The sequence below is a fragment of the Bufo bufo genome, chromosome 3, assembly GCF_905171765.1.
Source record: "Bufo bufo chromosome 3, aBufBuf1.1, whole genome shotgun sequence".
Lineage (NCBI taxonomy): Eukaryota > Metazoa > Chordata > Amphibia > Anura > Bufonidae > Bufo > Bufo bufo.
This window is the reverse complement of record NC_053391.1, coordinates 390586483-390658571: the sequence shown is the minus strand read 5'-3', so window position 1 is coordinate 390658571 and position 72089 is coordinate 390586483.

Here is a 72089-nt window from a genome sequence, read left to right as displayed (position 1 = left end):
ACAAATACACACACAAACACTACAATCACTACAAATACACACACACAAACACTACAATCACTACAAATACACACACACAAACACTACAATCACTACAAACACACACACAAACACTACAATCACTACAAATACACACAAACACTACAATCACTACAAATACACACACACACACAAACACTACAATCACTACAAATACACACACACAAACACTACAATCACTACAAACACACACACAAACACTACAATCACTACAAATACACACACACAAACACTACAATCACTACAAATACACACACAACACATACACAAATGCTACACAAACACACAATCAGTACAAATACACACACACACACACAAACACTACAAATACACACACAAACACTACAATCACTACAAATACACACACACACAAACACTACAATCACTACAAATACACACAAACACTACAATCACTACAAACACACACACAAACACTACAATCACTACAAATACACACAAACACTACAATCACTACAAATACACACACACACACACACACTACAATCACTACAAATACACACACACAAACACTACAATAACTACAAATACACACACACAAACACTACAATCACTACAAATACACACACACACACACAAACACTACAATCACTACAAACACACACACAAACACTACAATCACTACAAATACACACACAAACACTACAATCACTACAAATACACACACACAAACACTACAATCACTACAAATACACACACACAAACACTACAATCACTACAAATACACACACACACACACAAACACTACAATCACTACAAACACACACACAAACACTACAATCACTACAAACACACACACAAACACTACAATCACTACAAATACACACACACAAACACTACAATCACTACAAATACACACACACAAACACTACAATCACTACAAATACACACACACACACAAACACTACAATCACTACAAATACACACACAAACACTACAATCACTACAAATACACACACACAAACACTACAATCACTACAAATACACACACACACACAAACACTACAATCACTACAAATACACACACACACAAACACTACAATCACTACAAATACACACACACACAAACACTACAATCACTACAAATACACACACACACACACACAAACACTACAATCACTACAAACACACACACAAACACTACAATCACTACAAATACACACAAACACTACAATCACTACAAATACACACAAACACTACAATCACTACAAATACATACACACAAACACTACAATCACTACAAATACACACACACACAAACACTACAATCACTACAAATACACACTCTACAATCACTACAAACACACACACACACTACAATCACTACAAATACACACACACACAAACACTACAATCACTACAAATACACACTCTACAATCACTACAAACACACACACACACTACAATCACTACAAATATACACACACAAACACTACAATCACTACAAATACACACACACAAACACTACAATCACTACAAATACACACACACACACACAATCACTACAATCACTACAAATACACACACAAACACTACAATCACTACAAATACACACACACACAAACACTACAATCACTACAAATACACACACACAAACACTACAATCACTACAAACACACACACAAACACTACAATCACTACAAATACACACAAACACTACAATCACTACAAATACACACACACACACACAAACACTACAATCACTACAAACACACACACAAACACTACAATCACTACAAATACACACACACAAACACTACAATCACTACAAATACACACACACACAAACACTACAATCACTACAAATACACACACACACACAAACACTACAATCACTACAAATACACACACACAAACACTACAATCACTACAAATACACACACACACAAACACTACAATCACTACAAACACACACACAAACACTACAATCACTACAAATACACACAAACACTACAATCACTACAAATACACACACACAAACACTACAATCACTACAAATACATACACACAAACACTACAATCACTACAAATACACACACACAAACACTACAATCACTACAAATACACACACACACACAAACACTACAATCACTACAAATACACACACTACAATCACTACAAATACACACACACACAAACACTACAATCACTACAAATACACACTCTACAATCACTACAAACACACACACACACACTACAATCACTACAAATACACACACACAAACACTACAATCACTACAAATACACACACACACACACACACACAAACACTACAATCACTACAAATACACACACACAAACACTACAATCACTACAAATACACACACACACACACACACAAACACTACAATCACTACAAACACACACACAAACACTACAATCACTACAAATACACACACACAAACACTACAATCACTACAAATACACACACACAAACACTACAATCACTACAAATACACACACACACAAACACTACAATCACTACAAATACACACACACAAACACTACAATCACTACAAATACACACACACAAACACTACAATCACTACAAATACACACACACACACACAAACACTACAATCACTACAAACACACACACAAACACTACAATCACTACAAATACACACAAACACTACAATCACTACAAATACACACACACAAACACTACAATCACTACAAATACATACACACAAACACTACAATCACTACAAATACACACACACAAACACTACAATCACTACAAATACACACACACACACACAAACACTACAATCACTACAAATACACACACTACAATCACTACAAATACACACACACACAAACACTACAATCACTACAAATACACACTCTACAATCACTACAAATACACACACACACAAACACTACAATCACTACAAATACACACTCTACAATCACTACAAACACACACACACACTACAATCACTACAAATACACACACACACACACACTACAATCACAACACATACACGCACACACTCTACAATCACTACAAACACACACACTACAATCACAACACATACACGCACACACACACACACCAAAACGTATGTTATAGCGGTAACCTCCCTTAGTATGCCTGGAGGAAGGGCAGTACAGCAGCCATGGCTTCCCACAGGTTTCCTCCACAGGGGTTTTTTTCTGTCCTGAGTGCTGCTGTACGCTCTTTGTGAGTGATGGGAGGCAACCAGCACATATAAAATACACACATACACATAATAAACCCTACATTATTTAAAACTATTTACTGTGTCTGAGTCATTTCTTCATTTTCTGTGTTTGTGTGTGGAAGAGAAACTGAGATCAAAGTGTGGATGATGTGAGATTTATGTGACATCAATCCCAAGATGAAACTTTCATTATTATCATTATTAGTTCATTCATTTTTCCGCCTCATTTTAATTAATAGAGCAAATATAGTGGAGGACGTTAAAATAAAACAAAAAAAGTTTATTAATGATGGTATGATTAAAAATACAGAACACGGGAGTGTGGCCTAAGACCGTACAGAACGATGGGCTCGCTGGGGGTCAGATAGTTAGTATATAGGGTCCTGTGAGACTGCCTAGGTATAGCGCTAAACTAGCACTCAATACCAATGAAGCGTTTGCCAGTCTTGTGGATACACTTAGATATGCAGACCCAAAATCCAGAGAAACAACCCATACCCAAGGTAAAGACCCTACTAATGAATATGTCGCATTGGGCAAGGCGTGGCATATGATGTACATTATGCCGCCATGTCCCAAAGTAACAATAGGGTCAAACCTGTGGACCGGGGCAGAGTATCCAGCGCAGAATACAGAGACCGCAACAAAGTTGCTACTGGATACTTAATTGTCACACAGGGGATGGCCGTGCACTCTGCTATCCGATGTGTATAACTGCAATGGTGCCAAACTTAGGCCGGTGAGGTGGACATCTGATATGGCTCATACACAGCCAACTATCAGCGTAACCCGGCCAGAGTGTAAATCAAATAAGGCTAAATAAGGCAAAAACTGACTGAAAAAGTGATTAGGTGTTCCTGTGTTCCACTTTTATTTTCTTTCATTTCATGTCTTTATCATGTGGGAGGTATAACCAAATAAAGAAAAAAATTACATTTTGCTTACAAATTCAGGTTACAATCTTGGATCCATGCCTGGAGAGGAGTTGTGAGTGGAAGAAGCCTTCATAGGGGTCCGGGCCTCGACAGAGAAAAGGTCACCTGTGAGTCACTGGTTTGAACCATACTTCAAAGTGCCTCAAATCACTGAACATAATCATGGTGTGACTTTAGCCTAAGCCTTACTTAAGATATTAAGATGGTGTGTCTTATTTTAGAATTCAGTATAGAAGTTTTTTTTTTTTTATGTCTACACCTAATGCCTAGCCCCAACAGTTTCCATAGCTGTATTATAATTTAGGGAATATTTGAAACAAATTGTACTTTTTAGTTTTCAGTCCTGTTTTTACATGATGCAGCCACTAGAGGGCTCCATCACCCTCAATGTTGAACAGAGGAAAGTTTTAGAACTAGTGTAGGACTATAAATTGTGGTTATTATGGAAGCACTAACACTTACAGGGTGCAAGGATCGCAAAAGATTCGGGACCCTAGCTCCAATGCATATACCGTATGTTAAATTTTTTATTCAATGTCCCAGCCCCAGTGCTAATGGCATATTTGGTTGGACTTTATATTTAGCACTATTACACATGCAAGAGAATACAGTGGCCTATACCTATTGCATCCTATGATGTTCTCTTTCCTCATCTTCTGCTTTCGACCCAGACAACACATGATGACTTCATTCAGCCATGGCTAATCTCTGCAGAGTTTGCCACACATACATCTTAGATTCCTCACGCTTCTACCCTCCTCCTCCTAGTGCCCTAACAGTGTGATCCTGCTGCTGTCCCCAATACTGTGCCCGCTGTGCTCCCCAATGCCCTTAAATACTATACTTACAAAATAACAATGCCATACAGATATTCCCCAAAGTGCTCCAAAAATAGTAATAATTCTCTCCCAGTGTACCCTGATTATTACTAATGTCCTCTACAGAGTGACCCTTGTTAGTATTAGGGCCCTCCGTATTGTGCCCAATAATAATAATGTCCCAACAGATCCCCAGTAGTAATAATGCCCCATTGTGCCCCCAGTAGATATAATGATCTCCTGTAGTGCCTCCCATAGGTATGATACCTCAAGTAAGTGTAATGCCCTTTATAGCACCGCCAGTAAATATAATTCCCCCTATTGCACCCCCAGTTAGTGTAAGACCCCTTATTACCCAGTAGGTATAATGCCCCCTGTAGTGTCCCCAGTAGTTATAGTGCCGGAGTAGGCAGAATGCTCTCTGTAGTGTCCCCAGTAGGTATAATGCTCCTCTGAAGTGCCACCAGTAGGTATAATGCCCCTCTGAAGTGCCACCAGTAGGTATGATGCTCCCGTAGTGCCCCTAGTATTATAGTGCTTATATTAGCCCCTGTAGTGGTCGCAGTACTTATAGTGCCCCCCTGTAGTTATAATGCCCCCCCCCCTACACATAGTGCCCCAGTACTACCTTTCCCACAAAAATGAGTTAGCAAAAAAAAAAGAAGCCATAAGAACCCACTTCCCATCGCAGTAATTCAACTGCATCACAGTCCTAAGAACGGGATCCACTACATTCTAGGACCTGGAGAAAATATCTAGGGCCGAGGCCTCTGATGTTTTGACCTAGCGATGCCCCTGCTGTCACTAGTGTGGTACCGCACACGTTATCACACACTCTGTATTGCAATATTTATTTTTGAACTGCATACCACCATAGAAAGATTAATATTTTTTTGCTTAGGACTCATGCGCATGACTGTGTTTGCCATTTGATCATACAAATCCCTTAAATGGGTTGCCCAGTATTTTTGAACTGATGGCCTATTCCTAGATAGTGTTTACTGCCTAAATAAAGTACGTAAAAACTTACTTTATTTAGGCAGTAAACAGTATTTACCTAGTATGTCCATTTACTATCATACAGAAAGTTAATCAGTTCTATCCCTAGATAGGCCTTCAATATCTGATCAGTGCCCGAACGACACAGCTCCATCTCTTATGCAGTGGACTGAATTGGTTACTGCAAAACTGCTCCCATTCCATTTATTATATTTTTATTGGGGGAAATGTGCAAGAAAATATTAATAAAATCAAGCTACTGTTCTTTGTTCTTTAAATTTACATATTGACACTAATTTAAATTATTTAAATTGTTCCAAATTTAGTGTTGGTTGTTTTGTTTTATGTATAGTCTTAGGTTAACAGGGCAGCTATGGGGATTGTATTGGTTAGCGTGGTTGTTTTTTTTGGCAGGTAATATGTCCCCCAAGAGGCTATATTAGGACAGCTGGTGGACATTTACACTTTTTTTTGCACATTTTACACAGACAGAGCTGATCTGGGTGTGACAAGTTAAAAATTGCTACATCTGTACTACATTATTTTACATTATGAGCCAAAATGCAAATGAAATGTAATAAAACAACCTGATCACATGATTTGCACACTTTATAACATCAGGTATGTGTACAGAACTGTTAGCACATGGTATACATGTGGTGCCATTATAGAACATAGTTACAAATGGAGGGAATGGGAGAGATGTCCATAGGTATAAATATACCCAGACCCTCTCGCTTGTAGAGGAAATTCCAGTGATGACCGCTAATACAGATTCTCTCCTCAACCATGTAGATAACGACTGGGTCTCTGGATCTAGTCTATTACATTCTTGACATGTTCCTGGCAAACATTAGAAATCAGAACCGTGGAAAATTCCAAACTTTTGACTTTAGTTAGCCCTTTTTGCTGCCATGACAAATGTAGGACTTTTCTTTAATGGTTTTAGGGATAAAAAGAAACCTATTTAATTATTTCAGGCTAGAGAGTTGTTAATAAAGGTCGATAATGTCAAGTACTGTAATACATTTTGGGCTACGCCTATAATTTTGTGCACATTAATAATAAATAAAATTCTTAGAAATGTATTAGTGATCATATCCCCACTACTGGAATTCAAGTTGAAAAACGGACATGGAAACACTAGGTCTTGTGAAGAGCTAATTTAACAGATAAAGGAATTTGTCCACTGGCATAGGAGACAAAACAGCATCTCTGCATTAATCACATTCATGGCAAATAGGACTCATATCTGTGCAGAAGAGTATGTGAAGAATGCCAGAGATGAACACTTTGAGGCTGTAACCCATGAGAAGAGATAATTGTGACTGTGACACCCTGTGAGCTGTATCTTGTTTATGGCATTAGTAATAATCTAGCTATTCCAAATTAAAAATGTTAGTTACAGCATAATGGGAATTAGGGAACTGTGCACACAGCAATGCTTTAATACAATGTTCTTTCATCGTCAAAAATATGGTGAAAATTAGGATGCACACACTGGCCCTTTAATAGCCGGGGAAGTGAGTTCTAAGGGCAAAAGGGGGAGGCATAGCAGGCAAGCCCAGGCCACGACCTGCCAGGGTGGAGGAAGAAGAGGACTCTGATGATCATACCCGCTACAAGGACCAGTGAGTTTTGACCACCGAAGACGCAGGGGCGTTAGTGGAGTGCCGCCCATGCCCACCCGATGTAAAGGAGCAGCACAACCTATATAGCTACGGAACCCACTGTCAGTTTACTGCTGCTGTGAGGGGAGAAATGTTATCTGCTGGGTAATCCTCATTATTGATAGTTGATGTAGAATTGGGATGATAATAAGGCAGGCCTTATTGCACTTATCAGTATAATGTGTGATGCTTTAATGCAGTCACCCCATTCCCTATCTGGCCGCAGTGATGATCCTACTGAGAAAGTCAAGTGAGACTGTTTGCCAAGCTAAGGGGCTCTTTCACACTTGCGTTATTGTCTTCCGGCATAGAGTTCCGTCGTCGGGGCTCTATGCCGGAAGAATCCTGATCAGGATTATCCTAATGCATTCTGAATGGAGAGAAATCCGTTCAGGATGCATCAGGATGTCTTCAATTCCGGAACGGAACGTTTTTTGGCCGGAGAAAATACCGCAGCATGCTGCGCTTTTTGCTCCGGCCAAAAATCCGGAACACTTGCCGCAAGGCCAGATCCGGAATTAATGCCCATTGAAAGGCATTGATCCGGATCCGGCCTTAAGCTAAACGTCGTTTCGGCGCATTGCCGGATCCAACGTTTAGCTTTTTCTGAATGGTTACCATGGCTGCCGGGACGCTAAAGTCCTGGCAGCCATGGTAAAGTGTAGCGGGGAGCGGGGGAGCAGCATACTTACAGTCCGTGCGGCTCCCCGGGCGCTCCAGAGTGACGTCAGGGCGCCCCAAGCGCATGGATCACGTGATCGCATGGATCACGTCATCCATGCGCATGGGGCGCTCTGACGTCATTCTGGAGCACCCCGGGAGCCGCACGGACTGTAAGTATACTGCTCCCCCGCTCCCCGCTCCTACTATGGCAACCAGGACTTTAATAGCGTCCTGGCTGCCATAGTAACACTGAACGCATTTGGAAGACGGTTCCGTCTTCAAATGCTTTCAGTACACTTGCGTTTTTCCGGATCCGGAGTGTAATTCCGGCAAGTGGAGTACACGCCGGATCCGGACAACGCAAGTGTGAAAGAGGCCTAAAAGTCTAAACAAGGGACCTAAAAGCCAGGATAGGAAGTAGAATACATAAAGTGACATTAAAAGAAATGATATCCATTATTTATTTAAAAAAACAAACAAAAAAACATAGAATTAAGTATGAATAGAATAGTATTAAGCTGCTAGTGTGTGAGGATAAAAATTTATTGAAATGTCCCTTCAAAGGGGTTGTCTCACATTAGCAAATAGCATTTATTATGTAGAGAAAGTTAATACAAGCCATTTACTAATGTATTGTTATTATCCATATTGCTTCCTTTGCTGGATTCATTTTTCCATCAGTGGTGCTCATGCTTAACTTTCTCTACATGATATGCTATTTGCTAAAGTGAGACAACCCCTTTAAGGATAAAGACGTCTCTGAACTGCAGAGATGATAAAATAACTAATTCAAATCTAGTAATCCTTGTACTAAAAAGGAACATGACAATACATTCACATACTCAGTTCTGTCAAGTGAGTGTGTGGGATGAGAACTCCTTGGACTTCACATTCCAAATGTAATGAGAGAGACTGGTTTATTAGACTGTTATTACATTGTATGTAATCCTACGCATGACTCTTCAACCATGGGACCCTGCATCTAAATACAAGCAACCACATTCACTTCTATTTATCAGTAGGGTGTAAATATTGCACATAGAAACCACTTCTGGGGCTCCTTTTGTGGAGCAATTTAGCAGGCTGTCTAATTTAGAAATTACGTTATGAACGCTTACAAATTATTCTTTGTACCAGAGATATCTACTAGTTTTATTCCGCTTGTAACAAAGTCATTGACAGACCACCACTCTATGACCAGAAACAAAATACCTCTGGGTTTTTTGGCAAATTCAGTTGGTAACCAGGGGCGTCAGGAACCAGACCCAAGGTGATCAGCTGATCATTGCGGTAATCCTTTTAAATAGGAATAGTGTCAATATGAACTTTAATTCTGTCAAGTTCTGCTCCTGCACATGCCCATGAAGCGGAGCTTCGCTGCTTCTCCCCATTGCTCTGAGCGACAGATGTACTGATCTACTGGTTGGATGCGACAGCTGTCTCTCAGAGAAGAGGGGAGGAGCTGTGAAGCACCTCAGAGCAGATAGCACTTCATAAAGAAGATCCACCTCCTGAGAACTTAGTGGAGGAGAATTTAGCAGAATAAAAGTTCATATTCACATTACTCCTGATAATTAATGCTCCATAAAAGTTATGTTTGTACTGCTCTCCCCAACCCCTACCTAGTGCTGTCAGCAGTTTAGCATGGTCAAAACTGCTGACAGACTCCTTTCAAGCAGTAACTAGACAAAGCTTTATACTTTTCTGTAGAAAAACTGCAATCACAGTACAGAATGTAAAAATTTAGCAGTTACTCTTTTTCTTTGCTCAGAAGAACCATGATAATAACCAATGAAACTTTAACAAAACTAGATCACACTTTGTGGTTACATACTATTGCTTATTTTAGCTGAGTTTGTGCTTCCTTAAAGCAGTTGTCTTTGTGGTCCCTACTTGAGCCATGTGAGTAAGAAACCCTGCAAGGCTCTGGCCATCTACAGTATTTGGCCTCATGTACACAACCGTGTCTGTACTTTTGTCTGCAAACCACAGATTAGATAAATACTGATATTTTCTGTCTGAGCAACTAATTTTTCTCACTATAATCAATAGAAATTATTATTATTGTCCACAGTGCAGACCAGAATAGGATATTTTCTATAATATGCCACACGGATCTGCTGAAAATACAGATGTGTGCAAGGCCCCATTGGAATAAATGAGTCAGTGTGTGTAAGTCAGCAAAAAAATGAATATAGCACAGGGATGTAAAATACATCCGTGTGCATAAACCTTTAATCTGAATAAGGAATGAGCATCCACATGCAGCTTTCCTTGAAGATATCAGTTGGTTGCCTTAGTAGCTTCCTTCAAAGAATGGGTTGGCTTTTTTTCACTGATGGTTGGTAGGAGATGAAGATTGTTATTCTTCAGTTTTGTTTTGTTTTTTGATAAAGGAGGATAGATCAAGAATTATTATCAACGACCACTTTTTTTATTTCGGAGAAAATGTCCTCTAAGAAGGAAAAGACATTGAGGCCATACAGCACACAGACAAAACGAATATCAGGAGTTCCTCGTTCAGCCTCATTCCAGGGTGCTGCTTCATTTTTCCATAAAAGGGGTTGTCCAAGGTTATAAAAAAATCTCAGACAACCGATACAATGGCTTAAAAAAAAAAGCACAAATTATCAAGGGTTATCATTTAAAGGGGTTGTCTCATCTTGCATTACTAAGGCGAGATAAGACATAGTTCCGACCACTAGGGGTGAGCAAATCGAGCTTCGGATCCAAGATCTGAAGTTGATTTCTTCCTAAACTTCATTCTAATGCTGTATGGAGACCTGTCTCCATACAGCATTAAAATGTATGTGCTGTGGCGAGACAAAATTTGTTAAGCCTGAAGTCGTGAATCGGGATTTGATTCTACAACTTTAAAAACATTTTAAAACTGGAATCTGTAGTCGGCTTCGGTACCGGCTGGTTCCCTGAGTACCAAAGCCAACTTCAGATTCATGTTTTAAAATGTTTTTAAAGTTGTAAAATCAAAGCCCGAAGTTATTCACCAAAGTCTTGCCTGACTTCGGACCTAACGAATTTTGCCTCGCCACAGCACATATATTTTAATGCTGTACAGAGACAGGTCTCCATACAGCATTAAAACGAAGTTTAGGAATGAACTGACTTCGGATCTTTGATACAAAGTTCGATTCGCTCACCGCTACCTACCACCAGCTAGTGCCCCGTCACTCCCCCTGCTAGTGCCCCTGTTTCAGTAGCAAACATTGCGGTGCATGAGAGCTACGGAAACAGCGTAGCACAGCAAGTTATGCTGTTCCCCTAACTCAGAAATAGTGTAACTAGCTATGCTGCTGTTCCCGTAGCTCTCATGAACTCAATGGGAGCTACTGAAACAGCGAGTGCTAGAGCGTTCTTCTGTTTCCTGTCTGTCTAATGGTCGGGACTGTGTCTCATCTCGCCTTAGTAATAGCAAGATGAGACAACCCCTTTAATGACTCAGGAGACCAAGGAGCATAAAGGTAGGGTGCTCAAAAAGCGTCCTTCTAATTGCACCAAAACAGGATGTATTCAACACATGGCTTTTTACAATTTAGGCATTTTTGTCCTTGAATCTGCTACACTATCAGAAAATGAAAAAGAACAGCTGGAAAACTTAATGTGATTAACCAAACACTCCTAGCAATTTATACTATGTAAATCTCAGTTCAATGATCACACAGCCAAGGTGGTGCAGCCTTTATTTTGTGTTTCGTAGTATGGTATATGTTGAGAGTGGGTCACATTAATAATACTGGGTGGCATTTCTCAACCAATCAACAGTCCTCTAAGGGTACTTTCACACTTGCGGCAGGACGGATCCGACAGGCTGTTCACCATGTCATATCCGCTATTTCGCCGTGCCGCCGGACTAGTGCTCCGTCCCCGGTGCACGGCGAGAGCCGCCGGACTAAAAAGTCGGACATGCACGGCGGTGCACGGCGAAATAGCAGAAGGACGGATCCGACATGGTGAACAGCCTGTCGGATCCGTCCTGCCGCAAGTGTGAAAGTAGCCTAAGAGAGAAGATTAAAAACAGTGCTGTCAGACAAAAAACAACAGTGATGCCAGACATAAATTCTGCAGAGCATCTGTAGGTTAAGTAAGGATCTTGGAACTTTGATCACTACACATAACCTCCTCCAGTGTTGCCATATTGTAAAAGAGGCCTTTTATCTTAACTACTTAGGTGTTCTTTTTTCATTTTCCGGTGGTGTCATTGCAAGCTTTGGGTTTTCTATGAACTGGAGGCAACAGACTGCCACAAAACTGTTTACAAGCTATAGAAATCCCCTGTGCCTTTTCAGTTTTTCATTCAGGTCTCTCCTGTGGCTTGAGACAGAGAGGTACCTTCTGTTAACAAACAGCACAGCCAGTTTTAAGATCCCTAAACACAAATTGAAGATTAGAGATGGCCTTGCGGTTCACCCAGCGGTCGTTTAGCGGCAAACTTTTCACGATTCGCCGAACATGCGAACATATGGCAATATTTGCATGCGCCATATTTTCTTTGCATAGCGCCGAACTTTGACCCATGACACATCCATCAGTTGGGACAGGACAGCCAATTGAGACATTTCAGCACATGGACATACCCCCATCTCTATAACACAGCGGTTCTCAACCTAGGGGTCGCGACCCCTTTGGGGGTCGATCGGCCCTTTCCGGGGGGTCGCCTGAGGCTTCCTATTGTGGGTCGCCCGCACAACGGCAGCGGCCCATTATCCTCGCGCACAGGAAGTGATGTCCTATCACTGCCTGTGCTTGAAGGAGCCTGACGTCTGAACGGGTAAGTCGGGCCGCCTGTCTGCTGAGGTCCGAGTTTTTTCGTTAATGACACTGCCGCTGAGCACCACTGCCACCAATGATTTAATTGAGCCTGGCTGAGCCTGGCTAATTTAATTTTAATTATTTGGCTGAGCAAGGCTTAATTTATTTGGGGGGACATGAAGCACCGCTGATTTATTTATTTGGGGGACCCTGAGCACTTCTGATTTATTTATTTGGGGGACCCTGAGCACCTATGATTTATTTATTTGGGGGAAAACTGATGCACCACTGATTTATTTATTTGGGGGTACCCTGAGCACCGCTGATTTATTTATTTGGGGGACCCTGAGCACTTCTGATTTATTTATTTGGGGGGGGGACTTGAAGCACCACTGATTTATTTATTTGAGGGGTACCCTGAGCACCACTGATTTATTTATTTTTTGTTGGGGGGGGGGGGGGTACTGTGAGCACCACTGAGTTATTTATTTGAGGGGTACTGTGCGCACCACTGATTTATTTTTTAGGGGGTATTTGTTGTTTATTATTTATTTTAAAGTTATTTATTTGGTTTACAAATATTTTGTATTTATGCTAAAGTTCTGTGGTTATGAATGAATACTTGTTTATTTGAATTAACATTTGGTGTATTGGTGTCTGTGCGTGTTTTTGGTGGGTCAGTAGCAAAATTAGTTATGACGTAGCAAGGAAAAAAATTTAATGGTTGGGGGTCACCACAACATGAGGAACTGTATTAAGGGGTCACGGCTTTAGAAAGGTTGAGAACCACTGCTATAACAGAACCCGATCTGGCAGCCATCTTACATTATGTGTTTTGCCAGTGTAGGGAGAGGTTGCATTTTGGAGCAGGGACAGTTAGGGACAGCAAACGCCACCTAATAGGGCCACAAAAGTCCTTTTAAGGACTGGTATAGGTGTGCTATCGATAGGTGTGATATAGAGGGGTGTTATATACTTATATACGTCTTATGGGCCGGTGCGTCTTATAGGGGGGAAAATACGGTACCTTCTTCCACAAAATACTGATTGACGGGTGCTATTGCTATATACAGTACCTGCTTCCACAAAATACTGATTGAGGGCTGCGATACACCTGCTTCCACAAAATACTGATTGAGGGGTGCCATATACCTGTTTCCGCCAAATACTGATTGAGGGGTGCTATATACTTGTTTAGGCCAAATACTGATTGAGGGGTGCTATATTCCATGTTTCCGACAAATACTGACTGAGTGGCTGCCATTTACCTTCTTCCACCAACTACTGATTGAGGGCTGCGATACACATTCTTCCCCAAATTAATGATTGAGGGGTGCCATATACCTATTTCCACCAAATACTGATTGAGGGGTGCTATATACCTGTTTCTGCCAAATACTGACTGAGGGGTGCCATATACCTTCTTCCACAAAATATGAATTGAGGGGTGGTATTTCTATATACCTTATTCCACCAAATACTGATTGAGGGCTGCGATACATCTGCTTCCACAAAATACTGATTGAGGGGTGCCATATACCTGTTTCCGCCAAATACTGATTGAGGGGTGCCATATACCTTCTTCCACTAAATACTGATTGAGGGGTGCTATTGCTATATACCTTCTTCCACCAAATACTGATTGAGGGCTGCGATACACCTGCTTCCACAAAATACTGATTGAGGGGTGCCATATACCTGTTTCCGACAAATACTGATTGAGGTGTGCTATATACCAGTTTCCGCCAAATATTGATTGAGGGGTGCTATATACCTGTTTCCGACAAATACTGATTGATGGGTGCCATATACCTTCTTCCACAAAATACTGATTGAGGGGTGCTATTGCTATATACCTTCTTCCACCAAATACTGATTGAGGGCTGTGATACACCTGCTTCCACAAAATACTGATTGAGGGGTGCCATATACCTGTTTCCACCAAATACTGATTGAGGGGTACTATATACCTTCTTCCACAAAATCCTGATTGAGGGGTGCTATATACCTGTTTCCGCCAAATACTGATTGAGGGGTGCTATATACCAGTTTCCGCCAAATACTGATTGAGGGGTGCTATATACCTTCTTCCACAAAATACTGATGGAGGGGTGCTATTGCTATATACCTTCTTCCACCAAATACTGATTGAGGGCTGCGATACACCTGCTTCCACAAAATACTGATTGAGGGGTGCCATATACCTGTTTCCGCCAACTACTGATTGAGGGGTGCTATATACCAATTTCTGCCAAATATTGATTGACAGGTGCCATATACCTTCTTCCACAAAATACTGATTGAGGGGTACTATTGCTATATACCTTCTTCCACCAAATACTGATTGAGGGCTGCGATATACCTTCTTCCACAAATACTGCTCTTCTCTACAGACTTAGGCAGAGGGTCATTTAGAAAATGACAGGCAGAGGAAGAGGCAGACCGTTCCACAGGGATGGTAGGGGTCGGGCAGGGCAAAATGACACATGTGCCGTGCATGGCACACGTCCTGAACGTGCAGCGATTCATTGCCAAATACCTCGAGGTCCAGGACGTCTTGCGGCAGGCCAGGAAAATCTCTGGCCATTTTAGAAGATTTTGCACAGCCATGGCTCGCCTTGACGTTCAGCTGTGACACCACTTGCCCGTCAGATGTCTGATTTGTGACTGCCTGATGCGCTGGAACTCTACCTTGTATATGCTTGAAACGTGCTGTTAACGACTACCTGTACGAACTCTGTGGCAGGACAGGTTCTGAGGAGCTTGTTTTTTTTTCACCGTGCCAGTGGCTGCTCATGCGCGACGCATGCAGACTTCTGTGGCCATTTGATGAGATCACCAAACTGGTCAGTCGCAGCCAGGGCGTCATCAGTGACATCGTACATTACGCCTTCTTTCTAGAGCGTGCATTGCGTCGTGTCATTGATCAAGCCGTCAAGGAGCAGGAGCTGGAAGATAAGGAACTCGCAATGCTGAATAAATTCCCAGGGGGCGGGGCTACTCCATCTGAGACAAGTCAGCAGGGGTCTGAAGAGGAGTCAGAGGACGTTGGAGCCTTGGGGGAGGAGGAGGAGCAAGAAGAGCAAGCTTTAAACTTTTTGGGGATCCCTGGTGTTGTCCGTGGCTGGGGGGAGGAGACCGAGGATGACATTCTCCTGGGCGATGAGCAGGAGCCAGGGCACTCCACCGCTTACAATTTAGTGAAAATGGGGGCCTTTATTCTCCATTGTTTGAAGAGGGACCCCCGTATGAAAATTATAAAGGTCAAGGACCTCTACTGCGTGGCAACGTACTTAGACCCCCTGTACAAACACAAAATGTCGGACATGTTACCAGCATCACAGAGGGCTGTCAGAATGCAGCATTTCCAGGCCTTGCTGCGAGAGATGCTGCATTCTGTTGTTGCGGGTGCTGGCAGAGGAATTTCCACCCACAGCGAAACAGGTGCGGGTACTAATCCTACCGCTCCTGCAAAAAAAACAAATTACTTACTGGTAATTCCCTTTTCATGAATCCTCCATGACGGCATACAATGAGAGATGACCCGCCTCCAACCAGGTGTCACGGCGCCGTCTAGGAGGCGGGCATGTCCGGAGCGCGTGCGCATCATCAGTGCGTCTAGCGTCACCCGCGCTCCTGATAATACTATGTGTGCATCTATCTGCATTCATGCTAATGGTTTTAGGACTGAGCACCGAGCTGATTACTCGGTGCTCGGCTGTGTAGTCTGTGTGGAGTCATGTGACGCTGGCCACGTCACATGACCCCTCTAGCTCCCTATTTAAACAGGCAATCTGCTGGCCACAGATTGCCTGTTATTTAGGTTCCAACTGTGATTTTGTCTTTCCTGGCATACTTACCTCCTGCTGAATTCCTGACGATCCTCTGCCTGCTCCTTGTGTACTTTGCTGCTCTCCTGGTATTCTGACCCCGGCCTCCTCCTGACGATCCTCTGCTGAATCCTTTGGTACTTCACGACTCTCCTGGTATTTATGACCCCGGCTTCTCCTGACAATTCTCTGCTTGCTCCATTTGTACTTTGTAGCTTTCCTGGTATTGACTCGGTCCGTTCACGTTCTGTTTGTCTGTCTGTCATCCCTGCACTTATTCCAAGCTAGGGATTGCCGTCCAGTTGTCCCCTGTCATTAGGACTTGCGAGGCAAGTAGGCAGGGCCAGGGGTAAGGGTGGAGCGCAGTGGTCACTTCCCTCCCCCCTGTGTGTGTGTGTGTGTACGCGACCGTTACAGAATAACAGGCCTACTGAAACCACTGTACCATGAATCCTCTAGTGACCCTGACTGAGCATGTGTCAAACCTGACGCAGATGGTGTAGGAGCTAGGGGAGACAATTATTTTCCTAGAAATAGGACAAGACGCCTCTGCTCCTCAGGCCTCTGGTCCGAACTTGAGCCCTCATATGGAGCCACCGATCAAGCTTCCAGAGCCCTTCTCTGGAGTTCGGAGGAAGTTTCACTCCTTTAAGGAGAGCTGTAAATTGTATTTTAGTTTACGCCCCTTGTCTTCCGGGTCGGAAAGCCAACGGGTGGGCATTGTTATTTCCCGCTTACAGGGGGATCCCCAGGAGTGGGCCTTTTCTTTACCCCCTGATGCTAGTTGTTTAACCATGGTAGAAGGTTCTGGGTACCCTGTATGATGAACCAGACAGGGCCCTGGTAGCCGAAACTGCACTGAAAGCATTGGTTCAAGGCAACCTCTCTGCGGAGGAGTATTGCACCCAATTTAGAAGGTGGTGTGTTCCCTCAGGGTGGAACGAGCCAGCTCTTAAATGTCAATTCAGGTCAGGCCTATCTGATAATCTAAAAGACCTACTAGTGAGTTATCAGCTCCCTGAGACTCTTGAGGAGACTATGACCCTAGCAGTCCGACTCGACCGACGTGTGAGAGAAAGACGAAAGGAACGACAGTTCTCTTCTCAGGTACTGGTCCAGTCTGAGGGTTGCACCAGGAGTGGTGTTGAGGTCTCCTCTGAAGAACCTACGCAAATTGGGATGACCAGAGGGGATCAGCGCCGCAGACGTGGGATCTGTTTCTACTGTGGAGATCCTGACCATTGGATCAATCAGTGTCCAAAGAGGATCCTTTCTTATAAGGCTTCCAAGACAAGACCACCAAGGAACCAGGTACTCCCTGTTATTACTAAGAGTAAGCTTTTAGTTCCTATAACCATTTCTCTGGGTTCTAATAAGTGGTCGGGTCAGGCCTTTATAGATTCGGGCTCAGCGGCCAGCTTTATTGACCAGGGGTATGCTACTAGACAGGGTATTCCAATTTTTGTTTTACCTACGCCCATCCATATCATGGCCATCGACTCCACTCCCCTAGTGGGGGGTACTGTGAGGTCATGTACCTCAGAGATTTCCTTAGCTGTGGGAGTGTGCAACTTAGAGAAATGTTCCCTGTTAGTCCTAGAGAACTTACTAGTTGAGGTGGTATTGGGGATGCCGTGGCTCCAATTACACAATCCTACGATTGATTGGACCAAAGGGGAACTGGTGAGTTGGGGATCTGAGTGCGGCTCGTGTTTGTCTAGAATACGGGTTGGGTTCTCTGTGGAGTCTGAGGTATTACCCGCAGTCATAAAGGAATATGCTGATGTGTTCTCGTCGTCGTCCACGGAGGCTCTTCCTCCCCATAGACCTTATGATTGCGCCATAATCCTGGAGAAGGGGGCAAGGTTTCCTAAGGGGCGTATTTACAATCTTTCCAAACCTGAACGTGAGGCCATGGAAGATTACATTAAGGAGAGTCTCATTAAGGGGCACATTAGACCCTCGGTTTCTCCCATAGGGGCGGGGTTTTTCTTTGTTAAGAAGAAGGATGGTGGTCTTAGACCCTGTATAGATTACCGAAAATTAAATGAGATCACTATCCGGAATACTTATTCCCTCCCATTGATTCCGGATTTATTTAACCAGGTATTAGGGGCGGCCTGGTTTTCTAAGATTGATTTAAGAGGAGCATACAATTTAATCCGAATCAAGGAGGGGGACGAGTGGAAAACAGCATTCAATACCCCGGCTGGTCACTTTGAATATCTCGTTATGCCTTTTGGACTCAGCAATGCCCTGGCTGTGTTCCAAAATTTCATGAACGATATTCTTAGGGAGTTCTTGGGAAAATTTGTCATTGTATATCTCGACGACATTTTGATATTTTCCCCTGATTTTAAGTCATGTGTTTCATGTTAGACAGGTGTTGGAGGTGTTGAGAGAGAACCAATTATCTGCTAAACAGGAAAAATGTGTTTTTGGGGTGCAGGAGATTATATTTCTCGGACATGTTCTGACTCCCCATGCCATAAAGATGGATCCTAGCAAGGTTTTAGCGATTAAGGGATGGGTAAGACCATCATCCTTAAAGGCCTTACAACATTTCCTTGGATTTGCTAACTACTACCGTAAGTTCATAAAGAATTTCTCGGTAATCGCTAGACCACTGACCGACCTCACTAAAAAAGGGGCGGATCTGGAAAATTGGTCTACTGAGGCCTTAGATTCATTTGAAACCCTAAAGGAGGCTTTCAGTAGCGCTCCAGTTCTAACCCAGCCAGATCAGGAAAAACCTTTTATGGTGGAGGTGGATGCTTCTGAGGACGGGGCAGGAGCAGTCCTCTCGCAAGGTCCTGCTACCCTCACTAACCTGAGACCTTGTGCTTTTTTTTCCAGAAAGTTTTCCCCCTCTGAGAGAAATGATGACATAGGAAATCGGGAGTAACTGGCCATTAAGTGGGCATTTGAAGAATGGAGACATTTTCTTGAGGGGGCAAAACATTGTGTTACTGTTGTTACCGATCATAAGAACCTAATGTTTCTCGAGTCGGCTAAAAGGTTAAATCCCCGTCAGGCTAGATGGGCATTGTTTTTTACTCGCTTAAATTTTTCCATAACTTTCAGACCTGGAAGTAGAAACGTGAAGGCCGATGCACTCTCTCAGAGTTTCTGTGCGTACCAGCCTACAGAGACTCCACCATTTTACCAGCTAAGGTCTTCGTAGCAGCCTTGTCTCAGGACATCACGACTCTCATCAAGGCTGAACAACACCTAGCTCCGCCATCCACTCCTACAGATAAGTTGTTTGTTCCTGTACAGTTTCGTCTCCAACTGCTGGGTGAGTGTCATGACTCTGTTTTTTGTGGACATCCGGGCATTGAGGGCACTAAAGATCTGGTTTCCAGATCAGTCTGGTGGCCTACCTTAACTAGAGACGTCAAGTCTTATGTGTTGGCCTGCGAGGTTTGTGCGAGGTCTAAGATCCCTAGGACTCGCCCGGCTGGGGACCTACGACCCTTACCCATTCCCAGTAGACCCTGGTCTCATATCTCGATGGATTTTATCACTGATCTGCCACCTGCAGAGGGTAAGACTGTGGTTTGGGTAGTGGTCGATAGATTCAGCAAGATGGATCACTTTATTCCCCTGCCTAAACTCCCGAGTGCGAAGACCCTAGCATCTTTGTTTGTGGAACAAATTGTACGTTTACATGGCATTCCAGAAAATATTGTATCTGACAGGGGTGTGCAGTTTGTGTCCAAGTTTTGGAGGGCCTTCTGTCTGAGATGCCGGATTTCTCTGTCCTTCTCATCTGCTTATTACCTCGAAAGTAATGGACAGACTGAGCGCCTCAATCAGTCGGTGGAACAATTTCTCATGTTGCAGATGATCAACAGTTGTGGGTGAAATACCTTCCGTTAGCCGAGTTTGCTCTGAATAACCGTGTTAATTCCTCTGCTGGGGTCTCTCCTTTTTTTTGTAACTATGACTTCTTATCCTCATTTTCTTTCTGGGTCATCCGTCTCCTCGTGTAATCCCGAGGCGGATGAGATCTCCTCAAAACTGTGCACAGTATGGGCTCAGGTTCAATCGAACCTGGAAAAGGCTCAAGATACTCAAAGAGTCAAGGCCAATAGGAGACGTTCCACGGGGGTGAACTTTCAGGTGGGTGATAAGGTGTGGTTGTCCTCTAAAAATCTTTCACTCAAAGTTGCTTCAAGAAAGTTTGCACCTCGCTTTATAGGGCCGTACAAAATCGCAGAGGTGATTATTCCTGTATCATTTAGGTTAGGATTGCCCGACTCGTTCCACATTCACAATGTATTTCACAAGTCCCTACTAAAAAAATACATCGAACCTGTTGTACCGTCACAAGCCGCGCCTCTGCCTGTAATGGTTAAGGATTCTGTGGAGTATGTGCAGGGCCGTCTTTAATATTGATTGGACCCTGGGCAAGAATTTACTTGGGCCCCCTGGATCCCGCATTCACACACCCTAGCATGCAATCACGCCCTCCACCACAACACACAGTGAATGGGTCTGCATCCGAGCCGCCAAACGGCGCCCCGGATACGGACCCAAACAATGGCCGTGTGCATGAGGCCTAAGCACATGCAGTCTCAGGAGTGGTCGACACCACACCCCTGCCTTGCAGCCTCACAGGAGTACAGGACTAGTATCTGCACACGTATGTATGGCATAATTGGGATGCACATCACACATGACATGACACAGGTCTTTACCAGGCTGCAGCCCAGCAGACACATTATTATTGTCACATGCCACTACTGACTGTACAGCCGTTCAGAGTTCAGACTGCTATGGCTGGTGTCACCCTTTGCTCAGGGGGGCCCTCATGGTGTGGTGTGGAGTGGTCATTTTTACTAAGGAATATAGTTTAACCATTTATGTGCAAAAGAGAAAATAAGAAGTCAGCTCCAATTAGATATCTGCACATAGACCAAGAGTCTTGGTCTATGTGCAGATATCTGATTGGAGCTGACTTAGTGACTTCTGATTTTCTCTTTTGCACATAAATGGTTAAACTATATTCCTTAGTAAAAATGACCAGTCCACACCACATCATGAGGGCACCCCTGAGCAAAGATTAGTAAAGGTGGCCGGCCGGCCGGGTGGCCCCAGGCCAGGCCACAGTTCAGCAGACAGAGAGAACCCAATCCCTTATGTCTACCGTCTCTATAATAATCCCCCACTAATGGGGTTATTTAAATTACTGGTGGATTATTAGAGAGACATAAGGGATTCTCTCTGTCTGCTGCTGAACTGTGGCCTGGGGGCTGGTGCCACCACCGGCCACCTTTACTAATCTTTGCTCAGGTGGGCCCTCATGGTGTGGTGTGGACTGGTCATTTTTACTAAGGAATATGGTTTAACCTTTTATGTGCAAAAGAGAAAAAAAGAGGTCACTAAGTCAGCTCCAATCAGATATCTGCACATAGACCAAGACAGGTCTATGTCCAGATATCTGATTGGAGCTGACTTCTTATTTTCTCTTTTGCACATAAATGGTTAAACTATATTCCTTAGTGAAAATGACCAGTCCAGTCCACACCATGAGGGCCCCCCCTGAGCAAAGATTAGTAAAGGTGGCCGGTGGTGGCCCCAGCCCCCAGGCCACAGTTCAGCAGCAGACAGAGAGAACCCAACCCAACCCCTTATGTCTCCTGGGGCCGTCTGTCTCTATAATAATCCCCCACTAATTTAAGAATGGATCTAGGGTTAATTATTAATTCGGTGACCTGACCGGTTTCTAATATAAAATAAAGCTTTTTGCTTTACCTACCGAGTCCTCCCCTCCTGGCGCGGCAGGTCTGGTCTGGCTGTGTAAGGTAAGGTGAGTGAGTCACTGGTGGTCTGGTCACGTGAGGCCGTGACTCACCACCCAATCCCTTTAGCTCCGGACCGGAGGCGGAGACTTACTCCCTGCTGCTGGCTGTTCCGCCGTGGCGCCACTCACCAGGCTGCGGTAAATCACACACCCCCTTTTACCACGTGACGGCCGGGGGCGCCGGCGTGCTTGCTAACTAAGCAGCGCAGTTGTAAGTTGTTCTAAAGACTGCTGCGCTGCTGCCTGCTGCATAAAATTAGTGAATGGATGTGAGTTGCGAGTCGGGACTCGGGAAACGGAGCTCCTTTGGACCCACCCGGTATGTGGTATCTAAAATTGTGGATGTCAGGAGAGTGCGTAATTCCTTGCAGTATCTGGTGCACTGGAAGGGCTATGGACCTGAGGAGAGGTCTTGGTTACCAGTTAGGGAGGTTCATGCCCCTAGACTGGTTAAGAAATTTCATGAGGATCATCCTGAGAAGCCGTCACCTGAGTCCTTGGGTCCGGTGGCCCAACGTAAAAGGGGGGGTACTATCACGGCGCTGTCTAGGAGGCGGGCACGTCTGGAGCACGCGCGCATCATCAGTGCGTCCAGCGTCACCCGCACTGCTGATAATACTATGAGTGCATCTATCTGCATTCATGCTAATGGTTTTAGGACTGAGCACCGAGCTGATCACTCGGTGCTCGGCTGTGTAGTCTGTGTGGAGTCATGTGACGCTGGCCACGTCACATGACCCCTCTAGCTCCCTATTTAAACAGGCAATCTGCTGGCCACAGATTGCCTGTTATTTAGGTTCCAACTGTGATTTTGTCTTTCCTGGCGTACTTACCTCCTGCTGAATTCCTGACGATCCTCTGCCTGCTCCTTGTGTACTTTGCTGCTCTCCTGGTATTCTGACCCCGGCCTCCTCCTGACGATCCTCTGCTGACTCCTTTGGTACTTCACGACTCTCCTGGTATTTATGACCCCGGCTTCTCTTGACAATTCTCTGCTTGCTCCATTTGTACTTTGTAGCTTTCCTGGTATTGACTCGGTCCGTTCACGTTCTGTTGTTTGTCTGTCTGTCATCCCTGAACTTATTCCAAGCTAGGGATTGCCGTCCAGTTGTCCCCTGTCATTAGGACTCGCGAGGCAAGTAGGCAGGGCCAGGGGTAAGGGTGGAGCGCAGTGGTCACTTCCCTCCCCATGTGTGTGTGTGTGTACGCGACCGTTACACCAGGTAGGGACAGGAAGTATAAATTTGACCCTCCTTCAGCTCTTCCTCAGTGTCTTTCTGGATCGACAGCCTAGAGAGTCTTATCCTCACATATAAAGGATTATTATATATCTATATTATTTTTTATTTTTTTTGCATTCACACCAACACACTCCTTCACCTATTTACTGACCTATATGTGTGTCTCTATGTACATATCCTTACATATATTTATCCATATACGTACTTTTGGGTGGGAAATCACAGGTGCATATCCATGAAGCAAACATAATTACAAAAAACAAAATGGCTGCACACCATTATATATACAAACAATAGAGCTAAGAAATGGGGGTCATTCTAGATAAAAGTGGTACAATACCGACTATAAATGAGTATAAATGAATAATGGAAGCTCTTAACGCACATACGTGTCGGGCCGATCTACCTTGACGCCTGGTAGATGGGCCCGACACGTATGTGCGCTAAGAGCTTCCATTATTCATTTATACTCATTTATAGTCGGTATTGTACCACTTTTATCTAGAATGACCCCCATTTCTTAGCTCTATTGTTTGTATATATAATGGTGTGCAGACATTTTGTTTTTTGTAATTATGTTTGCTTCATGGATATGCACCTGTGATTCTGAAGGTTTTAGTCTAAATTTTCTTGTAGTTTAATAAATGTATGAGGACTTGACCATGTTGCTGCTTTGCATATTTGTTCTAATGAGGCGCTCGCCTTCTCAGCCCAGGATGCTGCCACAGATCTTGTGGAATGTGCCGTAAAGCATTTTGGTGGAGGAATATCTAACACTTTATATGACTCCAAAATTGCCATTTTTATCCATCTGGATAAAGAGTTTTTAGTGGCTTTCTGCCCTTTATGTGTTCCACTGAATTGGACGAATAGATAGTCTATTTTTCAGAACGTTTTTGTAACCCCTATATAGAGTAACACGGCCCTACGTACATCTAACTTGTGGAAGTTCACTTCCCCTTCTGTTTTTGGGTTTGAGCAAAATGATGGGACAATAATCTCCTCTTGTCTGTAGAAGTTTGATACCACTTTATGAAGTAAAGAATTGTCCAATCTGAATACAATTCTGTCAGGGAACACAATGCAGAAGGGTTCTACTATTTTTAGATCTTGAATTTCACTTACTCTACGCGCTGAGGTGATTGACACCAAAAATAAAGTCTTTAGTGACAAATATCTCAACGAGGTTTTTGACAAAGGTTCAAACGGGGTGTTTGTCAAACCTGATAGTACCAAATTGAGATCCCAAGGGGAAACTGTAGGTCTTAGGAATGGTCTTAACCTATCTGCCCTCTTAGAAAACAGATAACCCATGGATGTTCCGCAATTTTTTCTCCAAATACTGCACTTAAGGCTGATATGTGCACCCTTAAAGTGTTTGGGCGTAATCCTTTTTCGAAGCCTGACTGCAGGAAGCCTAGAACTGCTTGGACCGAAAACTTCTGAGAAGAAGTTTTTTCCTGAATACACCAACAGAAGAACTTACTCCAAACTTTACTGTAAATTTTTGAAGTTACATCTTTTCTGCTGGCTGACATAGTGTTGATAATGGCTTCTGATAGACCCTTTGATCTAAAAATCATCCTTTCAGGTTCCAGGCTGTTAGGTGTAACCTTTCTATTTGGGGATGGTAGATCGGGCCCTGGGACAGTAAATCCTGTTGCCAAGGAAGAACCCATGGGCTCTGGACTGAAAGGGTTTTCAATAATGGAAACCATGTTTTTTTCGGCCATAGAGGAGCTATTAGAATCACATGAGCCCTGTCTAGCTGGATCTTTTTTTAGGACCCTGGGAATTAATTGAAGAGGGGGAAAAGCATAGGCCAGTTGAAAGTCCCATTTTTGTGACAGCGCGTCTATCCCTATGTTTCCGTCGAACGGATTTAGGGGAAAAAACTTTTTTAGTTTTGTATTTGTGGCTGAAGCAAAAAGATCTACTTTTGGTGTTCCCCACAATTCCGTGATTTGGAGAAAAACATGTTTTTCTAGGCTCCATTCTGTTGATTTTAAGGAAGTTCTGCTTAAAAAGTCTGCTTTTATGTTTTGAGACCCCTTTAGATGAATCCCTGATAGGGATCTTAAGTGGACCTCCGCCCAGGAAAATATTTTTTCCGTTAGTTTGCTCAATGCTAAACTTCTTGTTCCGCCTTGATGGTTTAGGTAAGCAACTACTATTGTATTGTTTGTTCTTACCTGAACGTCTCTGTTTTGTATGAGATGGGCAAACACCTTTATTGCTTCCCAGACTGCCGTCAATTCTGTTTGATTTAAAGACAGAGATTTTTGAGTGACAGACCATTTTCCTTGGGAATAGAGATGAGAACAGTGCGCTCCCCATCCCCAAAGGCTTGCATCTGTCATGATAACAATCAGACGTTCGGCGTTCCAAGGAACTCCTTTTGACAGATGATCTGACTGTTTCCACCACTGCAGGGACTGAAACACTGGCGCAGGGATTTGAATTTTTACAATTGGATTCCCAACACCCAATCCTTTTTATAACCTCACCCCCCAGCCCCCAGAGTGCTGCCTCCGTTGCGGCTCCAATCCGGAATAAATGGCTAGAATAACCCACTTGCCCTACCCCCAAGCGATCCAAGCATCTCCTGAAAACAGCAGTAAATTGGAACCGAGACAAAAAAGGAACCATCCGCATGTACCAACAACGGCACAACATCTTTCTTCACCTCCGTCCAGTATTCTCGCATACAACGCACCGGACACATTAAACAATCTGGTATTGCAAACAGCACTACCCTCGATCCGTTTTCTTCAACATCGGTCTTCGAGCGTCAGATACGAAATTCCACCCTATCTTGAAAAAGGTTCATATCCTCCCTATACAACCATCCAACTGGCCGAACCATCGGACAAACAAGCTCGCCCAAGCGCAATGCCCCAAAAAAAGCCAATGAAAAGCAAGACGAAACAAACGCAGTTCCCATTACGAATTACACACAAACCGTAACTGTTTTCCCAAATCTAACAACCGGATGAAAGAAACCGTCCGCCTGCCATCTTCCCCCGCTCGCAACAGACGCCATCCTTTTGAGGCCCAACTATCCGGCCAGAACTCCCCCACACCATTGACCACCACAGTAATCCCCAAAATCACCCCCCCCCCCCCCCCCCCGCTGCATCAGCAAACAGTTTAAAATCAAATGAATCTACCACTTCCCCCATGAATAGCGAACGACCGTTGAAATTATCCAAAATTGAACCCCAAACCTGCAATTCCGTTCTCAACTCACAACCCAACCAAATATAATGATGCAGTGCCGACACTCCTGCCGTCGTCCCCGCTAACCTCCTACTAAAAATCCTCCCCATGGGCATAGTCCAGTATGCAAAACTAAGCTTTCCCAGGAGTAATTGAAGCTCACACAGCTAAGGGTACTTTCACACTAGCATTTTTCTTTTCCGGCGCTGAGCTCCGTCCTAGGGGCTCAAATCCGGAAAAGAACTGATCAGTTTTATCCTAATGCATTCTGAATGGAGAGTAATCCGTTCAGGATGCATCAGGATGTCTTCAGTTCAGTCTTTTTGACTGATCAGGCTTTTCAGAAAACCGTAGCATGTTGTATTTTTACCTCCGGCCAAAAATCCTGAACACTTTGACTGAACGCCGGATCCGGTCTTTTTCCCATTGACTTGCATTAACGCTGGATCCAGCGCCCTGTGTTCCGTCAAAACGGATCCGGCTTTTGCATGTTGAACCCGAAAAATGTGAAAAAAAGTTAAAGTCCATAAATGGCGGATCCGTTTTTTCCAATGCATTTTTTCATTGTGATCAAAATCCTGATCAGGATTCAAATGTAATCCGTTTTCACACATTTTTCCGGATCCGGTGGGCAGTTCCGTTGTCGGAACGCCGGATTTAAACAACGCTAGTGTGAAAGTAGTTAGTCTTCTTCAAAATGCCGCGCCCTCTCCACTTCTCTCTTCCAAAACTCCAGTTCTAAGGGCAACCTACACTCCATACGAACCGTATTAGTCACTATCCTAAAAAACTCAACTCATTCACCGGACCCATTGTCTTTTTCGCCCCCAACTCCCAACCTTCCACACTACTTCTCCCAACAACGTTGCACCATTGTACCGGGCACTAGTGACGACCGAATAAGCCTCACTACGGCCCTCTAGTAGATCCCACAGACAACCCCGGCATGCCAGCCCAGCCTCTTCCGCCTCTGGGGCAAGCTGCCGAAGACGTTCCCACTGTGAACGACAGAGAGCATCAGCAATACAATTGTCAACCCCAGGTAAATGCACCACCACCACCCATGTGTTGAGTGATAAACATTTCAAGACCAGCCGCTGTAACAGCCGTACCCCTAACGGCGATGAGGCCGACAACCCATTAATTGCCTGAACGACTCCCAGGTAATCACAGTGGAAGCAAACCTTTTATTTTGAAAGAGCCTCCCCATAGCATAACTGCCCCTACAATAGGGAAGAGTTCCAACAGCACCAAATTCGTAACCCAGCCCCTTGCTACCCAACTATCCGGTCAAAACTCCCGCACACCATTGACCACCACAGTAAGCCTCAAAATCACACCCCCCTGCTGCATCAGCAAACAGTTTAAAATCAAATGAATCTACCACTTCCCCCATGAATAGCGAACGACCGTTGCAATTATCCAAAAATGAACCCCAAACCTGCAAAACCTGCAAGTCCGCTCTCAACTCACGACCCAACCGAATATAATGATGCAGTGCCGACACTCCTGCCATCGCCCCCGCTAACCTCCTACTGAAAACCCTCTGCATGCAAAACTAAGCTTTCCCAGGAGTAATTGAAGCTCACACAGCTTAGTCTTCTGCAAATGCCGCACCCTCTCCACTTCTCTCTTCCAAAACTCCAGTTCTAAGGGCAACCTACACTCCATACGAACCGTATTAGTCACTATCCCTAAAAAACTCAAATCATTTACCGGACCCATTGTGCTGTGCCAGCAGCTCTTACCCCCTTGTGTCAGCAGCTCCCCCCCTTTTGCCAGCATCTCCCCCCGTGCCAGCAGCTCTCTCCCCTTGTGCCAGCAGCTCTCTCCCCTTGTGCCAGCAGCTCTCCCCCCCTTGTGCCAGCAGCTCTCCCCCCTTGTGCCAGCAGCTCTCCCCCCTTGTGCCAGCTGTCGTCGCAATTCATGCGACTCTCCTTCTTCTTTGTGTGGTGCCAAATCAATTAGAAGAATAAGTATGTGTACAGCATACTGCTTTATAATGAGACCAGACACTAGGTGGTTTCATGAAAGCATCTTCTCATCCTCCTTTAGCCATGGTAGAAGAGGGGCGAGAGAGCCTTTTATTCACAGTACATTCACTTAAATAGCAGACATGACATCACAAAAGGGGTGTTCCTTAAGAAGAGACTATTGGCTCCTTAACCTGATAGGAGTGGTTTCAGAATCCCCTCTTCCCCCTCCCTTATTGACCTTCTCATACATATGGTTTGCAGCCATCTAGTGGACAGAAATGTGTACTACAGAATATTCTCATTATATATTCATAAAATCATAAATCCTTCTCTCACAAATCCCTCCTTTTGTGGAAAATAGACCAGAGGTGAACAGGCAAAAGTGAGGTACTCTCCCAACGCCCTAAACAGCGAAGAGCTGGACTTTCCTTATTGCTTCACCAGGTCCCCTCAACTCCCTTTCGGGTTTGCCTTCACCTTGTCCTATTTACCCCGCAACCACCAACAAGGTTTTATTTACTTAAGGATGGAATAATCTTTGTCTTTGACAGGGGCACAGCACATATACATAGTGTGGGCATGGATGTATTATACATTTTCAAAACAATTTTCCTAAAATGTAGAACTATATGACAGCCCATTAAAACCAAATTCTAATAACATTGTAGTCACTGAACCAGTTCCCAAAACATTATTCTGGCCATGATATTAATTTCAGAATTTTTCCCGTCAGTTCATTTGATAAAGTTCATCAGTTTCTTCAGATCCTTGGTGATCCTTCCATCAGGTTCTTCAGATCCTTGGTGATCCTTCCATCAGGTGCAGTGTTGTCCGGGATGTAGATGCAGCAGTTCCTGTAGACCCCTCCTTTTTCTGCTGTCAAGGACCAGTCGGTTCTGTAGAGTCATCACTGGAAAAGAGCTCAGTTGTTCTACCATTCCCTCAACAGCATCACATATATAATTCACAAATCTCTGTTGATGACAATAGATATGTTAATCCAATAAAAATTATTATTATATTTTTTATTTTATTTTATTTTTTTATTTTTTTTATTATATACTAATCATTGGAGTTAATGACTCAAATCCTGCAACTATCTGACTTTTTGCTTTAAATTCATCAGAAACTCTTCTACAGACTCCTATGGCATCCATGTATCCATGTATAAACGTGAGTCAAAGGATGTAGGCAGTGACCTCCTTAGTCGTGACCAGACAATGTTTTCTGATTTGATCCTACTCAGGAGGTGAGAATAGAACAAATGGCATCAGTACCCGATCAGGACTTGATCAGGGTACATTGGCCACCTCATTCTACCTGCATCCTGGGTCGGAGTTTCAAATCTCCACACAATCACCAGATATCTGCGTTTTGATCATTTTGGTTGATAAACCAACTGTCAGAGTAAACGTTAGAGTCACTACTTGTCATCTTCAGCTGAATTATGTAAGAACAATATCCTGGAGGGAAAACACCAAAGGGCTTTCCTGTATAAATCCTGTCTCTAAGGTCAGTTTGTCATTATATTTTAAATTTGGCCAAATATTTAATGTCAATTATAGGTAAGGATGTAGGAGCCACAGAAGCAACTAAACTTTGAGGTATCTCCCTTACCAACATTCTAGATTTTCCTAGGGGGTCTTTGTCACTTACACATGCTCCTAACACATATATCCCCAAATCCTGTTGTATAGGATTTCTAATGGACAGGAACAGAGGATTACATTCATCATGTTTACAACTGTTTGGTGGGGTTCCCTTCAGGATAGTCATTCTTTGGGACAAACCTTCGCCTTTACTGACTCTAGAGGTAGTTTCCACTGGTATATATTCCTAACACTTTAGACTAGTACTCCATTCGGTTAATTTCCAATATCCACAGTTGGTATGGTCATATTTAAATACAATTACCATAGACTGGGTCAGTTCCAGTCACACAGATGTACTTATCAGACCAAAACCAAGTGTCCTATCTGTCATCTGTCTTACAGTCCACTATACTGCAAAAGTCAACTTAGTTGTTCCTGACTCATCTTGATAATATAACACCGTTGGAATTTGATTTGACTGTGATTTTCCCTTTGTACAATACGGAACAAACAATAAGGCATGAAACAACATTATGGCTCTTATAGTCCTGACACTTGATTGCAATACGATCAGTTTCTCCTTGCAATTCGACAGCAGTGGCGGCGGTTATCAGGACTTGATGTAGGTCTTCAAACCGTAGCTCTAGGACTTTCCACACGTCTCTTGTTTCACCACTATCCAATCTCCTGATTGTGAAGAATGAATCGCTTCTATACAGTCTGGATTCTAGGAAACAACTAAAACTTGGAAATACACATTAGACAATAACTTGTGCAACAGACAACATCATTTTGGAAAACTACTATGCTGCATCTGGAACTATTGGGGAAATAGACACCTAATCCAGGAGCATTCCCAAAGAGTACTTCATAAGGACTTAGGCCTATCTTCCGGTTAGATGTATATCGGATGGAGAAAAACCCCAGGGATAGGTACTCTCACCTCAGTCAGTATCTTTTAGCTGTAGCCTTTGCTACAGGCCAAATCTCCGAATATCCTGGAAAGAGATCAATATAGACACAGACATATTCACACTGTTCCACCTTTGTTCTGAATGTAGTCAACCCACAGTCTCTGAAATGGGTAAGATGACCTTGGCATATGCCTTCCTGGAACTCCCATAGTTCTCCCATCATTATTACAGCATTTACCTAGTGGCAGCATTGTTGAACCCAGGAGTCATCCACCACAGAACCCAATCACACCTTCTCTCTCTCGATTTGCCCATGTTCTAAATCCATCCTCTTTAGGTAGAGTGCCCTCTGAAGGAAGAGTTTATTACCAACTCTCCAGAGTCCTATTATCACTTCTACCTTTATCCTTTGATGTTTCCTTTCAGCCTCTGTAACCTGTATCTGAAAAGGCAAACTTTTTGGAAGTCCACTGGCCTTAAGCCATCCTCTTTCACACAGATTTCCACTTAGCGTAGACTTCAGGTAATAATGTAACCTCTACCTTCTCAGGCAGTATCAGGGCATCAAACATCTTTCATACACTCAGCATTCATTATTGATGGGCTTACCCATGGATCAAACAAAATCTCTGCTTCACTAGATTAGACCATAATAATGAGTGATACCGAAGGCATACCTGGATGTTAGCAGTCTTACCCTCAGCCATCTTACCAACCTCAGCGAGTGTCTTCAGCTCTGTCTCCTGCACTACCATTGCTGGACGGAGTGGTTCTTTCTTGACAACATCAGATTAAGTAGGAACAGCATATCCTGTCCGAGGTGATCCATCTTCCAGGAACCTGAAATGATCTACCAGAAACTCAAAAATGTGGTTATTAATTGGAGATATTAAATTTGAATTTTTATATTTATATTTACTACTCCCAGACTCCCCCCTTCCAGATGCAGCAGAGTGATCGGATCTAATTTTGCACACCCTTAAGACGGTGATTAATTGGTGAGAGGAGTAGGAATTGCATTACTATATGCTCCTACACATGTGATACTACCCTCAGTCATAAGAGATCATGGAGCATGTTTGCTATGAGGCAATGTAATTAGATCCCAAGGATTATATAAATAATAGGGATCCAGTATTTGATTCTGGGTTGTTAATTTCCTATGGGTGTTTCATTTGAATGGGCTGAACATTTGTCTTCCTCCCACAGGCGAGGAAGTGGGCAAGTACATACAAAGTCTTCCTCCCCCTTGTGGGGAGGACTGATAGGCAGCCACCCCCGCCTTAGGTCTTTGTTTGATTTAACTTTAACAATATGACAAAATAGGGACAAAATTAACTTCTCTCAAGCCTAGCCAACACTAGACCTTTCTAGATGATTCTCAAGATGATACACAAAGGCAGTACTTAGGATTTTCTCATGCATAGCTAAAGTAATCTCAAAAATCCAAATCCACCCAACTTTTCTGGAGTCTAGTGAAAACTTTCTCCACACTCTCTGTCCTGAGGACAATGTGACTGACTGATGATCTAAACACTTCATCACAGACTCACTGATCTTCACTATGCATTAAATCCCCAGCTCTACATTGGACTCAATTTTCTAAATCTCATAAATAATATGAGAAAACTCTCCATATTTTAACTAATTTTCTATAAAGCAGCATAAGTAAGTCCTCTGAATTGGGAATTCTATTCATCATGGCAAAATTGATGTTACTACTGGGTGTAGTATATGTCATATATCATATAATGATGCAGATATCCCTACACTTTCACTCATACCTGAATAAGGACTTAGAATGGGTGCAACCTTAGATTGATAGGATTGGACACTGGAATATTTCTAGTAGGCATCATAGGGGCAATTACTGCAGGTACATTTTTAACTGATGGGACATACAATTGGGAAGGGTTATTTTCAGCCTAAGGAAAGAGTTTTTGGGGGATGGGGAAAAGCTAGAGAGAGCAGAAGGCACAGTGGGTGGTGCTGATTAGCACATTCCAGCACCTGGTGTAGAGGAGGAGCTGACAGAAAAAGCAATAGGTAGTCTTTGATGGACCACAAGACCCAGGATTACTTAGTTACAACACATGTGGTGGGGGGAAGGGAATGCCGCATGGCCAACTCTCTTTGTTCCCTTACCACACCCAAATCCTCCATTTTACTATAGCCATATTGTCCATTCTTCTCAATTACTTTCAACTTTCCCTCTACACTTTTCCACAACTTTAATTTAATCTATCTCCTACTGCATTTGCAATCTCTAGTGGGAACTTTTACACAAAACTGCATATTTACGGATAATACCGGAAATCGCTGCTACTTAGTATGACAGAATGCTTTCAACTTTTATTTCTAACTGAAACTTTTCCTTTCTTTTCTCGCATCAACTGAGTCACCGTTAATATCTCTTTTCACTCTGTCCTGCAACATTAGAATTTCCCATTATTGTAGTTGCACGAAGATCAAACAATTGCTACTTATCAAACCCGCAAACTTAAGCGTAGTTGCACAAAGATCAAACGGAATCCGATTACTATAAGTAATCGCCACCGAACCCACAAACTTAAGCGCAGTTGCACAAAGATCAAATGATATAATAGTATTGAGCCCACAATCTCTCAAAGTGAAGACCCCTAGTCAATTCACCGGGATACAAAATCTTAATAACTTCCAATTGCCTATGGCAATTGGTATTAACCCTTTTCCCAAGGTTCTCGTCAGAACCTTGACTGGGAACTAATTCTACGTCACAGGATATCCGGCTCAGCTGTCTAACAATTTCCGTTTAGTTTCAGCATGTTCTACCACACAAAGAAGGAATATTTCAATAGGTTCTTTCTAACAGACAGATCAGCTATAATTTGAACCCTTATATCGCGATAACACCAATTCAACTCTTGAGAACCCACAAAAGCGGAAGTTACAGAGGAGATTTGTAAGAAATAAAGCTTTCTTACCTTGCCGGCATGTGATCTCGTCTGATGGTTCCGTTTAAGTCGCTCTCGTGGCGTTTGAATCGGAAGTTACGCAAGCTATCTGCCCCAAGCTCGGCGCCATTTTGTCGTCGCAATTCATGCGACTCTCCTTCTTCTTTGTGTGGTGCCAAATCAATTAGAAGAATAAGTATGTGTACAGCATACTGCTTTATAATGAGACCAGACACTAGGTGGTTTCATGAAAGCATCTTCTCATCCTCCTTTAGCCATGGTAGAAGAGGGGCGAGAGAGCCTTTTATTCACAGTACATTCACTTAAATAGCAGACATGACATCACAAAAGGGGTGTTCCTTAAGAAGAGACTATTGGCTCCTTAACCTGATAGGAGTGGTTTCAGAATCCCCTCTTCCCCCTCCCTTATTGACCTTCTCATACATATGGTTTGCAGCCATCTAGTGGACAGAAATGTGTACTACAGAATATTCTCATTATATATTCATAAAATCATAAATCCTTCTCTCACACAGCATCTCACCCCCTTGTGCCAGCATCTCACCCCCTTGTGCCAGCATCTCACCCCCTTGTGCCAGCAGCTCTTCCCCCCCTTGTGCCAGCAGCTCTTCCCCCCCTTGTGCCAGCAGCTCTTCCCCCCCCTTGTGCCAGCAGCTCTTCCCCCCCCTTGTGCCAGCAGCTCTCCCCCTCCTTGTGCCAGCAGCTCACCCCCCTTGTGAAATCATCTGCCCCACTGCTCCTCCAGACACCCGGAGTGCACAGCATCATTGGTTGGCCGGCCTTAGTTGTACCAACTTACCTTTCCAGCAGGGGCGCCGCCGTCAGTCCATCATTCCGCGCTGCTCTGCGTCTGATGTCACACAGCGCATCAGGTCACGGCGTGCGTACGTCAGGAGATCAGTGCAGTGCGGGACCATGGATGTGCTGTGGTGTGTCCAAAGGCCCTCTGCTGGAAAGGTGAGTATTGCGGGCCAGCGGGAGACCACAGAGCAGGAGTAATACCAAGCGCTTCACTCCCGCACAAAATTTGCATCAAGGATTTTTGGTGTTGAACTACTCGATTCAATCGAGTAATCGTTTCAGCCTTATTCTGGGGTTCTCCTGCCTGATGGGGGTTGAGGTGTCCTTAATGTTGCTATTTTACTTTGCGAGGCAGGGTCCCGGTTGTCGTGAGGCCAGCACCTTGCAGTGCAAATGTAGTGTGGTATTGTGATGAGACTGGTGTTGGTATAATAAATCCGCAGTACTTTACGGAAGCCGGTCAGCAGGTGATCCACACAAGCACTATTTACATGAAATGTAGGCTTTACAGTTAATTCAAGCAGTTCCCAAAGGTTGTATATGGTGGCTAGCTTCTCTCTCTCTCTCTCAATTAGACTGGTCAATTTCTGCTTTACCCGGCCTAAAGGGGTTCACTTTCTCATCAGATATCATACATATATAAGTATATTATATCCACAGTATCCTCAGAGGAATACAGTCTCTGAACAGAGGGCCCTCCTTTCCATTGGGTATGGTGGGCAGATTGTAGCTTACAGTATTTCCACCACATGCAGAGGAGGCTGTAACTATTTTAGTGGCAATTACTTTCTTTGCCAAAGTCTGCAATCCCTTGGTGACACAAGTCACATGCTCTTAACTAGAACCCAAATAATAAAGACTCATAACTCCAATTGTGGATAGACTAAGGTTGCGTTGCTTTATTCGGGGTTACCCAATCATTTACAAACAAAATAACTAAATGATTATTATGAAGTGGATTTTGTGTATAGAGCTGAGGACATGGGCTGCTAGATAGCCGCTAGCACATCCGCAATACCCAGTCCCTATAGCTCTGTGTGCTTTTATTGTGTAAAAAACTCGATTTGATACATATGCAAATTAACCTGAGATGAGTCCTGTGTCCGGAGATGAGTCAGGCACAGGACTCATCTCAGGTTAATTTGCATATGTATCAAATTCGTTTTTTTACACAATAAAAGCACACAGAGCTATGGGGACTGGGTATTGCGGATGTGCTAGCGGCCATCTAGCAACCCATGTCCTCAGCAATATACACAAAATCCCGGTGACAGGTTCCATTTGAAGGGCAGAAAAATGCTCAGAGCCCCAAATGCTGTTGTGCATTTCTAGATGGGAGAGCAAATCCTGCACATGTGATCCGTTGCTAACAGTAATCCCCAGCAAAGATGCATACAATGGAGGATGCCAGCAACAGACCACATGTATCACAAAAATATCCTACACAGGTCCTAAGAAGCAGAAAATGCTCAAAGCCCCGAATACTGTTGCCCATTTCTAACTGGGGGAGCAGATACTGCACATGTGATCTGTTGCTAACAGCAATCCCCAGTATAAAAAAAAATGCATACAATGGAGGATGCCTACAACGGACCACATGTACCAAAAAAGGCATCCAAAACAGGATAGCCTAATGTGCGGATGTGATGGATTATATAAAACAAAACATTACAAAAATTGGTGCACTATACTGGTAAATGCAATTGACAATATATGGCTAATCCCTCACACTGATATTAAAAATGAGACTTTCGCCAATATATTCTTATGTCAAGAACATGCCGGAGCCCGCGCACCTCGTCTAGGTCTCTCATAGTGGCACGGGACCTAACGCTAGCCTACCTGTGCCAGTGGGCAATTACAGGCGCCATATGGGCAATTACAGGGGCATAAAGTCAGACACACAGCAAACAGCTCCCTGGTTACCTCCAGCGTGAAATCACCTGCATATAATGCTGTGATTCTGGTATAGTCTGAAAGGTTGGAATGCCAGCTTTCAAACAAGGTCAGGCAGATATCTCTAGCTGGTACCAATCCTAAGATATGAGCAGCTAAAGCAAGCCTCCCCTCTTCAGTCTGGTTTGCTTTGGGCACTTGGAGCAGCAAAGCTGGGCACTTTGAGCAGCAAAGCTGGGCACTTTGAGCAGCAAAGCTGGGCACTTTGAGCAGCAAAGCTGGGCACTTTGAGCAGCAAAGCTGGGCACTTTGAGCAGCAAAGCTGGGCACTTTGAGCAGCAAAGCTGGGCACTTGGAGCAGCAAAGCTGGGCACTTAGGAGCTGTTTTCCAGCAGAATAAAAGTGCTTTTCCTGGACATGGAGTACAGACACATAGTACACACAGATATGCTTGGAATGTGTCTGCAATCTTCTGTGGGGCAGTGCTCTTAGTTATATTGGTGAAAAAGAGGTGACAGATTCCCTTTAATATGTAAAATCCTTATCATCTCCAAAGTCATAGTGTTGAGACATTGGAAGAGCCAGATAACACCATCTTTAGGAGAGATCATCTCAGAGATAAATACCACATGCTCCGACAAAAAATTTATAGCTATTGGCCAATCCAATTATCCCAAATTTGAAAGAGTTTGGAGCCCATGGCTGTCACATAAAGCTTTCTCGCCAGGTTAGAGCCACTTTATAGTGAGACTGTGAATGTACACTGTACCAATGTACCAATTTAGTTTGTTTCTCTTTCCTGTCCCTCTTTTTAATTACTCTAACAGGTTCCATTTTGAGCCTCGGTTATCATATATGAGATCATTGGGAGACTCCATTATTAGGGGAACAGATAGGGCAATCTGTCACAAAGACCGTGATCGTCGAACAGTGTGCTGTCTTCCTGGTGCTAGAGTTCGACACATCGCGGATCGGGTTGACAGATTACTGGGAGGGGCTGGAGAAGTTAGAAGTAGGTGGAGAGTCCTTAAAAATGATTTCAGGGATTTAGGCCAAAAGCTTAGGGCAAGGACCTCAAAGGTAGTATTTTCCGAAATACTGCCTGTACCACGGGCCACACAAGAAAGGCAGCGGGAGATTAGGGAGATTAATAAGTGGCTCAAGAACTGGTGTAGGAAGGAGGGGTTTGGGTTCCTGGAGAACTGGGTTGACTTCTCTATCGGCTACAGGCTCTATCGTAGGGACGGGCTGCACCTCAATGGTGAAGGGGCAGCTGTGTTGGGGAGAAAGATGGCTAGAAGGTTGGAGGAGTGTTTAAACTAGGGACTGGGGGGAGGGAAATTACATTATAGGAGGGGAAGATAGTGCAGATAGAGACCGGGGGCAAGGTAGTGGGACTGGGGGAGGAATGGAAGGAGGGACTAGAACAGTTCAGAAGGAAAGGTGTAGGGTAAAAAATATACATAAACCTCTCAAATGTATGTATACTAATGCCAGAAGCCTGACTAATAAAACTGGGGAACTGTAATAAGTGATGTGTGAGGAGGACTATGACATAGTGGGAATAACTGAGACATGGCTGAATGATAGCTATGACTGGGCAGTTAAAGTACAAGGTTACAGTCAGAAAGGATCGTCAAAACCGGAGAGGGGGGGGGGGGGGGGGTATGCCTTTATGTAAAGTCCTGGTTAAAGCCCACACTCCGGGAAGATACAAGTGAGGGACATGAACATGTGGAGTCACTGTGGGTAGAAATACATGGAGGCAAAAACAATAATAAATTATTAATAGGAGTTTACTATAAACCACCTAATATACCAGAGTCCACAGAAAATCTAATACTAAACGAGATAGAGGAGGCGGCAAATCATAATGAGGTGGTTATTATGGGGGACTTCAACTACCCAGATATAGACTGGAAAACTGAAACTTGTATATCTCATAAAGGAAACAGGTTCTTGGCAATAACTAAAGACAATTACCTTTCCCAACTGGTTCACGACCCGACTAGAGGGACGGCCATACTGGACTTAGTATTAACCAATAGGCCTGACAGAACAACAGACGTGCAGGTTGGGGGACACCTGTGAAATAGTGACCATAAAGTATTAACCTTCCAATTATCATTCAAAAGAGAGTTTCTACAGGGAGGAACAAAAATACCAAACTTCAAAAAAGCTAAATTTAGCCAACTAAGAGAGGCCATAGGCCTAACTAACTGGGACAAAGTCCTCAAAAATAAAAATACAGCCACAAAATGGGATATCTTTAAAAGCATCATAAAGGGGGCGTGGCTTGGCTGCTGAGAGGAATGGCCGCCTAATTCTGCAGCTCCCGCACCAGAGCGACTACAACTGAGCTCCCCAGAGCTACTCCTGCTCCTATCAACATCCTTCTGCCTCCAATGAAGCCGGACACCCTCCCTAGCATGATGGGGAAGTCTAAAAGGCAGCTGCCCAAAGTGCAGAGCAGGTACCTGGATGGCTTCTTTGACCGGGGCCTTGCCAAAGATGGCGCCGGCTCTCATACCGGAGCACTCCTGTCATCTCCTCACAGCACATCACCGCCGCAGCGCAAATCCCATTCTCCCTCGCCTCCCCTGGAACCCGATGCCTTCTCCCTGAATGAGGTGGCGTTCCCCTCGCTTCCTCCGACTCCTGGTGAGGTCCGAACACTCGAGACTATGGTCCCCCAAAATGGCGCCGACGTGGATCCCTCCTGGGCCTCACCTACCTCCAGTCCCCAGAAGCAGAGGCCACGGCTGGAGACTACTCATCCTCCTGAGGTCAGTACTGCTACATGGGCGCAAATATCAGAGGCTCCTCCAGCGGACCCTATACTAGCCTATCAGACCTCAAACAAGCCTCTCTGTGAGGACTCATTAAAAAATATGCTTCTAGCATTAAAACAATCACTATGTGCAGATATGGCGGGGCTGATTAACCCCTTAGCGGCCAAAATACAAGAAGCAGAGAATAAACTCCTGCATGTAGAAAATAAAATGGCTGAATTTGCAGACTCACAAAACAACATTATAGATGCCCATAATGACATGGCAGACGAGCTTGAGACTATCAAGAGAAAAATTGCAGACATGGAAGACCGTTCCAGGAGGAGCAATGTAAAATTCCGGGGTATCCCAGAGGACGTGGCACCCCGAGACCTACAATCATACCTAAAGGGCCTTATTAAAACGCTTTTACCACAAATCCCAGTCCCTGATATGATCATAGATAGAGCCCATAGGATCCCGAAGCCTTCTCACCTGAGTTTTGATGTTCCAAGGGACACTTTGGCTCGCATCCATTTTTTCCATACCAAAGAAGCATTGATGTTGGCAGCTAGGAATTGTGATCAGCTGCCTGCTCCCTATCAATCAGTCAGACTATTTTCTGACCTCTCTATGGTGACACTACGCCAAAGAAGGGAATTGCAATCCATCACTCTTGCTCTCAGGGACAATGACATTCCGTACAAATGGTGGTACCCACTAAAACTACTTATTCGGAGAAATGGCAAGACCCACGTGGTGAAATCCATTGAAGACGGCCAAAATCTCCTCCAATCCTGGGACATTCAGCTGTCCTCGAAAGTGCATGGTCACTGCCACCGGACTGATCTTCCAACCACTCCTGGACTACGGGACACCTGACCCCCTCAGCAAGACCAGAATCGGTCCTGACCATGGGTGTCCTCCATAATATTTTTCTGCTAACCATACATGCTTACCGTGAATGTGAGAAGCGTTTTACACCAATTGTGTGGGGTTAAATCTTCACTTTCCCTTCATGTTTAGGTGCGGATGCCTACCTGATTATCACGAACAGTTGAGGTTCCTCTCAGCCTCATTTGTGGACTTACACCACCAAATATACACAGATGGTTCTTGACCGCCTGGAACTGTGTTTCTATCTAACTTCCTCTTCTGCTTTATTTCCTTTCCTTTGCCTCAGCCTTCTTTCTAACTGAATTGCCATTTGTATTACTGTAGCATATTGAACAGTCTGCTTTTTGTTGATAGGTAGTTTTGCTACCTATAGGGTTGTTTGGTTAACTGTTTATTGATTGTTTTATCCACCTTGGTGGTTGGGGCCTCTCCCCATTCCTATGGGACTTAAAATCTTATCGTTAAACGCTAAAGGGCTTAATTGCCCCCAAAAAAGGTCTTATGTTTGGAGGGAGGTAACTAATGCCGGGGCGGATTTCGTTTGCATTCAAGAGACCCACTTATTGCAAAAGGACGCTAAATGCATTCAACATCGCTCCTTTCCTGATGTTTTGCATTCTCATTTCAGCAAAAAGTCTAGGGGGGTACTCATCGCCGTCAAGAACACGGTTGCCTTTACTATTATCTCGTCCAAAGTAGATCCCAACAGCCGCTACATCATTCTGGTATGTTCTGTTAACAACATCATCTATACTTTGGTCAATCTTTATGCACCCAATGACCACCAAATTACTTTTCTACGTAAACTATTGAAACAGGTAAATTGTCTGAAGCAGGGAAAAGTCATTCTTTGTGGTGACTTTAACACCATAATGGATCAGTCATTAGACTCTACTTGCCCATCACGGCATTTGGGAGGTGGGATAGCTCCTTTCCTGCACTCAGAGGGCCTCACGGATGTTTATAGAGCCCAACACAGTATGGAGAGGGACTATACCTTCTTCTCACCGCCTCACCTTTCATACTCTCGCATTGATATGTTCTTGGTGGATCACTCCACCTTAATGCATACCATATCCTCTGACATAGGACTTATTCAATGGTCTGACCACGCCCAAATAACATTGACCCTAGAGGACTTATATCAATCACCAAAAGCCCCCTTATGGCGTAATGACACATCTCTATTTACCAATTCTGCATCCGTTGAGGAACTCTCCAATGACCTACGAGAATTCTTCAGCTTTAATGAGGGCTCTGTCTCAGATACATATATCCTGTGGCAGACCCATAAAGCATACATGAGGGGCTCCTTGATTAAACTGAAACATAAAGTAAAGAAAACTAGAGAAAAAGAGATATCACATTTACTTACGGTCATTGCTGACCTTGAGAGACTCAACAAAACCTCACCTACATCCCAAACATCCACCGCACTGAGAATAGAAAGAGACAAAGTGATGAATCTGCTATCCCATAATTATTCTAAGTCTCTCCAAAGACTTAAGTTGAGATATTATGCCCAGGGAAATAGAGCAGGTAGACTATTAGCTAACCAAATCAAAGTTCAACAATCTAAAGCGAGAATACCGTTCCTCATTCATCCATCTTCTAAAGCTAAATTGCTAGACCCCAGGGATATTGCAGAACAATTCCGTATCTATTACCATGACCTTTACAACCTAAAAGATACTACTCCCTTGCCATGTGATTACCCGAGTCTAGTGGAGGACTTCCTGTCAAAATCCAATCTACCTACCCTCTCCTCTTCACAGTTGCAATCCCTAAATGCCCCACTCACTTCCACGGAGATCCAAAAGTTGATTTTAGCACTCCCACAGGGCAAGTCTCCGGGCCTGGATAGTCTGTCTAATGAATACTATCGACATTTCCTCCCTGTACTGACCCCTCACATTCTACTGTAGATACTTTTAACCAAGCTTTGGAGGGGACCCCATTTCCATCTGAGATGCTTACTGCCTTAATTGTTACACTGCCTAAACCCGGAAAATCCCCAGATGTACCTCAAAATTTCCGACCAATTTCATTACTTAATTCGGACATTAAAATTTTCGCCAAATTAATAGCCAATATATTGTCACCTATACTTCCATCCCTAATTAAAGATGACCAGACTGGGTTCGTTAAAGGCCGTCAATCATCAGACAACACCAGGAGATTGGTAGACCTGTTCAATTATGCTGAGTACAGACGCCTTCCTACGCTGGCAGTGACACTGGATGCCGAGAAGGCGTTTGACTGCTTACACTGGTCGTTCGCATTCTCGGTACTCCAGAAGATGGGATTTGAGGGAGGTATAGTGAACGCCTTCCGCAGCTTGTACTATTCTCCCATGGCTAGGATTTGGGTCAACGGTGTGATATCAGACCCTTTCCGAATCACTAATGGCTCTCGCCAAGGGTGCCCACTGTCACCTCTACTATTCATACTGGCCCTGGAGCCTCTTGCTCAGCATATTAGAAACGCCCCCCTCCTCAAGGGAGTAGACATAGGTGGTCGTGACCACAGAATCACACTCTATGCAGACGACATCATTCTCACATTATCAAACCCTCTTACATCTCTACGATCTGCCCTAGACATTATAAAGCACTTCGGCTCATTGTCCTACTATAAAATTAACAATTCCAAATTTTAGGCCTTACCTCTCAATATTCCTCAAGAGGATTTAGCCTTGTTAAAATCCTGATACCCCCTAGACTGGCAAGAGTCGGAACTTCCATATCTGGGAATTAAACTCACATTCCCATGCTCCCTCCTCTATAGGCGAAACTATGAACCCCTTCTCTCGACTATGTCCTCTGACTTTTCTCAGTTCTCCATGAAAGAGATCTCGTGGATGGGTAAAGTGGCGGCATTTCAGATGATGACTCTTCCTAAACTGATCTATATATTCCGAGCTCTCCCGATTTCGGTCCCAGAACTATTCTTTAAAAAGGCACAATCTATTTTGTCCAAATATATCTGGAAATCGTCCAAACCTAGAATAGCTCAGATACAACTCTTTCTAAGGAAAAGAGCAGGTGGAATAGGTCTACCCACTATTAATGACTATTACAAAGCTATTGGGCTCTCATTTGCTAGGGACTGGTGGATACAAGACTGCTCCAAGGCTTGGCACCATATTGAATCCCATTCGGTTGGCGGAGGTTCCTTGAGGGACCTTTTAATCCATATCCTATGGAGTCGGAAAATCCCTGACCTCTCCCTTCTGACTGTGAAACATACAGGGAAGCTTTGGTTACAGATTCATGATACTTTTGCAGACTCCAGAGATTTTCTGTTCTCTCATTCTGACACCTGTACTTTGGAGACATTAATCCAGAACATTAACTTATCCAAATGGCGCGAAAAGGGGATTGGGAGGGTCTCTCAACTTATTTCTGCTGATGGAATCCTCCCATTCAACAATATCCAAAACTTATTTCAGCTACCATCTGGGGAGTTATTCAACTATCTCAGAATCAAACATTTTCTAACGTCTATTCTCATATCACTCCCGCCTATTCATACGGGGATTCTCCAAATATATAAATTTCCTGGCGTATTGAGGAAAGGAGCGGCTGGTCGCATTTATGATTTCTTAGGCAATAAAACTAAATTTATTAAGATTAAACATTTCACGAAGTGGGAACAGGAAATAGGGCGTTCATTCTCTGACAACTCCTGGTCACTCGCTATTGGCTTTTTAACTTCCAATTTTAAGTGTGTCACCCACTACGAAGCGGGGGTTAAGACGCTCCTAAACTGGTATTTTACTCCTGAGAGGCTACATACTATCTACCCCTCTACTACCCCTTTTTGCTGGAGGGGATGTGGGAATTTAGGATCATTATTCCACATACTATGGACATGCCCAGTTCTTGCAGGTTTCTGGCAACGAGTGTTCACGTTACTCAAGGAGATAACGAAGGTAACCATACACCCAACCCCAGAATTAGCACTCTTGTTCCTGGGCATCAATCATGTACACCCTTCTCATAGGCCCATAGTGGGACGTGTACTGCTCAGTGCTAAATTAATAGTGACTCGTCATTGGAAACGCCCGACTTCCCCAGACATCTCAGAAGTGATATTAGAATTGAACACAACATGCCGCTATGAAAAAATTCTTCCACCCTCAATGCTCTCTTCCGCAAAACATGAGCGAACATGGGCCCCCTGGATGTCTCATCCACGATTCTCCCGGTAGGAACCTACCTCACTCATTTTTCTGATAATGATTTTCTCCTATTGCCTTTAGTGTCCTCACAAGCTGGTCTCTTCAATCGCTCATGTTTACTTGTGGTTTTTCTTTTTAGCTAATCATTACATTGACACCTGGTTGGCAGCATCCGAGCGGATGCCCAGGTGTCTCACATGAAAGGATACTATTACACTGGTAATCTTTTCTAGTGTTTAACCCGTTTATTGAACCTGTTTATTGAACTTGATGTAACTGAACCTTCTTTAAGTGGCTGCGTCCACCACATTTCACCTACTAGTGGGTGGCTGCGACCAATTTATATTGTTTAATATCTGGCGGCTGCGTCCGCCGTAATATGCCTTCTTCCAGTGGCTGCGCCCACTACATTCTGCTGTTTTTGATTTTTTTAAAATAAAAAACGATGAAACTTAAAAGCATCCTAAAATCTCATTGTGAGAGGTACATACCATATGGGAATAAAAGGTTAAGGAACAAAAAGAAACCAATGTGGATAAATAGAACTGTAAAGAAAGCAATAAATGGCAAAAAGAAAGCATATGAATTACTAAAACAGGAGGGTAGCACGGAAGCACTGAAAAACTATAAGGAAAAAAATAGAACATGTAAAAAACTAATAAAAGCGGCCAAACCAGAGACCGAGAGATTAATTGCCAAAGAGAGTAAAACTAACCCTAAAATGTTCTTCAATTATATAAATGTTAAAAAGTATAAATCTGAAGGTGTCGGCCCTTTAAAGAGTAATGAGGGGGGAGTCGCAGAGAGCGACGAGGAGAAAGCAAAGCTGTTAAATATTTTTTTCTCCAATGTATTCACTGAGGAAAATAAACTGTCAGATGAAATGCTGAATGTAAAAATAAATTCCCCATTAAAAGTGTCCTGTCTGAAGAAGTACAACAGCGACTTAAAAAGATTAAAATAGACAAATCGCCAGGAGTAGATGGCCTACACCAGCGTATCCTAAGGGAATTAAGTAATGTCATAGCCAGACCCTTATTTCTGATATTTGCGGACTCTATACTGACAGGTAATGTCCCACAGGATTGGCGCATGGCAAATGTGGTGCCAATATTCAAAAAGGGTCCAAAAACAGAGCCTGGAAACTATAGGCCGGTAAGTTTAACATCTGTTGTGGGTAAACTGTTTGAAGGTTTTCTGAGAGATGCTATCTTAGAGCATCTCAACGGAAATAATCAAATAACGCCATATCAGCATGGCTTTGTGAGGGATCCGTCATGCCAAACTAATTTAATCAGTTTCTATGAGGAGGTAAGTTCTAGACTTGACAGCGGCGAATCAATGGATCTCGTATATCTGGACTTCTCCAAAGCATTTGACACTGTACCACATAAAAGGTTAGTATATAAAATGAGAATGCTCGGACTGGGAGAAAATGTCTGTATGTGGGTAAGTAACTGTCTCAGTGATAGAAAACAGAGGGTGGTTATTAATGGTACACACTCAGATTGGGTCACTGTCACTAGTAGGGTACCTCAGGGGTCAGTATTGGGCCTATTCTCTTCAATATATTTATTAATGATCTTGTAGAAGGCTTGCATAGTAAAATATCAATTTTCGCAGATGACACTAAACTGTGCAAAGTAATTAACACTGAAGAGGACAGTATACTACTACAGAGGGATCTAGATATATTGGAGGCTTGGGCAGATAAGTGGCAGATGAGGTTTAACACTGACAAATGTAAAGTTATGCCATGGGAAGGACTAATGCAAGTCACCCGTACATACTAAATGGTAAAACACTTGGTAACACTGACATGGAAAAGGATCTAGGAATTTTAATAAACAGCAAACAAAGCTGCAAAAAACAGTGTCAGGCAGCTGCTGCCAAGGCCAATAAGATAATGGGTTGCATCAAAAGGGGCATAGATGCCCGTGATGAGAACATATTCCTACCACTTTACAAATCGCTAGTCAGACCACACATGGAGTACTGTGTACAGTTCTGGGCTCCTGTGAACAAGGCAGACATAGCAGAGCTGGAGAGGGTCCAGAGGAAGGGAACTAAAGTAATAACTGGAATGGGTAGACTACAGTACCCTGAAAGATTATCAAAATTAGGGTTATTCACTTTAGAAAAAAGACGACTGAGGGGAGATCTAATTAATATATATAAATATATCGGGGTCAGTACAGAGATCTCCCCCATCATCTATTTATCCCCAGGACTGTGACTGTGACAAGGGGACATCCTCTGCGTCTGGAGGAAAGAAGGTTTGTACACAAACATAGAAGAGGATTCTTTACGGTTAGAGCAATGAGACTAGGGAACTCTCTGCCTGAGGAGGTGGTGATAGTGAGTTCACTAAAAGAGTTCAAGAGGGGCCTGGATGTATTTCTGGAGCGTAATAATATTACAGGCTATGGCTACTAGAGAGGGGTCGTTGGTCCAGGTAGTTATTCTGATTGCCTGATTGGAGTCGGGAAGGAATTTTTTATTCCCCTAAAGTGGGGAAAATTGGCTTCTACCTCACAGTTTATTTTTTGCCTTCCTCTGGATCAACTTGCAGGATGACAGGCCGAACTGGATGGACAAATGTCTTTTTTCGGCCTTATGTACTATATGTATTGTGGCACTGAATGTATACCAGCAGTTACACTACACTGCTCTAATATTGTTTACGGTCATTCTCTTTTTCCTGATATTCTGTTATATTCCTTTATTGTCCTGTTATTGACACATATGGGATCATTGTGATTTTACTAACTATGCTTACATGTACAGTACAGACCAAAAGTTTGGACACACCCCATTCAAAGAGTTTTCTTTATTTTCATGACTATGAAGGCATCAAAACTATGAATTAACACATGTGGAATTATATACATAACAAACAAGTGTGAAACAACTGAAAATATGTCATATTCTAGGTTCTTCAAAGTAGCCACCTTTTGCTTTGATTAGTGCTTTGCACACTCTTGGCATTCTCTTGATGAGCTTCAAGAGGTAGTCTTTCGTTTTGGCAGTTTGCTGGTCTGGAGCGTTCAGGTGTGTATTAACACTAAGTCAAGGAGGAATGACATCGGCAATGATCTCAGAGAAGCAATTGTTGCTGCCAATCAATTTGGGAAGGGTTATAAGGCCATTTCCAAACAATTCGAATCCATCTATAGTAAGAAAGATTATTCACACGTGGAAAACATCCTAGACAGTTGACAATCTTCCGTGGAGTGGACGTCCTAGCAAATTCACTCCAAAGCCAGACCTTGCAATGCTCAAAGAGATTGCAAAAAAACTAATAGGGGTGATTTATCAAACTGGTGTAAAGTAGACCTGGCTTAGTTGCCCATATCAACCAACCAGATTCCACTTTTCATTTTTGATAGCTCCTTTGGAAAATGAAAGGTGTTCTACTTGACCCCATAAGAGTTACATCTAAGACTGTACAGCCTTCAGACTGTTCACGTTTATGATTATACAATTAGAAAAAGACTGAATATGTCTGGCCTGTTTGGAAGGGTTGCTAAGGAGAAAGACCTTTCTTTCTAAAAAGAGCAAGGCAGCACGGCTTATGTTTGCAGAGTTACACCTGAACAAACCACAAGACTTCTGGAATAATGTTCTTGAACAGACGAGACCGAAGTCGCCATAATTTACAGCGCCACTTTGGTGAAAACCACAGACAACATATCAATACAAATAGCTAATACCAGCTGTCAAGCACGGTGGCGGAGGAGTGATGATTTGGGCTTGTTTTACAGTCACAGGGCCTGGGCATCTTGCAGTCCTTGAATCATCTGTATTCCAAAGTATTCTACAGTCAAATATGAGGCCATCTATCCGACAGCTAAAGCTTGGCCGAAACTGGGTCATGCAACAGGACAATGATCCTAAGCACTCCAGCAAATTAACAACAGAATGGCTGAAATATAAAAGGATTAGGCCTCATGCACACGACAGTGAAAAAAAAACCCAGTTAAAAACAGACACATTGTCAGTTTGCATCAGTGTGTGCATCCATTTTTTGTCCGTGTGTCCGTTTTTAATGTCCGTTTTGCACATGAACAGACGGACATGAAAAATGGATGAATGGCAGTTATTTCTAGACCCACCCTTCTGAGAACTCCCACAGGATGGTAGGCCCCCAGCTAAAATAATGTCCCCCATGTAGGCCCCCAGCTAAATAAATGTCCCCCACAGTATATATAATTTTTTCATAGTGTCCCCAGCTTTCATAATGCCCCCATGTAGGCCCCCAGCTAAATAAATGTCCCCCACGGTGTATATAATCTTTTTAACCACCCCTAGCTTTTTAATAATGCCCCCACTGTAGGGCCCCATCTTAAATAATGTCCCCCATTGTTTATATAATGCCCCTATAGAGTCCCACAGCCCAAAAAAAAAAAAACTCACCTTATCCACTTGCTCGCACTCAGCAGTCTCTTCTCTCTTCACAGAACGGGACGTGCCGAAGGTGCGTGATGACATCACTGCGCGCTCCCACGCGTCACCACGCAGATCGCAGGTCCTTCGGCAGGTCCTGCTCAATAAAGAGAGAAGAGACTGCCGCTCCGCGAGCAAGTGGATGAGGTGAGGTTTTTTCTTTTAACCCCTAAATGGCCTGTGTACCCGTTTTTAACGGCCGTTAGACGGGTGCACTCCTGTCAATTGGCCGTTAAAAACGGTCCTATTGATTTTAATGGGGTCCGTCCATCCGTGAAAACAGCCAAAAATAGGACATGTCCTATTTTTGGATGGACGCTATTCACTGGCCGTTAAAAGAACGGCCATGTGAATAGCCCCATAGACTTTCACTGGTGCTAAAAATGGTCGTGTGCATGTAGCCTTAATGTGTTGTAATGGTCCAGTCCAGAACTCAACCCAACAGAAATGCTATGGCAGTACCTTCAGAGAGCTGTGCATAAACAAATGTCTGGAAACCTCAATGAACTGAAGCAATGATGTAACCTAAACCTTAAAATACACTTTACTAAAATCTATTCTAAATCTGATGGAAATGATTTTATAATTTTGTTTTTACTTTTTCTACTAAAATAGGCACCTGAAGTAGTGCGGAGTACGGATTCCTCTGGAGCCGCACTGGGCAATGTACAGGCCAGATCATCGCTGTACTGATTTGGTATGCAGGCTAGTAGCAGAGCGGAGTGAGCACAGAAGCTCACATAGCAAATTGCTGCTCTACCAGTGCCCATTCCGCCAAAGCCTCAAATGATATCTATTTCACCAGGGAGTCAGTCAGACACATCTATGCCAGGCTTGAGAAAAGCAGTGACACTGCAGCGTTTACAGTGCTCAGTGTGTAACGCCCTAGAGTGGCATTACCACCTCTATGCCTCTCCACTATCTTTTATGGTTGATTCTATGTCATCATGTGTATTTATTGCCAGGTCCTGCACATTGTGTATTTGTATTTCTGATTTTGTGACTGTTAACATGTAATGTACCTGGTTCACCAGCAGATGGCGGCAATAGTGGCAGAGCTACCTAGCCTAGAGTTGAACCTTCTTTTCCATTCTAGCTTTCTCCCTCAAGGGAGGAGTTTTAGTCTAGTCTAGCTTACCCCCTGCTAGGGGAGAGTCTACCTTACCCCTTTTAAGGGAAAGGCCGTGTGCAAGTCAGCAGAGCACCCCTAAGCTCTGCTGGGCATTAAGGCCAAAGCCGCAGGTCTCACAAGCCAGGAGTACAGTTCCCTGGATAAAGATAGACCAGACTACAGAGGGTAAAGTTCAACAAAAAGGAAAAGTTTCTATTTCATTCTGTCAGTATAGCAGAGCCAAAGAGCAACATATGTAGCAGAACAGAATGTGTTGCCTGCCAGTTTTAATGCCAAAGCCTGCTGGTAACCAAGATAAAGTTGGAAGATTGTTTCCTGATTAAAGTTTATTCAAGTAAAGCTTTTATCAACTTCAACACCAGTCTGGACTCAATTTATTTAATCATCCCCTTCATCAACTATCCCTTGCTCTGCAGCGCACAACAAAGCCTGGGGTTCCAGCGTATCCAGGTAGGAGCACCGTGATACGTGCGCAGCCACATCTAAAGGGACATTATAGACTGCCCTTAAACCACTCTGGCATTCCTACACCTGGGTTCCACTAACACCCTCTACTTAAGGGGACTCTGTCCCTTGTTGCTCCAATGCAACTGAAGATCTCTAACGCCAAGTAAATGGACTTGACAGATTACTCCCAATAATAAGTGACAAAATATACTGATCCCCTAGGGGACAAAGGGGTAAAACTTAACATTTATTACTAAATCTAAAAAATGTGTAGCACTGACGTAAACCACTGGCAGACAAACTAACATGAAGACAGCCCAAATGGGCATGGACACACAAACACTGAATGGTAACACAGGTAGGAAGCTGACAAAAGGAACGTTCTCACCCATCAGATGCTGTAGGCGTGGATGGTGTCACTTGGATGGATGCAGCCTCCCATACAATAGATTAGGTTGATGTGTTACCATACGGAGATGATGCCAGCGTAAAAACCTCAGCAAAGGCAGGAGACGGGAACAAGAAATCCCTAGTACACCCTGGTGAAGGGGCAGGGACTAAATTACCCTACCTGCCTATACGAGGTACTTGCCCCGCAAGGAGCGTCCCCGCTCTCTTAGTACGGTTGAGACCGAGGTTCTTCAACTTGGCCTCTCTTTTGTACCGACCCCCAATTTCAATCAGTTTGACATTATCAAGGACTTTAATCTCTTTGTTCGCAAGCTCCGCTGGCACAAATTTTATAAACTGAAAGAGAAAAAACTGTGCCGCGAGCTAGGCATTCCTTTAGACATCCTCTCGGACGTACGTTTACTGTACGGTCTCGATAGGGAATTTGAGCAGCAAGAGGGTTTGGGTCCGTTTACTAACTTAAAGCAAAGCAATAAAATGCCACCTAGTTCTGGCGAAATGTCGTGTGTGGATGTTTTCCTCAGCACGTTTCGCAACAGATTGAGGATCTACATCCTTCTCATTGTTCTAACCTTGACCGGGCCCATGCCACTGTTATTTCTGACTTAGAAAGTGATCATTCGATAGTTATTAAACCCTCAGATAAAGGAGGGAATACGGTGGTTATGGACCATGGTCAATATAGAGTTATGTGTGAGTCTGTGTTGAGGGACTCTTCCACATACGAAGTTTTGGCACGTGACCCCTCTGAGGAGTACAGAATGCAATTGAAGATCATTCTGGATGAAGCTAGGTTGTCACGGATTATTACAGACGATGAATATAAGTTTCTGCTACCTACCCATCCCCGTACGGCAACGTTCTACTGTCTTCCCAAGCTACACAAGGGGACGCACCCTCTTAAAGGGCGTCCCATTGTATCTGGAGTAGGGAATCTCTGCCAGAATGTTGGGATTTATGTTGATCGGGTTCTGGCCCCTTTTGTTACGGCACTCCCCTCCATATACCCGAGACACCACGCACTTGCTAAAACAATTGGAAGGGATGACAGCATGCCAGCTAGCATCGACGTTGAAGCATTGTACTCTAGTATTCCACATTCCCTGGGTATCAGAGCAGTTGAACATTTTCTGAGTACCCGTGGATGTCAGTACCGCGCCCACAGCCTTTTTGTCCTCTTGTCAGGTGAGAGTGGCATGCTTTGCATGCCGCAATTTTTTTTTTTCCAGGTGTGGACATGGCCCTTTTCATAAAACCTCACACCCTTTTGTATATCTCCCCCCTCCCCCAATCCCTCTGATGACATGTCCTCGTGCTGTATGGAGGATTAGCCAACTCCAGTGGGAGTTTGGGGAGTCTCTCCTTTTTTCGGTAACCTCCAGGATGTTCCAAGTGAGATGGCAAGTTTGTAATATAGATATAATAAACATTTACACACATACTGTACCTACTCACAAACACTCACTACATGCATAACTTAATTACAGGTTTTAATGTTAGTCTTGATTCACAAGACTGTTAAAAGGGTTGTGTCACTTCAGAAAATAGCACTTATTATGTAGAGAAAGATAATACAAGCCACTTACTAATGAATTGTTATTATCCTTTTCTGGCTGGATTCATTTTTCCATCACATTATACACTGCTCGTCTCTATGGTTACGACCACCCTGCAGTCCATCAGCAGTGGCCGTGCTTGCACACTATCGAAAAAAAGCACCAGCCTATGTGATCCCTCACCAGCCTATGTGATCCCTCCCTGGCCACCAGAGAGGCCGGAAATGTTTCCTATAGTGTGCAAGCACGGCCACCACTGGTCGTAACCATGGAAACAAGCAGTGTATAATGTGATAGACAAATTTAATCCAGCCAGCAAAGGAAGCAATATGGATAATAACAATACATTAGTAAGTGCCTTGTATTAACTTTCTCTGCATGATAAGTGTCACTTGCTGAAGTGAGACAACCCCTTTAACACTCTTCATTTTTCTGCTCTGTTATAGGAACAGAACAATATAACAGCTATAATAATTACTCCATCTGTTCTGTGTGGACTCACAATTGCTAACTATTCTGACTCTGATTGTTGTGATAGAGATTTATCCCTTGTAAGACCTCTATGCCTGGCCTGTATAAGCAGATATAATCACTGCGGACAATCCTCATCAGATAGCTGAACTCACCAATACCGTGTTCATCCACAAAGTTGCTTTATTCTGTACATCAGACAACAGGATACAGCAGAATGAATGGATCTCAGTATTATGCGGTCAAAAGATGATACTTTCTTTAGCGTACCATGAAGAATACATGTGTCCCTGTTACATGTGGCCTGTTAGCTGCATCAATGATACAGGAAGTGCTGTACTCCAGAAAAAGGGTGGAGCATTGCAAACAAAGGAAATGAGTCATAGATCTCAGGGAAGGGAACATAGAAAAAACAAGTGTATTACCAAAAAAAAAGGCCACTAGATGGCAGCATATAACTAACCATAGAAATATCCATAAGAAATGGTTCAAAGAATAAACAATATAAATTCCCATCTACATTAATGTAAATATTAACTGTGTAACAGCATACTAACACCAACAAACACAATGTCACACAGTATGCATAAATAGTACATCTTTATTAGAACATGATCAATAAAAAAAATGATAATAATCACATTAAAAATCCACAGTCCTGGATGAACTCCACATGTCACCAAACAATATCCATCACTCAGCCAATCTTACAATCCAATGAAACTATGAAAGAACAATTAAAATATCAGACATCCCTGATTCAGTACATAACTAAAACAAACTGAGCTAAAGAGACTCAATTGACTACAATAAGAACTGTTCAGAATGCTGCTTTTTTTTACTGGGCATAGCATCAGATCCAAGATTAACAAACAAATTCAGTGCCAGAACCAAGAACAGTATATAAATGCAACACTAGAAATAAGCATTGCACATAAATACAGCACCAGATCCAGGCTCAGTACATAAACACAACACCAAAACCAAGCCCATAACTCAAATACTGTACCAGAACCAAGCTCATACCATAAATACAGTTCCAGAAGCAAACTTATAAGTCTAATGCCGCACCAGAACCAAGCTCATACCATAAATACAGTGCAATAGTTAACCTCAGTACATAAATACAGCACTAGAACTAAGCATGTTACACAAATACAACCCCAGAATGAAGCACAGTACATATACACATCAGTGGCAGAAAAAACATTTCCATTTAGTGACTTACAGGCAGGGCCGATGCAATGATTTTTGCCAACACAAGCGAAGCTACATTTAGAAGAGGATAATAAGAAAAAAATATTTTCCATTACACCTCAGGTCAAACCAGCAATCAGACCCCCAATGCCTCAGATCAGACATCAGCCACCATCCATCAGCCCCCCATGTCAGCCATCATGCCCCCATGTCAGCCATTAGCCCCCCATGTCAGCCATTAGCCCCCCATGTCAGCCATCAGCCCCCCATGTAAGCCATCATGCCCCCATGTCAGCCATTAGCCCTCCATGTCACATTTCTCCCCCCATGTAACATTTCACCCCCTTAATGTCACATTTCTCCCTCTCCATGTCAAATCACCTATGTCACATCAGCCGTCCATTTATGATTGTTGTTTGTGTAATCATTTTTTTAAAACACATTTATGCTGTGCACTCTGGCACTAGTGCGCTCATCACCTACCCACCTGTCCGGCTGCTACGGCAATCTGGCTGTGTGCGAGTCAGACTCACAGACACAGTCAGCTACAGTCCCTGCTGCTGCCCGCCGCCGCTGCGCCACTTGCCAGTCACACCCCCCTGGCCTGACCCCGTGACCCCGTGACCGCACCGCTCTGTGAGTGAGGGCCGGGGCCGCACGGCGCAAGCAACGCACAAGTAAGTGATTTTAAAAAATAAAAAAAAAGGTTAATTTTTCCTCCCTCCCAGGATGCGCCCTAAGGCAGCCGCTTGGTCTGCCTTATGGTAGTGCCGGCCCTGCTTACAGGTGATGTCTCTCCAAGAGTTATTCACCATCCAGTTCAGACCTCTATGATGATTTGCAGATTTTGCTGAGAAGATGTCTTCAGCTTCTTGCTTAACCAACACAACATATATGCTACCACATATACAACCATGAATACAACCATGTACTATGTCGCCTGGAAAAAAAATTGCCACACACTCTGTGAAACTCATATATAGTGTCTCTTGCCTGTGCCCCATTTATATATAGTGCCTTTTGTCTATGCCTCATTTATATACAGTATAGCGCCTCTTGTCTTTTCCGCTGTATATAGGGCCTCTTGTCAGTGTCTCCTTTATATATAGTGCCTCTCGTCTGTGCCCCTTTATATATAGTGTCTCTTGTCTGTGCCCTTTTATATATAGTGTCTCTTGTCTGTGCCCCTTTATATATAGTGTCTCTTGTCTGTGCCCTTTTATATATAGTGTCTCTTGTCTGTGCCCCTTTATATATAGTGTCTCTTGTCTGTGCCCTTTTATATATAGTGTCTCTTGTCTGTGCCCTTTTATATATAGTGTCTCTTGTCGGTGCCCCCATTTATATATAGTGCCTCTTGTCGGTGCCCCTATTTATATATAGTGCCTCTTGTCTATGCCTCATTTATATACAGTATAGTGCCTCTTGTATTTTCCCCCTGTATATATGGTCTCTTGTCAGTGTCCCCTTTATATACAGTGCTTCTTGTCTGTGCCTCCTTTATATACAATGCCTCTTGTCTGTTCCTCTTTATACATGGTGCCTCTTGTTTTTGCCCTCTTTATATTAAGGGCCTCTTGTCTGTGCCTTTATATATGGTGCTTCTTGTCTGTGCCCCTTTATATATATATAGTGCCTCTTGTCTATTTCTCTTTATATAGAAACATAGAATGTGTCGGCAGATAAGAACCTTTTGGCCCATCTAGTCTGCCCAATATACTGAATACTATGGATAGCCCCTGGCCCTATCTTATATGAAGGATGGCCTTATGCCTATCCCATTCATGCTTAAACTCCTTCACTGTATTTGCAGCTACCACTTCTGCAGGAAGGCTATTCCATGCATCCACTACTCTCTCAGTAAAGTAATACTTCCTGATATTACTTTTAAACCTTTGTCCCTCTAATTTAAAACTATGCCCTCTTTTTCTTCTATTAAATATTCTCTACTCTTTTACCTTGTTGATTCCCTTTATGTATTTAAAAGTTTCCATCATATCCCCTCTGTCTCGTCTTTCTTCCAAGCTATACATGTTAAGGTCCTTTAATCTTTCCTTGTAAGTTTTATCCTGCAATCCATGTACTAGTTTAGTAGCTCTTCTCTGAACTCTCTCCAAAGTATCAATATCCTTCTCGAGATATGGTCTCCAGTACTGCTTACAATACTCCAAATGAGGTCTCAGTAGTGCTCTGTAGAGCGGCATGAGCACCTCCTTCTTTCTACTGGTAATGCCTCTCCCTATACACCCAAGCATTCTGCTAGCATTTCCTGCTGCTCTATGATATTGTCTGCCTACCTTTAAGTCTTCTGAAATAATGACCCCTGCATCCCTTTCGTCAGATACTGAGGTTAGGACTGTATCACTAATTTTATATTCTGCTCCTGGGTTTTTATGCCCCAGGTACATTATCGTGCACTTATCAACATACCCTCTGTTGTTTGTCCCTCAGCCACTGCCTAATCCATTCAACAATATGGGAGTCCAAGCCCAAAGACTCTAATTTATTGATAAGCCTTCTATGTGGGACAGTATCGAAAAGCCTTACTAAAGTCTAGATAAGCGATGTCTACTGCACCTCCGCCATCTATTATTTTAGCCACCCAATCAAAAAAATCAATAAGATTAGTTTGACATGATCTCCCTGAAGTAAACCCATGCTGTTTTTCATCTTTCAATCCATGGGATTTTAGATGTTCCACAATCCTCTCCTTAAGTATGGTTTCCATTAATTTCCCCACTATTGATGTCAGGCTTACTGGCCTATAGTTGCCCGATTCCTCCCTACTACCTTTCTTGTGAATGGGCACAACATTTGCTAATTTCCAATCTTTTGGGACGACTTCTGTTGCCAGTGATTGGTTAAATAAATCTGTTAATGGTTTTGCTAGTTCACTGCTAAGCTCTTTTAATAGCTTTGGGTGTATCCCATCAGGCCCCTGTGACTTATTTGTATTAATTTTAGACAGCTGACTTAGAACCTCTTCCTCTGTAAAGACATATGCATCAAAAGATTCATTAGTCTTCCTTCCTAACTGAGGTCCTTTTCCTTCATTTTCCTTTGTAAAAACTGAACAGTATTTATTGAGGCAGTCAACTAGTTCTTTATTTTCTTCCATATACCTTCCTTCTTCTGTTTTTAATTTGGTAATTCCTTGTTTTAGTTTCCTTTTTTCATTTATGTATCTGAAGAATGTCTTATCTTATATATAGTGCCTCTTGTCGGTGCCCCCATTTATATAAAGTGCCTCTTGTTTGTGCCCTCTTTATATACAGTGCCTCTTGTCTGTGCCCTCCTTTATATTTAGTGTATCTTCTCCGTTCAGCCCTTTATAGTTAGTGCCTCTTGTCTGTGCCCTTTTATATATAATACCTCTTGTCTGTGCCACTTTATATATAGTGCCTCCTGTCTGTGCCCCCTTTACATTTAGTGCAATACCCCAGATAGGGTATTTGAAATTTTGTACATTGCATAATGAGCTGATAGATAAATTATTGATGATTGGACTTAATCCCTGGATAGTTCAGTGGCTTTTGGATATATATCAGAGTGTTGTTGTTAATGGGGTGCATTCTGTGGTATACCTCAAGTATCTGTCCTGGGTCCTATTGTTTTTAATATTTTTGTAGGTGACTTACGAGAAGGATTGGTATGTAAGGTTTGCCTGTTGGCCAATGACACAAAAGTGTATAACAGGGTTGACATTTCTGAATGGGTTTATAAACATGGAAAAAGATTTAGCTTTTCTGGATAAATGGTCCAAACAATGGTAGTTCAGTGTTTCCAAATGTAAAATAATGCACTTGGGGAGAAGGAACCCTCAGTCTGAGTATCGTATTGACAGCACTGTGTTAGCAACAACTTCAGAAGAGAAGGATTTAGGCATCCTGATATCAGACAGCTTCAAAATGGGGCAGTACCTGGTTGGGCAAACAACTTGTGTACCTTATCGTTGTTTAAAACCAATAAAAACTATTTTTAAAACAAAATGGGGCAGTAGGGAAAGCAAGTTGGACACTTGGCTGTATAGCTAGAGGTATAACCTGTAGAAAAGTTGCTTAAAAATTATCTGTGTTACCTTTGATTTCCAAGAAAGAAATCCAGTGAAGGAAAGGAGCTCTAGATATTCTGCAAGTAAATCCACAGGTAATCACTGCATTCAGCATCTCCAGTGCTTCAGACACTCCAAATGTCTGGAGCAAGTTTTTGGGCTTGCATTTTTTTTTACGCAATATAGCTCAGAACACAAAAGAATTGAGGGGATGCTGAAGAAAAATTAGGCAGTACTAAGACATGACCTGGTTATTGGAAACAAACTCCTGCCAATTCGAAACTTGCACTCAGTAAAGAAAAACATTTGTTGTTCTTATACATCTGCCTCGTCCTTTCACTGCACCGAACCCCAAGGAGTGATGGCCTAAGGGAGTACACTGTGACAGAACATCTCATCAGGGCCACTACCACTTCCATCCTCTGCATCAGCTAATCTGGTGCCTGCTGCATTAGTGCCTCTTGTCTGTGCCCTCTTTATATTTAGTGCCTCTTGTCTGTGACCCCTGTGTGTAGTATCTCTTCTCTGTGCCCCCTGAATACAGTACATACACACTGTATTATACTTATCCGTCCCCAGTCTCATTAGGCAGCAATGCAAGCCTGGCTTCTTCTAGCCGGGTCTGCTCTTGTGTAACATTGCAGGGGCGCGATAATGTCATCACACCGCCAAGGTCACAGAAAAGTGCCAGAATGGTGGGGCAGGCAACCAATGGTACCCTTGTCCCACCGGTAATCCCAGGTGCACAATTGTAACTGCATCCTATGGATGCAGACACAATTGAGTGCAAGGGCCCCAGGAATGGGGTGAATTGACCCGGTGACTGAGGCCTGGAGCAAGTGCTCCACCTGCACCAATGATGATACAGTCCTGCTTCTGGCACCTCTGCAGCCAATCAATGGTCACTGGATGAACTCTGGATCGCATAGCCAGAAACTGCTATATAGGCACTGTTGACATTTGTTGTATTCCAGTTAAGAATCAACCAGGAAAAAGGAGAAGCACATTAGAGGGAGGAACAAGGCACAGACCAGCAATGGGCACTACCAACACAAATATGGGCTCAATGGAGAGATTCCACTATATTTATAATGTACGTATGTGCCTCAACCCATTACACAGTGCCTTGAAAAAGTATTCATACCCCTTGAACTTTTCCACATTTTTTCCACATTGCACCCACAAACTTACATTTATTATATTGGGATTTTATGTGATAAACCAACAAAAGTAACAACTACGTGTGAAGTGAAAAGAAAATGATACATGGTTTTCAAATGTAATTTTATTAAGTTTTTTCTTACAATACAAAATTGGAATAAAATTTAACAGTGCTGAGTCCGAGTACACCAATGCGCGATCTGCCAACATTACAGATGTAAAGAATTATAACACATTGAACAGACGGAAACATACAAATCTAGTGCAGAATCTACACTGTTTTAGGGGGGTTTCACAACTCCCCAATCGCTCCCATAGTACTTTTGTCTCAGATCGTCTTCTGTCTATCCATCCTTATCACCCATCTCCCCCCCCCCCTCCCTGATGGTCATCTCGGTAAACTTTGCTGATAGCCGTTCCGGTCCCACTCTCCCCCCACCACTCCGCCCCATCCCAGGACAAAGATAATACTCATTCAGGACGTACCACATATTTCTCATACCTCTCAATCAATGCAAGAAGATTTTTCCATTGCCTAATATTCGGTACTCTTTTTGATCCTCATTCTCTTGCTATAATCACTTTTGCCGCCATAAGGCCTCTTGTCCAAACTCTTTTCTTCTCTCTATCCCTAATTGGTGATGGAAAAAACCAAGGAGAGACACTTCCGGTTTATATGGAAGGGATATTAAAGACTCTGCACTTAGAGCTCCAAAAACCTCTCGCCAATACGATTGCATACTTGAACAGGTCCATATCATGTGAATATAATTCAAAGAAAGAGAAAAAAGAATACCGAGATAAGAGCCGCACATCTAAAAATATATCAAATTTATTCAAAGCAACAGACACAACAAAAAATAGGTTAAAATCATTGTATACAATAAATCAGGGCCATGTGAACCAAACATGTACACATGCCACCCTGGCTCACCACAAAGCCATGAACATGCCCCCACATGGATAAATGTATTACAATTTAAAGTGCATGAGATCCATCAACAAAAATGGAGGATTGAAATACTTATCATTGAGGTAGCATAGTGGGGGTATGCGTGGTGGTCAGGAAAAAAGCCCAACGCGTATTGCCAGGCTCTGCTGGCTTCCTCAGGGGTGCCTGTTCCTAAATGGCACATAGACTAATATATATATGCATAGTGATCAATAATGTTGATTTTCACCTGTGTCATGGGCGTTCATGTAGTACATTGGAGTAGTAACCCCCCCACTCCCGGGGGGGAGGAGGGAGGAGGAGGAGAGGAAGGCATGTTACCTTTAGTACATGTACTAAAGTACTTTGAATTACATGTGAATATAATTGGCAGACTCTTCACTGCATCTCCAGCATTTTGGTTCTCGTTCCTTAAAAATCTTACTTAGCAATATTGGGATCAAATGTATTCTATGAATAATATTGAAACAAATAATCCTAAAATTACTAGAAATCGTCTTTTTTATATATATTCCCCCATTCAATTGTGTTTAGTCCAATATCCTTTACCCATTTTTTCCCATTCCCTTCCCTATTATCCTATAAACTTGAGAGATGGTCACCCGTGTTGTCGTGTGTTGGTGACAGAAATCTATAAACTCGTGTTTTATTGTGGTAAAATATTCCCTATTTTGTGTAGCATCAAATGAGTGTTTTAATTGATAATAGCGGTATTGACTCATTAAGTCTATATTTTCACCAGGACATAGTTCTGTAAGTGCTCTTATTATCCCATTCTTTACTAACTGTGATACATATATTATACCGTTGTTTACCTAGTGTTTAAAATCTGTGATTAGTTGAAACTCTACAATGTTACTATTACACCACAACGGTGAGCGGTATGGGGTGTTCGAGATTCCTAATATTTTTTTTATCTTACCCCAAGAAAGGTCCACCATTTGGCATATTGGGCATTTTTTCCCCTTGTTTTTGATGAATCCCGTCTCGAGTATACTGAATATACCATATTTAGGGCCACTAAAGCCCCGTTCCAAGTAGTCTATTATATTGTTTCCCCCTGATTTTATCCAATGCACTTGGGAGGCTAAGTAATATCCCTGAAAAAAAGGAACCGATAATCTTCCATCCTCTTCCGTTAACCAGAGATAATTTTGTTTGAGTTTTACCCTTTTTCTTCCCCAGATTAAGTCATTCAACAATCGTTCCAAATGATTAAAGAAACGATCCTCTATCCAGACTGGACAAGCCGCCAGAATATACAAAATCTGGGGAAGCAAAACCATTTTTATTGCTCTACGGATACTAGATTGCACTAGTCTCTTGGGTGATAATCTTTCCATTTGCCAGTTTAATATTTTTTATTCTATTAATATTTTTTTGATTTTGGATCAAAGATGACAAAAGATTTCCTGGTTTCCCTGCCTGCGAGAAATATTTAGCTCCTGTGAAGAAGACCCTATGTTGTGCTTTTTCAAGTAAAAAGTTTTTATACTCCAATGTTGCCTCTTCAAACTGTGATTGTACAGTAACTCCTATATTTTGAAGTAAGTCTCCCTGTAGGCTCTGGACCCTTTTCTTAAGAGCTGATTCTTTTACGGCAAATTCTTTCTTTTTCCAATTAATCTTGGCTATGTACACCCCACGCAGGAACGCTTTGAGAGAGTCCCATACTATATGAATAGGTTCTGAAGGAGCGTTCAATAGCCAAAATTCTTGGATCTCTCTTGTTATATTTCCCTGGTCGTAACCAGCTTAATCCAATAGGGATTTAATCTAAAACTCCTTGTTTTCTTATTAATATTCCCCATTTCTATCGTAACCACTATTGGAGAGTGGTCAGATATCGCATGGATTTCATATTTTATTTTTGTTACACAATCTAGGAGATCAAAGTTAGCCAAGGATAAATCTATTCTGGACATAACAGTATTTGCCCGGCTAAAACAAGAAAATGCTTTTTTGTTCCCGTATAGGTATCGCCAAATGTCTGTCAATGCCATTTCTCGGGAGACCTTACTTAACGGTGTTAGTTTCCCCTTATCTACTTTATTAGGGTGATCCTTAGAGTATCTGTCCTCCTCTAAATCCATGACATCATTAAAATCACTGATTACCAAAACTGGGCATCGTGCTCTAATGCTCTAATTAACTAATGAAATCCGCCAAAAATGACATGACACACATGGAAAAGGGGGGAGGAACATAACAATGCAAAAAGACAAATCTTCCCTCTTTGTCGATTCTATGGGCGATTGGAGTATAATCCATATTTCTATGGACATAGACACTAACTCCCCGGGAATATGCCGAGCAGCAAGCATGGTAGTCATATTTTGCCCATTTCCTTTTCACATAGTTAATATTCTCTTCTGTAAGATGTCTTTCTAAAAGACACACCATTGCGGGAAGGTGCCTCGCGACTACGTCAAACATGACCACCCGCTTAGCTCTCTCGGCCATTCCACGTATGTTCCATGTTAAGATTCTATTCATTTATTATCAAGCACCTTAGTACAGCATCACTACAGCATCGCTACAGGGGGGCGAGGGGGGGGCAATTGCCCCCCCTATGTTATTCTTTGCCCCCCCCCGGGGCCCCCCCCCCCCCCCGCTGATTCCCCCCAAAGCAGGCCGGTGAATACTAATGAGCGCTTCCATTATGGAAGCGCTCATTAGTACCGAAGGACCAGGAAGCGGTAAACGCTCTGTACTTACCACTTCCTGGTCCTCGGCTGTCGGCTGTGCAGGGCTGCGCACAGCGTGAGGGCGCTCTGTGAACTCACGCTGTGCGTGCCAGTTCAGAGCACAGTCGACTGAGGAGAGAGAAAATTGCAGGCGGCGTCCAGGAGCAGGAGAGGTAAGTGTTTTTTTATTTTATAAAAAATGTGGCTGCTGGGGGCATAATAGGGGCTAATTATGAGAGGCATAATGGGGCTAATTAGACACATATGGGGCAAATGAGGCATATGGGGCTAATGAGGCATATGGGGGCTAATGATGCATAATGGGGCTAATGAGAGGCATCATGCGGATTAATTAGAGACACAATGGGGGCTAATTAGACTATTAGAGGCATATGGGGACTAATGAGTCATATGGGGGCTAATGAGGCATATGGGAGCTAATGAGGCATATGGGGGCTAATGAGTCATATGGGGGCTAATGAGGCATATGGGCGCTAATAAGAGGCATAATAGGGGCTAATGAGAGGCATAATGGGGGCTAATTAGAGACATAATGGGGGCTAATGAGGCATATGGGAGCTAATTAGGCATATGGGGGCTAATAAGAGGCATAATGTGGGCTAATGAGGCATAATGGCTTATAATGGGGGCTAATGAGGCATAAGGGAGCTAATGAGGCATATGGGGCTAATGAGGGATATGGGGGCTAATAATAGGCATAATGTGGGCTAATGAGGCATAAGGGCTGATATGGGGGCTAATGAGAGGCATGGGGGCTGATATGGGGGTGATAAGAGGCATAATGGGGGCTAAGAGGAATAATGGGGGCTAATGAGGCATAATGGCTTATAATGGGGGCTAATGAGGCATAAGGGCTGATATGGGGGCTAATGAGAGGCATGGGGGCTGATATGGGGGTGATAAGAGGCACAATGGGGGCTAATAAGAGGAATAATGGGGGCTAATGAGGCATAAGGGCTTATAATGGGGGCTAATGAGGCATAAGGGCTGATATGGGGGCTAATGAGAGGCATGGGGGCTGATATGGGAGTGATGAGAGGCATAATAACAGTGTCATCCACAGATGCCCCCATAACAGTGTGTCTTCCACAGATCCACCATAACAGTGTGTCATCCACAGATCCCCCATAACACTGTGTCATCCACAGATGCCCCCATAACAGTGTGTCTTCCACAGATCCACCATAACAGTACGCCTGCGCACTGACGAGAGACAGAAAGAAGGGGAAAGAATCCGCGGAAGCAAGCAGAGGACGGCACAGCAGACGACTGAACAGCTTCTTTTGTAAGTAAATTGTTTTATTATAAATGTATCCCTGCATACCGCAATTCTCTGGTATTTTGTAATCTTATTTATATATACTTATTTTGTTTTTGCCCCCCCATTTTTGACTGTGGTATCTTTGTGCCCCCCTATATATTGTTCCTAGAGTCGCCACTGACACCCACCGCCAAGGCGTGTAGAGGAGGGGGGAAAGAGAGAGAGCACACCACAGCGACCACCGAGATACCATCTGCCCACCCCAACCAACCCACCGCCCAGTCACCCTACCCCTCACATCCTGGCCAGACGAACCAAACAGTTTGCCAACCTCTTAACCTTCACCCCTCCCTCCCACCACCCCCCACCGACCCTGCAGCTCCTCCAGAATGACCATGGGCCTCTCTAATTAATGCTCTCCTTGTCAGGGCTGCCAGTTTTGGTGAACGGCCAAGTCTTGGTAGGTTTGCAGTTCTTCCATACTCCCTCCATTTTCGGATGATGGATTGAACAGTGTTCTGTGAGATGTTCAGAGCTTGGGATATTTTTCTTATAGTAAACCGGGCCTGAATGGAACGTTAAAAGAAAGCAAAAAATATACTTATTGGTAAGTAGTATCATAAAGCTGGGGCCTTAGCCCACTCAGTACAACATCAAATCAGGCAACAGGGTGTATCAGCCAGAGGTGAGAGGCCTGTATCGATTTTTTGACCTGCACACACCTCTATGACTACACAGTGATATAATAGAGGAATTCACCAGATAGCCCCATGTATACACTACAGAGACCTCTTTTTTCTAAGTCCCTGTTCTTGTTCCCCTCCTATGTGTGTCCTCAACACGTTTCATGCCACATTTTATCAGGAGCAACATTGATTCTGGCTAAGGAGGAAAATTCCTATGCCAATCACACCATTTGCCTAGTCTGGCATGCAAATGGCGTGCCTCCCGCCACTGTGTTGGCCAGCATTGCCGGATGTTAACGCAATGCCTGTCGTACCCATTGACTATAATGAGGTTTGGCAGAGAGCTGGCAGCTACCCAGCAAACATCCAAGTGTTCACGGGACAAAAAAACGCTGCGTACATGCAGCAATGTTTGTCCTGCCGAATCCCGGCATATTTGTCTCCGCTGCACAGTCAATGGGGGCCGATGGGCATTGCGTTAACATCTTAACCAAAGCCTGCTATACATACAAGAGAGTATGCACTCACTGTGACAATGATAGCCAATGGTTAGACATATCCAAGTGCGTGATATATAGTGAGCTGTATATAGTAAAAAACAACTCCTCCAAAACCAAGGTGTGAGGACAGAGGCTATGTTCACAGACTCATGCATGGCTGATCTTCATAAGGATTAGTCGCGCTGTTATTCAGTCGGAGACAAGCAGCACGGTATTACTTCTCTGCTGGATTTGTTTTCACACAACAAGCCCACATGGCCGGCTCTCCGCTCACTTCTGGAGACAGGCCAAAAAAAGGAAGGTGCTCTGTATGCCTTCCGTTTCCGTATTTCCGTTCAAAGATAGAACATGTGCTATTATTGTCTGCATAACGGACAAGGATAGTGCTGTTCTATTAGGGCCAGCTGTTCCGTTCTGCAAAAAACGTCATCCGTATTTTTTGCAGGTACGTTTTGCGCGGACCGCAAAATACTGAAGAAGCCATACGGTCGTGTGCAATAGGCCTAAGGCTGAGTTCAGCCTTTCCGTTCTCCTGCTCCGTTATAGGAACAGGAGAACGGAAAGGACGTATTCGGCCCATAACTCAGCCGAACGGAACCTAAGGACCCCATAGACTATAATGGGCTCCGTTAGGTTTCCGCTCAGAGGAAGATTTTTGAAGCGGCTATAAAAGTTGTGCATGCAGGACTTTTGTCTCCACTTCAAAAATATTCCTCTGAGCGGAAACCTAACGGACAGGGCCGGACTGGGACAAAAAATAGGCCTGGGCATTTTTGACTGAGCAGCCCAATCACATGACCCCCAACAGGCCCCACCCCCTTGCAGTCTAGGGGGGGGGAGCCAAAACCGTAAGCACAATTGAGGGGCAGGGCCAGCCACCAGTAAGATAGGAAGGTTTCAGCCAACACACAAGCTTTGCAACAACCAACATACAGACCTTGCAACAATATAGGAAGCTACAGAAAAGTCTTATAATATCCTCAGTGGATCTCAACCTCCCCATCCTCCACACCCTGTACAGGTCAGTGCCCCCGAAATAGCACTCACAGTTCTCCAGCAACTCTGGCAAATACCACCAATTCCGTACACAGGCAAACCACAACACCACCTCACTGACAGCTTTTTCCTGGTCTGTCAAAGACAATACTCTATTGGCTGGGAAGTCTGCTGTGATACGCAATTTCCTCTCCAAATTGAAAGCTTTGTTGGTAGCAGAGAATGCTGACACTCAGGTGGATGCTTGCAGAATGTGGAGCTAGCATACAGGTAATAAAATGTAAATGAGCGCCGGTCTGTCAGGTACTAGTGCAGTATGCATCAGCCTGCTCAGATGACTAACGCTCGTTTACATCTGCCTGCTCGGCCTCTGAGCAGGGCAATGAGAGGGAGGAGCTACCTCAACATCTGCATTGGGCATAACGGCCGTGCCCGGGAAATGGAATAGCGGCTGTGCCCGGGAATAGCGGCCGTGCCCGGCCGAACACAATCAGGCTAACCAGGGGTCAAGTCCTGGGAAAAAAAGTGTGGGAACTCACCCAAGTGCCTCCGCGTGATGTCACAGCACGCGGCGTTCGCAAAAGGCAGGGGAGGTCGGCTGGAGCAAGCAAATACTGTATTTTTTGCCCTATTAGACACCGGCCCATAAGACACACCTAGGTTTTAGAGGGGGACAATAAGAAATTTTTTTTTTTCATTACACCTCAGGTCAGACCACCAATCAGACCCCCAATGTTAATCAGACCTCAGCTAACAGCCCCAATAATATCCCCAATGTTAATAAGACCCCAATAAGACCTCAGATCAGACCCCAATATAAATGACCCCCAATCAGACCTCAGATAATAGCCCATGCCTCATAGCAGCCCCCAATAGCCTCATAGCAGCCACCAGTGCCTCTCCATCAGCCCCCCAGTGCCTCTCATCAGCCCCCCTGTGCCTCTCATCAGCCCCACAGTGCCTCTCATCAGCCCCCCAGTGCCTCGTCTCATCAGCCCCACAGCGCCTCTCATCAGCCCCACAGCGCCTCTCATCAGCCCCACAGCGCCTCTCATCAGCCCCACAGCACCTCTCATCAGCCCCTCTGTGCCTCTCATCAGCCCCCCAGTGCCTCTCATCAGCCCCCCAGTGCCTCGTCTCATCAGCCCCACAGCGCCTCTCATCAGCCCCCCTGCGCCTCTCATCAGCCCCACAGCACCTCTCATCAGCCCCCCTGCGCCTCTCATCAGCCCCTCTGTGCCTCTCATCAGCCCACTGCCCATAATATATGAAAAAAAAAACACTTACCTCTCCTGCTCCTGGACGCAGACGCTCCTCTTCTCCTGCTGTCGGCTGTGCTGTGAAGGCTGCGCACAGCATGACGTCGTCACATCACAGAGCGACTCACTCCTGTGCGCACTGCGCAGCCTGCAGAGCCGACAGCCGAGGACCAGGTAGCGGTGAGTACAAAGCATTCACCGCTTCCTTCCTGGTCCTTTTGCCCTGAAACTTTGGGAACGGCGTTCCTGCCATGAAAAAAGTACAGGAACGCCGTTCCCACCCGTTCCCCCTCGACTCGAGCCCTGAGGTGGCCCGGCCCACCGGGCAAATGCCCGGTCTGCCCTGTGGCCAGTCCGCCCCTGATGCCTAGAGATGCGTGTCTGCCCTGTCGCCCTCATCCAAGACTCCAGAATCATAATTAGGCTTTCCTTCACCAAGATTCAGTTCACTGCATAGCCCCGTACCTGGGGCCCAACCTTGGCACCTAACACAGGCCCACTCCCTGCCAGCATTCCATCCTCTTACTCAGTGTCTCACAACTGATAGGGGTTACACACTGTAGTTCGTTCTTCCTGACTAGCAAAAAAAAAAAATGACATCAGAACGTTGTATTTGAGCCTGGAATTCCCGTTCTTTTGGAGTAGCAAGGAAACCTGGCATCAGGACATTGTATTAGGGCTTGGGACTCCCCTCTAAGAGCTAAAACTGAGAGCTGCTTTGTATGAGCATCCCTGACTCATTCAGACTTAGGTCACCCTTCTATTACAGGGACAGCCATTCATCTGAAATGAAATACCTGGCTGGATGTGGATGGTCGAGGCGTCCCCCAGCAAAATCAGCTGTTTTCTAGAGATGTTGAGAGAACATCAGCTGATGACTCCAGCGGCCACATTTTCAGTGAACAAGGAGTGAAGAAGTGACAGCTCCTTTAACTTAGGGGTTTGCTACGAGGTCTGAATTAATTTAGGGTTCTGGTCAGAGGTTAGAATACATTTTTTGGCCTGGTTTGGGTCTGAATTAATTCAGAGGTCAGGTCTGGGGTCTCAATTACATATACAGCAAACTGTAATGCACAGTGTACTCTGACTGCTTTTTCCTGCTTCCAGTACATCAACTTCAGGAACTGAATGTTCCCTTGTCACCTTATATGTATAATCCACAATTGATATTGACACAATATAATGTTATTCAGTTCACCTACAGTATGTGGTTCCAATGTTATGGCTGATTGGTGTGTAATGTACTGTGCACCGCAGTTGGGCAGCCATATAGCAGAGCAAGGTTTTATTGCAACTTTAATTCTGATGCCCTTTCCTTAGGTTAGGCCATCAGTGCTTGATTTCTTGGAGTCTGCCATGTCCCCTTCATAGTATACACAGGCACAATGCACAGCCCCTTTCTGCAGACCATGCCCAATTCTAATAGGCCACACGTCCTTTTCATGACATGGCACTGCCCCCTCGGTGTACATTTGGGTGCCAGAGCTGCATCTGATCCCACACACAGGTTCATGGAGGACTGTAGTACGGGAAGTGCCAGAATGCCTACTCATGCAATAGATCTCTCCATTTTTCAGGAGCCTCCTGGATATTCTTCTTTTTTCTTTTCTTTTTTCTTTTTATCTCAAACACAGAATTAAATGAAACATATCGCAAAAAAAGTTAAATACAAAAGCAGAGAAATAAAAATTTAGAAAATTTAGAAAAAGAGTCTCTTAATGGCTTGGATAATTAAAGCATCCCAATGTTACAGATTTTTAAAACTAGGCTCTGTCAGGAAGGTAAAAAATAACAGGAACGGGATAAAATCCATCTAGTGGGATTAATAATAATGCTTATTTACGGCATAGTGAAATAAAAAAAAATGTTTTTCTTTAACCATATGTACCCTGCTATAAACAAAAAAGTTGAAGTATTTCAGGGGAAAAAGAGCAAAAGTATGGACACTAATGGGAAATGTAATTTGCATCAACACTTTGCTATGGGGGTAATAATTGGTCCACCTCCCAGTCGCACACATCAGTTGTGCTGCACTCAGGGCTCGGGCTGTTGTGTGCTCCTCCAGTCCCAGGCTGAAGAGAACAGAGAGCTGCTGATTGGTGGATTAGAATCTGATCAACCAATCAGCACTTCCCCTCAGAAACATGAATGATAATTGCTGTTACAAACTGTCATTCCTGGTTGCCGGCTGCAGGAGGAGGAAGATGTCTCCCAGCTCTGCTGCATCACACCCTCCCCCCGCCTCTGTCTGCAAGAGAGAAGCATCCGCGTGTCTGTAGTGAAGTCTGCGCCCCCTCTTTAGATCATGGTAAGTTCTCAGTCAGACATTACTGGACCAGGGAACTGTATGGGATGATTTATGTGGATGAAGAGGTTCATCTAAACCTCTGCATAAGACGAGCGGAGCTTGTTCATAGCAGCCAATAAAGTTCCAGCTTTCAGACCATTTGGAAAGGGCCTTTGCTTCATCTATTCACTGCCCCCTTTATCGTACTGGTCACTTCCCACCCTAATTTACAGATCACTGCCTTATCTTACAATTCACTTCCATATATTACTGGTCACTGTCCTAACTTACTGGTTATTACCCTACCTTACTGGTCTCTATCCGCCCTATTTTACTGCTAACTGTCCTATCTTCAATTCACTGAGATTGATGATGTAGAACACCAAAGAAGATATGTTGGGAATTATGAGTTATCTCAATGTCCTGTTTTTGGGTATGGTCACGAATCAGTAAAAGCCGTTTTTTTCACTACAATTGGGGTTATGGATGATATTTATTGTGGGTGACTCTCACAATTTACCCATTATTAATTATTGTATCGCCCATTATCGTATGTATCAGTGGTCCTAATAGTCTGACATTTCCACTGTCCTGTCTTACTGGTCATTACCCTATCTTACTGGTTATTATTCATCCTATCTTACTGGTCTCTGTCCTATCTTACTGCTTACCATCTCCCCTATCTTCCTGGATGCTTCTCTATCTTACTGGTCAATGTTCCCCCTATTTCACTGGTCACTGTCACTGGTCACACAAACAACAGCAACCATGATAACACCAAGGTAAGGAGAGGCGATGATTGAGGCTACTTTCACACTGGTGTTTTGGCCTTCTGTTTGTGAGATCCGTTCAGGGCTCTCACAAGCGGCCCAAAACTGATCAGTTTTGCCCTAATGCATTCTGAATGGAAAAGGATACGATCAGTATGCCTCAGCTTGCCTTCGTTACGTCTCCATTCCGCTTTGGTGTCCGTCTGACGAAACTGAGCCAAACGGATCCGTTCTGACACACAATGTAAGTCAATGGGGACGGATCCGTTTTCTATGACACAATCTGGCAGAATAGAAAATGGATCCGTCCTCCAATGACTTTCAATGGTGTTCAAGACGGATCCGTCCTGGCTATGTTAAAGATAATACAAACGGATCTGTTCAGAACGGATATAGTTATAGATATTGTTATAGTGGTGTATAATGCTAGAAGCTGCAAAGAAATCCGCTGGAAAAAATGTCATAAATTCATAAGGCACTGTTGAGGGAAGTTTGGATTTAAATATATATGTATATATGCCCTTACAGTGGCGGAAATAATTATTTGACCCCTCACTGATTTTGTAAGTTTGTCCAATGACAAAGAAATGAAAAGTCTCAGAACAGTATCATTTCAAT